The sequence below is a fragment of the Megascapheus bottae genome, unplaced genomic scaffold (genome assembly GCF_031878675.1).
Source record: "Megascapheus bottae isolate mThoBot1 unplaced genomic scaffold, mThoBot2.hap1 HAP1_SCAFFOLD_97, whole genome shotgun sequence".
NCBI lineage: Eukaryota > Metazoa > Chordata > Mammalia > Rodentia > Geomyidae > Megascapheus > Megascapheus bottae.
Window position 1 is genome coordinate 61,696 of NW_028327628.1, and position 72,089 is coordinate 133,784.

Here is a 72,089-nt window from a genome sequence, read left to right on the forward strand (position 1 = left end):
CCATTTCACATACAGAGACTCTTGGGATCACTGCTGGTGTACTGATCTGTATATGAAATGAAAGGAGCCAGGCAGAGGAAAACAGATTTCATATGCTGTATCTCATATATACAAAAGGAAAGTTTGATCTCTAAATTGAAAATGAGTAGCTTGTTAATTATTAGAAGCTAGGAGAAGTAGGGAGGAGGGAACTTCGAGGAGAAACAGGGAGGCAGCATGATGGAGGAATAATTAGAGGGTTATACAGTGCAATGATGCTACAGTTCACCAGACCTATGAGTGTTCACCAGTCCTATAAGTGTTCACCAGAAAATAAGTGTTACTAGATGGGCACTTGGGGCTCCTGCTTGCAATCATAGCTATTCATTTGGAAGCTGAAACCTGAGGAGCAAGGGTCAAAGACATTCTACACAGGAAATGCTTCCAATTCTCCTTTCCAATTAAACACCAGAAAACTGGATGTGGAGCTGAGACTCAAAGCTGGAGAGCCCTAGTCTTGAGGAAAATAGCTCTGGGACAGTGCCCTCATTCCAAGTTCAAGCCCTACAACTGACCACACAAGAGGAATACCAATGACCTATTAGCATTACATAATAATCACTTGGTATATATCTCATGAAGACACCTAAGACTTGAGCTCAGAGATGTCAAACACTTGAAAATTGAAAAAAGGCCAAAGATAGTAGATTCTAAGACATACCTATAATCCTGGCCTTTGAAAGGCGCCAGCAGTTTAGATTGTTCAAAGTCATGTGGCTATTGTAGCCACATGTTGACTCAAAAAAAGGTTCTATAAAGGAAGAATGTGAGGGGCTAAAAATGTTAATAATTTCCATTTCAAACTTACACATTGCACACCCCATAATTAGAATATCTTAACTAAAAATGAACAAATTAAATGAGGTCATATTTTGAATTATAAAATGAGATATAGCTTTTTCTCCTCAATTATTCAAACTTTGGTTTAGGGGATAGGATTGTCCAATATGATGAAATTGCTAAGGTAGTGATTTGCATATGTTTGTGTGTGTGAGTGTGTGGCTGGTGCATAGGGTGTTAACCTTGAGCTGAAGAGCTTACAGAAAATGCTCAGGCCTTGTGATAGGGCAGTAGCCTTTTGCTGAAGAGCACAAGGACACCTCTCAGGCCTAGTTCAAGTTCTATGACTCACAAAAAGAAACAAAAAGGAAAACATTTTGCCAGAAGTCACACCTCCACAGGTATCAGAGTCATGAGTATATGACAGAATCTCTGTAAATGTAATTATTAGAGTACATCTTTTGACCAGAAATCTACCTCCAGCAATCATTAGATCACCTACACTGGATAGAAACAGAGCTTATGCAAATTTTGTCAGAAACCTGAGTAAATTATATGGAGAAATGTTTCACATCAGAGGGAAACTAGGTGTAACATGCATTGAGTCCACCTTTCTTCTTTAGTTACTGACTGTGGACTTATCCCCTTGTTTAGTAAGACATCTCTTTCATCAGAACTTATATATTGAACTTAGTTATCTGTCTATTTCTGGTATCTGATCCTTGTAACCTAGTATTGCTCCTTTACATCTGGCATCTCTTTAAGGGAATAACCACCACCACAGGACAGAATCTGTAGTCTTTTATTGAAAAGACTATGGATTTCCTATAATGTCAATAATTCACCCAATAGGTGTGTATTACATTCCTACTAAGATATTTATTCTTTTAATCAATCAAGATTGCCATTTTATAATTACTATCAATTTCTTCTCATTTATTTTAGCTGCAGAAGTAATTTCCTTCAAAATTCCTAGTAGAGCATTTGAGTTTAGAGAATTATATTTTATGTTTATCATACTACGTCTGATTTTATGCAATAAAAATTTTATAGCTTCTGAAAGCTCTTATTTAGTCTAAATTTCCATAGAAACTAGGACAAGATTAACTTGAACTGTGACACAAATATTTTATTTTTTTGTGGGTCAAGGGGCTTGAACTCTACCTGGGCGATGTTCCTGAGCTCTTCAGCTGAAGTCTATGACCCCACCCTTGAGCCATAGCCCTTCTCCCTGCCAGACTCTGGAGTAACTAGGATTATTGGTGTGAACCACTGAGCTGGGCTAGTGACACAAATCTTCACAAATAGCTTGTGCTGTTAACAGACATAGAAATACACTTCAATATTTTATCTATTTCAGTCCAGGAGCATGGTCTACTGGTAGAGTGTTCACCTAGTATGCATCATGCCCTGTGTTCGATTCCTCCCTACCACATATACAGAAAATACTAGATATGGAACTGTGGTTCAAGTGGTAGAGCACTAGCCTTGTGCAAAAGTATCCAAGGACAGTGCCGAGGTCTTGAGTTCAAGCCCCAGGACTGGCAAGAAAAAAATTTGAACTGTTTCATAATATTTCAAAGATTTACTCTAAATTCATATCTAATTTACACTTTAAACCCTACATAATGGAATTAGAAACAAAAGTTTTCTAATTTTACTGTTTTTTTTATTTCAGTCCTACACAAAAATGTCAGTGTGATTATGTCATAATACTATTCCTCTTTAATAACAAGAAAAACATTCAGTTTGGCTTCAGCATTTATGAAGTTAGCATTATGCTAAGAGAAATAGACTTCAGACAAAGGTATCTCACTTACAATGGGTGCGTCCTTAGCTACAGAATTAAAACCATGTGAAATTCTAAAGAAAAAGCAGAAAAGTAATTACTAACGACGTGGATTTAATGAACTGGGAGTTATTAGATGAAGACAGTAGGTTTTGGTGATGCAAGAGAAGTAAGTTTTGGAGATGTAATGTACTGCAAGTTTCCAAGTGCAGTTTATTGTGCTTGGAATTTGGTGAGAATAGGTCTTAAGGGTTCTCAGCACACATATGATGTGACTATGAGTATTGGTAACTGGATTGGTAAATCATAGTTTAGAATGTAAATGATTCATTAAACTATAGTCTTCAAAATATAAAATCTTAATTTTACTTCAATAAAAATAAGATTTTAAAGTTAAATCTAGCCTCATGGAATTTTTTATTAATTGAAATTCTTGCATAAATTTGTTTATAAGAATAGTCACATGTAGACATAATAAAATGCTAATTTTAAACAAGCAGAAATGTATTCCATATTGGAACAGGGTATGTGTGTGTATGTGTGTGTGTGTGTGTTTGAAGCAATAAAAAATTTCAAAAATGTAAATCCCAGTGGGAGTTTAGCCTAGTGATAGAGAGCTTGCCTAGCATGCACAAAGACCCAGGTTCAATTCCTTGGTACCACATACATAGATAAAAGACAGAAATGGTACATTGGCTCAAGTGGTAGAGGTCTAGCCTTGAGAACAGCCCAAGGGCAAGACCCAGGCCCTGAGTTCAAGGCCCAGGACACTAAAAACAAAACAAAATCAAACAAACCCAAAAATAAATCATAACTCAACTCTATTTGTGATTATGAGTTTTCCAAAAATTGAAGATGGATGAAGATTATATCAAATAAATGATGATTATTATAAAATCCTATCCTATCCTAAATAACAAATTTATATTATGAATGAGAAAAAATGAGCGAGGCCAAGTGGCTCATACCTGTAATCCTAGCTACTCAGTTGGCTGAGATTTGAGGTTCGAGGTTCAAATGCAGCCTGGACATTACAAGATCTGAGATTTTGAACTCCAATTAACATCTAGAAAACAGGAAATGAGACTTGTATCAAGGCTAGGGCAGTAGCCTTGAGCTGAAGAGCTCATGGACAGCACCCAGGCCAAGTTCAATCCCCTTTTCCCACCAAAAAAAATCAGAAAAATGGATAACTTTTACCATTATGCTGAGGAAGTGTTACTTTCATATTGTAAAATAAAAGCGCTGTCTGCCATTAAACATGTCATTTTTTGCAAGTATATGCAGACTTTATTTGGGAATGTTTCAGTATTAAATGAACAAAATAGTTGCCTACATATACATCTCTACTTTCAGAGCTACTCAACAACGAAATGACCTTTGATAAGGAAGATGTTTTGACATTTAAGTTTCTATCTCACAATATCTGATCACATGACTGGAAAATGCCTTTTCCCCCCTATTTATTTCAGTGTGATGAAGCCCAGTGGAATTCATCTAAACACTCACTTTTTTGAGTTTCATAAATTGAGTCTTTCAGGAGCAGCACTTTCCTTGCTCTTTATTGTTTACTGGATTTAAAGTTTCTTACAGTTGCTATAATTTTTTAGTGTAGAAGTAGAAGAATAAGGAAGAGGAGAGGAGGAAGAAGAGGCAGAGGAGGAGGAGCAGGAAGAGGAGGAAGAGGAAGAGGAGGAATTGAAGGAGGAGAAAGAGAAGAAGAAATGTTAGACTCTACCACTGGAATTACATCTTTAATGATATTTTCATTCAAAAACAAACTGTTTAATATTATAGTTCACAGGCTGAAGAAATATTATTAAATATTTTTACTGTAATCAATTGAAGGTTACATTATATTCACCAGAGAGAAGGTGCATTACTTCACAAACATTGATACCCTTACTCATGTCTTGGTCCCATTTCCCTCCCCCCACCCTTGCCCCTCATCTTGTTTCCCCCCCTTCTCTATCCTATTTTAAATAACCAAATACACATATATACAATATATCAGATAAAAAGATGAAATACTGTAACAATATGAGATAATCGAGGGACAGCCAAAGAGATGAGACATAACATAGTACATTAAGGACAACAATCACTCATTCTATGGCTTTTGTTTCTATATCCTGGAGGTCCTTTCTTTTAGCATCATACTGTATGGCCTTAGGTATCTAGGTTTTGCTCTATTGTAAATCTCTGCTAGGAGAGCCCAAGGTTTCTCCTGATTAGGACAAATGAGGGAAACCATTGAGCCTATGTTCCTCTGAGTCTGGCTTACTTTACTTGATATGATTTTTTCTAAGTCTTTCCATTTCCTTACAATGGGGTGATGTTCTTTCTGACAGCAGCGTAGAATTCCATTGTGTATAAATACCACATCTTGTTGATCCACTCATCAAGTGAGGGGCATCTGGGTTGGTTCAATATCTTTGTTATGGTAAATAGTGCTGCAATTAGTGTTCAGCATTTTTCTTAGGTTGTATATTCCTGTTGCCAAAAAGAGGGCAAGATATCATTGAATCAACTGTCATACCAAGCTCATCCTCACAAGAAGTTGACTACTCCCATTGTAATTGCATCAGTCTATTCAGGACATCCAAAAATCTCATGACTGAGGTGCCTTTGAAGCCTCCCACTACATCCCTGCTACAAGGACATAATGTGTGTTCACACCAGAGCAGCCCTTTTATTTTGAGTTGCATCTTCAGACATCTCCATCTGAAAAATGATAATGCCCTTGTAGAAAGGAGAGTTCTGTCAGAGAGGTCTGGCCCTTGGCATTCTACTTGTATTCTACTGAAGTGGTCCTGAGTGGACACAGGTAGAGGAGTCCCCTTAATCTTACCAATAACAACTGTGAAAGGCCAATTTTAGATTCCTCACAAAACTGTACATACATTTGCCATACAATTCAGGAATACCAATCTTGAATATCTATCCACAAGATGACAAGTCAGGATACAGTAAAGCCACTGGCACAGAAATCGTTAATGTTGTAGCATTCACCACAGTGTTCTCCAGCTCCAAATCCTCAGGCCTAGAGTAGTGTCTTGAAATCTGGGTTTTTTGTATACTTGGGTGTATCTTGAGAATGTGCCCTGTGTAATGAAGTCCAACCATTCAACAATCCCAGGCAGCTTAAATGAGAAAGAAGAAATATGGGCATTTCTTACTCCTGGTGAAGGCTGTCTGTACCCCTTTCAGATATTCCTCATTAGAGAAATGGTTTAGTTCCCACAACTAAGTTCTCTCCCACAAACCTCAAGAGTGAAGATGGATCATACCACAACCCACTAAGATATGGTCTTGATAACTTTGGGCCCTGGTTATCCGTGAACCACAAAGTTCCCGCTCATGACCAATCAGATTAGACGCATGAACTGTGGCACCAGGCAAAAAGAAGGGTCATTTTCAGTGCAACTTCCATACTTTATTGCAAATCAACACAGAGCTGAATGGTGGAGATTGAGCTGACATAAACAAGGCTCTGTTTTCCATCGAATTCCCAGCACCCAGAATTATTTTGAAAAGAAAGAAACTTCATTTGAATCATGTCAAACAGAATACTTATCTGAGACACACAACACCGATAAGTGAATTCATGTGCAAAGCAAAGCATCATGTGAAAAGAAACACGACGTTTCCATATCATCTAGCTGTTCGGGTTGCCTGTCAATTTCTCCATCCTGTGTATCTACCACCTCAGATCAGTTCCAAGCAGTCTTTTCAGCCAGTTTCTCATTCTGCTCTTGTAATTGTGCAGTCAGTATTCGGTCCTAAACCCCAGAGTCTTCATTCTTTTATAACTGTTACAAATAAAAAGATTTGCCTCAGTTAGCCATTATATATCAAAGTATCATAAATGATGTTCCAGGTTGATGAGAAATAAGTTTCTTTATTTTAATGTATAGGGTGCAGCCCTGCCTGCAGTACGTTGGAGTTAGATCTAAAGGCACATACTCAGGCGAGCTTCAGCAATAGGGCCTTGTCCCACCCACCCTCTGGTGCCTCATTTGGACTCCAGCCAAGGGCTGCTACACAGCTGGCACTCACCCTAATGCTCCCTCACCCTGGTGCTCCAGCTCCAGGAAGAGCTCCTCCAGCCACCAGGCCCTGGCGGTGCATGTTGATTCCTCCGGGCACTAACATGTTCCTCGACTTCTGCTTCTTACTCTCCTTAAGACCCACCCTACAAAGTATTATAAATTGGGTAGTTTGAGCATCCTGCAGTTTAGAGAGCTGTAGCTCTTGGAGCTCCCGCAGTCTCCTCAGCAGCGTTGCCTCCTGTGCTAGCCTACCAGCAGCCAGCATTCTGTGGAAGCATCGAAGGCTCCTGTGCTGCTAGGATTTCCCTTTGATGGACCTAACATCAGGAAGGATTAGAGGGACTGACAAAGGGAAGGAATTATGACCAGGAGGATTCCGAAGAGCTCCGGAAATTCAGTTCGACGAGGGCTTGCTACTGTGTTCGCAGAAACTGGAAACAGGGGACACTTGGCTTCAAGCCAATGCTACCATCCCAATCTTTGGCAAGCGCCATCTTGTGTCTGCATTGGCTCAGCCTGGAAGCACATCCTGCAGGAGTCTTTCCCAGCAGCAGCCAACCAGAAGGTGCCTGTGGGACCTGAGGGCCGAAGTCACTCCTCAATAAAAGGCTGTTCATCTTCAAAGCACTCCTGATTTCTGAGAGTGCCATCTGAAGACATTGTGAAGAGAATTTGACAGTCTCTGCTTCACTCATTACTCTGGACAGGACTCAGCATGTTCAAGGTCACCAAGAGGAAGCATGTGGTAAAGGAGGTGCTGGGGGAACACATGTACCCTCTGACAAGCTGCAGATTGTGAGGGTACTCAGGACCCCAGGAAGCAATCTACTTGAGGTGGAGACAGCACAGGGGCAGCTCTTCCTGGTGAGCATACCGTCCATGTATGGAAAGAACATCTGGATTAAGAGAGGAGACTTTCTCATTGTTGACCCCATTGAAGAGGGACAGAAAGTGAAGGCTGAGATCTCCTTTGTGCTCTGCAAGGACCATGTGCACTCTCTGCAGAAGGAACTGCTCTGGCCTGAAGCATTCTATGAAGTGGCTGAGAAACAGAACAACAAGAACAGGCAGCCTCAGCCAGAGCTCATAGATGAGCCACAGACCTAAGGAGAAGAGTCTCGCTTTGAAGTTGATCCTGACCTCTTCAGTTAACACCTACCGCAGACAGTATCATGAAAATGAAGAGGAAGAGGCAGGCTGAGAGCCAGGGATCCACTTCTCCACTTGCTCAGGAGCTAGTCCCTGGTTCCTCTGGGCTTGGAAATTCCTAGGGTACCCTGCAGATCTTCTGCCCTGGATGGGGACAGGGCAGGGTCCCCCTTTGAACTGACTTTCTGATCTAAGACCATGAAACCCCTGGTGGGCAATAACTTGTACTGGTATCTGAGTAAATCTCTGTGTGGAAATAAACAACACAATCAGCCTTCTATGGAGGCCTTAGGAGGCAGTGGGCAGACTGAGGAGAAAATAGCAATGGACTGGTCTTCAGGTAATTTATTCAGTTTCATTAAGCACTTAGGAAGTGCCAGGCTTAGCTTGTGGCTCACACCTTAAATCCTAGCTACTCAGAAGGATGAGATTTGAGGATTGTGGTTGAAGGCCTGCCAAGGCAGAAAAAGCCCATGACAGGATTATATCTCCTTTGGAAAAAAAAAAAGACATGCGCTGGTGGATTTTGCCTGTTATCCTAACTACTTGGAGCTGAGTTTTCGTTTAAAGCCAGCTAAGTCAGGGTAGTGTGAGATTCTTATCTCCAGTTAAACAACAAAAAATTATGATTCTATAGACATGTTTTATTATATACATTAAAATGTATCTATTTTAATTATGTTTTCGAAGAACTAAGTACCAGTGATTATATATGGAGATTCCCTTCTTCAATACTTGTTTGTTAACATGTCTTTGAAATAGGATGAAAGTCAACATTAATAAATTCTTGAAATAAATAAAACAGAAAAAAATTCATTTTCCTATCCTAAGTAACAATTATATTATGAAAGAGAAAGAAATGAGCTTGGCCCAGAGGCTCATGCATATAATCTTAGCTACTCAGTTGGCTGAGATCTGAGGTTCAGGGATAGCACCATGGCCGAGTTCAATCCACTGACCCACTAAAAAAAAAATCAGAAAAAAAGAATAATTCTTTTCATTAGGCTGAGGAAGTGTAACTTTCATATTATAAAATACAAGTGTTTTCATTAAACATGTCATTTTTACTTATACATTGATAGTTGGTCTTGTATGTTACCATTTTATGATAATAAAGTGTTTTGGAATCATGAATTAGGGATTATAATTGGATATTACTCTCACTTCTTTTTACAGTTGCAGCCATTGACTAAAGAGCCTTAGATTTATTAGATAAGTGCTCTACTGCTTGATCCATTTCCTAGTCCTTTGCTTTTACTATTTTGGTCACACTTTTCCTAGGCTGTCCTGAAGTCCCTATCTTTCTCTCTCTTTGTCCTCAGTAGTTAAGATGTATGGTTAACCAGACTACCTGCAAAGGGGAGTGAATCTTCTTTCTGCCCTTGGATTCTCACTCCTTTTGTGTTACTATAACAGAATTCCCAAAACCCACTTATCAACTGAGGGACATCTGGGTTGGTTCCATGTCTTTGCTATGGTAAATACTGCTACAATGAACATTGTTGTGCTAGTGGATTTAGTATGTCCTTGTTTCTGGACGATTGGGTCAATGCCAAATAGTGGAATTGCTGAGTCATAGTGTTTTTTGCCAGTCCTAGGCTTGAGCTCAGGACTGAGCACTCTCTTTGGTCTTTCTCAATTCTACAGCTCTACCAGTTGAGTATCAGCACCACTGCCAGCTTTCTATTAATGTTTGAGGTACCAAAGAATCGAACCCGGGGCTTTGTAAATGCTAGCCAAACACTCTACCACTAGGATAAACTTTAAATCATGTTTTTAAAATATAAAATGAGGTATAGCTTTTTCTCCACAATTATTTGGCTTTGGTTTAGGTGATAACATTGACAAATATGATGTAATGGCTAAGGTAGTGATTTGCATAGGTTTGTGTGTGTGTGTGTGTGTGTGTGTGTGTGTGTGTGTGTGTGTGTGTGTGTATGTGTGTTTGACTGATGCTGGAACTTTTCACGAGCCACATATTCAGCTTGTCTTATTTAAAGTTCTGAGAATTTGTGGTGTGAAGATATGAAAAAAGTCATGAATCAAGGATTTTGATTTCATGAGCAAATCATTAAAGTACTGGCTACTTATGAAGTACATTTTATAACACAGCCCTTAGATAATAGCCCATATTGAGTGGAAAATATTCCTGTTCTGTCTGGTCAACTTTCAGTCATCAAATTAGATTGTGCATTTTCACATATATGCAATCATGAACACAAAAATTAGAAGAAGCAAAATGAAAACAAAATGTTTTCATTTCCCTGGGGTGGTAGGAGGGGATCCAAGGGCTCCCTTTCATTTTCAATTACATGAATGAAATCAGGAAAGAAACAGGCACTTTTCTTTCTCTTCTGGTGTTGAACACAGCAAAAATGCACTTAATTTAATGAGATGACTTTGTATGAGAATATCAATATTCAAATCCAAACTCTCCTGTGTTAAAAAAGAAAGAATAGGTTTACGGGATTTTTTGCAAGGTTTCTGGGTTTTTTTTGTGTGTGGGTGATGGAAATTGAACTGGGCTTGGGTCCTTTCCCTAAGCTCTTGAGCTCAAAGCTTGTGCTCACAGTGCCACTTCTGTTTTCTTGTCGTTAATTGGATATAAGAGCCTCACGGACTTTAGTGCCTGGGCTAGCTTTGAACCATGATCCTCAGATCTCAGCCTCCTGAATAGCTAGGATTATGATCATGAGACACTGTCACCCAGCTGACTTTCCTTTTGTTCAAGACACCCATTGCATTGATGGGACTTTTAGATAAGACTGGTATTATATTTTGGGTATAGAGATAGTGAAATTTGTCACTTTAATTTAGCATGCCTTTACATAAAGTATTATTAATAATCACATGTTATTTATTTTAATTTGCCAATCCTGTGGCTTAAACTCAGGACCTGAGCACTGTCCTTGTGCTTTCCTCAAGGATAGAATTCTATCACTTGAGCCACATTTCCACTTTCAGCTTTTTACCCTGTATGTGCAACCAAGAAATCAAACCTGGGTCTTCATGCATGCCAGGGAAGTACTCTGCCACTAGAACAAACTTCTGGTCCCAGATGTTGCTTTTTTCAAAACCAGTGTCTGTCCATCCTTGAAGTAAATGTTTTCTTTTGCAAATATGTGCAGGTAAAGGAGTTGCTTTAGTAAATCCCACCCCCACCTCCAATGACTGGATTAAATTTCCTTAAAATGATAGCTAAGAACTGGGTGCCAGTGGTCATGCCTATAATCATAGCCACTCAGGAGACAGACAGATTGATTGATATCAGATAGGTGGATAGACAGATAGATCAATAGATTGATAGGTAGGTAGCTAGAACAAATAAGGCTAAAGTTGTGGTTCAAGAGTACTCAGGACATAAACACTAGTAAGGCATAAAATATATAAATAATAATCTGTGACTGGGAGCATGGCCTAGTGGTAAAGTGCCTGCCTAACATTCACAAAGCCTTACGTTTGATTCCTTGGTACCACATACATAGAAAAGGAAATGATCCTGGGGCTCAAATGGTAAAGCACTAGCCTTGAGAAAGCCCAAGAACATTTCCTGAGCCATGAGTTCAAGCTCCAAGCCTGTCAGAAATAAATAAAATAAGGGCATAAGTAACATTTCCTGAATGGTGATTAAAACACCTGTGTTGAGATTTGTCTTCCTCTCACTACCCTGAAGAAATACATAGTTCATAATATAGAATATCAAACCTAGATAACATTCTGGGAATTGGCTAAAATAATTATTAAAGGTTTTAATCCTTAGGGAAATGCAAATGTGAACTACTGAAAATCATTCTGAATACTGCGGTTAGTCTAGGCAGATAAATTCCATATACTTGAAGTAGATTGAGGCCAAGATCAAGAGGCTTGAATTTGGCATAGGTGCTGTCCCTAAGCTCTTCAGCTCCAGGCTACTGCCTTACCCTTGAACCAAGCCACACTTCCCACTTTCTAGTAGTTATTTGGAAATGAGACTCTGGTGCTTTTGTGCCCAGGCTGGCTTTGAACCTTGAAAGGGTCTATGGTGAGAGGGTCCTGATGATAGGAAGGGTGGCTGCTCACTCTCCTGTCACCAATCTGATCACAGCACCCTTTGTTCCATCTTCACAATATGGATGGGCTTTTCTTCTGATGATTTCTATCATCACAAAAACAGACACACCCTGAATGAACTTATGTTCTAAGTGATGTTCAACATGTCCTCCTCGGACCTGCTACTCCATTTACACAGTCTCATTGACCAGCTGGAAAAACCTGTGGCCTATCAGACCATGAACAAGGTAGGGGAGTCCTTGTGTAGGTGCCTGAGAGCTTGTGAATGTGGATGGAAACAGGGTCCCTAGGGAAGGTCCTCCCAGGTGGGTGATTGTTGTGGAAATGATCTGGGTGGGCCAAAGAGGACTAGGTGGGCTTCAGAAACGGTATTGGGGTAAATGAGAATCACATCCCCCATGTCCTCCCAGCATGCTTTGAGGAAAAATAATAGTTCATAATCATATCACGGTCCCCTGCTTGTGAGTCAAGTTTATTACTCCAGACCTCCACAGTTCCTGTTTCTTCTGGTTCCCATGCTGGGCTAGACATAGGATGAGGTAGGTTTGAGAAGAGTCCGTGGCAACCATATGTGGCAGAGCAGTCCAGGGTGGTTTTTCTGGATAGGTCAGTATCCTGGGGCCGTACTGGCAAGGTCACAAAAGTGGAGGCAGGACTTAAGTCAGCTGGCTGTAGCTGGTGGCGGTGTTGCTGAGAGGTCATTTTGTGGTGGTAGGAACTTGTAGACTGCCTATTCCTGAAACTTGACAGTTAACAGTTAACCAGGGTTTTAAAATCCCATGTCTCCCCAGGTAATCTGACAGGCTTCTGATCCAGGGCTGTCCTCAAGGTGGGCTTTAGGGATCATTTCCATCAGGCTCATCTTCTGCAGTGCTTGTTGCATCAGTTCCATTTCCCTGGGCTGTGTAGGGACATACATCCCAGCCGGGAATCCAGATAGCCTTCTCTGCTCTGTCTGGGAAAACACAAGCAAACCCTTGCCCCATTGTTAACAGAGGGGCTGGCTCCTGCCAGGTGCTAGTGATCAGGCCCTTCCATCTGACAAGGGGCAGAGAGGTTAGGCGAGGTAGCATGGTGCCCCAATGCTTATAAGTTGGGGAAAATCCTTTAGAATCAAAATTTTAAAACTTTAATGTAAATAAAGTATCAGCAAGCTTATCTTGAGGCCTAATGCCTTAGGTACCTGTATCCCCCCATTTTTGTTTTTAAGGGGGCCAATGGCCAAGAGTAGGCTAGCTAAAGTCCTAGGAGTGGAATCTGGGCAAAGATCCATCTTCTGTAACTTTTTCAAGCTGACTCAGGGGCGTTGTCTCTATACTTGACCACCGACCCTAAAAGCTTAGCCTAACTTACAGACTGATAGGCACATAGCCTCAGGTTTACAAGCTTCTTTCCTGAACTTGTGGCTGGTTTCAACCCAAATTCTGCTCAGTTAGGGCTTAGAGCAAAACTAGGATTGTAAACTACCCACTATTATACTTAAAACTTCCTGTCCAGTAACACAGGCATTAGTAAGGCATGTTTACAGAAGATTCTCTAAGCATAATCTTACCTGGAATTTGGTAAGGGCAAAATTTACATCTGAATAAGGACCTGCTTTTCTTTTCTGTGGGCCCACTGGAAACTGTTACAAACTTACAAGGGCGAATTGAAATAGCAATTAAACAAACATTTTGTTAGCCCTAATTTTCCTTTTTACTCTTTTTAAAACACTTTTTCCCAATTTAATATATTTTAAGGGACAAGTTTAAGAAATACTAATCACATCATCCATTTCACCACTAGATTAGTAACAATTCATGGGAGAGTATTACTGAGGGAAGGGCTCCCCACCCCAGAGGATTCCTGAGGAGTCTGAGAGGCAAGACCCCCCAAGAAGTTGCAGAGGCTTGCTCTCATTTTGAGCTTGAGATCAAACAGAGATGGATAAATTTGCTGGCCTGTATCTTTATCTACAGAGGCAGTGGAGCATTCTTCCAGGGGAGCCCTATTCTCGGTGTCCAGTGCTGGAGCCAAGGTGGGTGTATGCTGGGGTGGGGGTGCAACCCAGAATGGCGCCCCTGATGGGGAGGTTCCACGTGGACTCATCCTGCATCCTGCCTGGAATTACCCACAAGTAGAGAGAGCATCCTTCCAGGGGGGGCCCGGTCTCAGCGACCAGTGCCAGAGCCAAGGTTGCTGAACAACTCAGATGGCGTCTCTGATGGGGGAGTCTCACATGGACTCATCCCATATCCTGCCTGGAATCACCCACAGGCAGAAAGACAGAACAGTTTCATAAAAGTAAAGGTGCCTGCTCTCCAAGATTCCTTTCCACATAATTGCTTGAAGAGGTCCACTTACTCGCTAGTAGTGCCTCACATCTGGGCGCCAGATGTTCGAATCCTTCTTGGCCATCCACGCGGGGATAAGATGGCATAGGAGCCCATGAGTAATACAGACTCCAGAGATCAGCCTGTCAGTGCAGATCTAATTTTGCTTTACAAAACATGCTCACTAAATACAGATCATGAGGTCATAGCCACATCATCAAATAGGGATGACCGTCAGTCAATGGTGTCCTCAGACATGCCCCACTTGCTCCGGGTGTGCGGGGCCACGAGCATTCTGGCTCCTGACTGCTTGAATCACTGAGTGTGGACATGTGAAGGACAGATGGCAAACAGCACGGTTCCCCCACAGGTCCTTATTACTACCAGTTTGGCACAACGGCCTTTTATGGATATTCTCTTCCAGGTAATGTGGGTTCTTTTTAGAAAGAAAACAGGCATAGCCACTGATTAAATACACCTACTTTCTATCATTGTTCAGTCCAAATTCATAGATTAGGGCTAACAGAATGCAGAACTCATACCTAGAAACCACCAGTGATATTCCCAATGGTGACAGATGGAGATCTGGAGCCATCACTACTGTATGAAGCTGGTGCATTGTGTGCATGTTTTTCATTTGTAGCAAGGCCAAACTCAGTTTTGAATTATATGGACACCCAACTTGTTCTTAACCCAAAATGAGGCAGAACGACTTAGAGATACCGCTGAAATAGATCAAGCAGTATTTCTTCCATTGACTTAATACTGCCTAGATCTGCCATAAATAGTTCAAATTGGCAAAGTTCTTGGTTAGCAGGATCAACCAACCCCTGTGCAATTAATGGAAAATTTCTTCATTCATAAATTTAGTAAACTGAGTGTCAGGAAGTGTGGACCCAAAATTAGCCTTTCTGCCTGTAGGCAAATTTAAAGCCTGCCTCCTACCTCACCCCTACTCCTGGAAAATTTTTATTTTACTATTGGTAATATTTATTTTACTATTGGTATTTACTCTTTATTTTACTATTGATTATTGTCCAATCTTTATGTCATAAATTGTTACAATTTTATTAAAATGTCACTGTTTGAATTCTTGAATACCATTCAGAGTTGTTATTTCTTTTCTTTTTCACAGTCCTAGGCCTTGAACTCAGGGCCTGAATATTGTCATTGGCTTTAAGGCTAGACCTGTACCACTTGAGCCACAGCAACACTTCCAGCTTTTTCTATGTATGTGGTATCAAAGAATCAAATCTGGGTCTTCATGCATGGTAGGCAAGCACTCTACTCCTTGGCCAAACTCCTGACCCCAATACTGTTCTTTTCCACGTATAATCTGATGTCCTAGCACATAGGTCCTTACTGGGGGGCCAGTGAGCTGCATTTGAGGGAGTGAATCTGCTGCATTTACTGGTGAATACTGAGAGACAAAGGAATGCAGGCAATGGAGGATGTAGACTGTGGTAAGATAGGACCCTTGATGCTAAGAGGCATAGCTGTTATTTGGGATAACTTCCCCTTTCCATCAACCAAAGTAAAGGGGTTGATGAGTGAAGCACTTTGCCTCCAGTGAGCCAGACTGCTTTGTGCAAATATGAAATGAAAGAATTTGAAGAAGTAGAGATAAGTCCTCACTACAGTTTTATGCTGTAAGTTGCTCCTTTCTTTGGAGGTGTTCATGAAGATTTTCTATGACAGAGGTATGACATGGACTGTAGATTTCCAAGATGACACAATAGCTGATCTAGAGATCTGTTTGGAGAAAGGCCTGCAAAGAAGCATGCTGCACATATTAGCTTTTTACACAGAACACTTGGACTAGACTTTCATGCTTGCAATAATTCATTTTGGCTGGTTTTCTTTACTGTCGAGAGTGCTAACTTAAACCTCTAATATGAGTAGGTATGATTTTATATAGAGATATAAGAAAATCTGTGGCACTATTTTCCAGCAATGGTATTTGTGCTATAGGAATTGATTTTGTGGTAGATGACATGCCTGGGGTCTGTTTCAATATTTTTTCTTGTTTAGAATCAGGAATATATGTCAGAATGGAAAGGGACCCTGGTCATATGACCAGTTTGTCAATTTTCCCAGTGGTGGCTTTGGAACACAGGGAAAAGTGTGAAAACTCATTGCAAGGTGGGACGTGAGGGCCAGAAGTGTAGCCTAGTGGTAGAGTGCTTGTCTAGCATGCACAAATCATTGCATTTGATTCCCTGGTGTCACATACACAGAGAAAACAAAGTGTTGCTTTGGATCAAGTGGTAGAGCACAAGCCTTGGGAAACCTCTAAGCCAGTTCTCAAGCCCTGAGTTAAATTCCCAGGATTAGCAGAAAACCAACAATAGCATCACCACCAAAAAAACAAACAAAATGTGGTACATGACCCATTCCTTCTGACTTAAGAGAATTTCAGGGATAGCCTCTAAGCCTAGCTCAAGCCCCCGAAATGGCAACAAACAAAAAGTCTGATTCCATCAGCTTTATTTTCTTGCTTCGTACCAGACCTGGGGCTTCAAGTCAGGGCCTGGACACTCTCCCTGGGATTTGTTGTTTAAACCTTGCCTTCTACCACTTTTTGTCTTTTATTATTTTAGAAGCATTGGGAAGGTGATTTTGATATGTAATTCTCACAGATGTTTTTGCTTGGGCTCTTAGTTTTGTTTTTTTTTAAATTTTGGTAGCCTCTGGCTCAAACTCAGAGCCTGTGCACTCTTGAGTTTGCTTTGGTGAAGGCTACCACTATACTGTTTGAGCCATAGCTCCACTCTTCTGGCCTTGATGTATTGAATCCAGGGCTTCCTGTATGGTAGGCATGTCCTCTACTATTTTTTTTACTTTTCATTAAAATATTTTATTAACACTGATATTTACATCATATTTCAAATGTCATGTTTAAAAAGTATTCAAGAAGGGAATCTCCGAGCGCCAATAAAACCTTATACTGTAATTTAATTCATAAATGCTCAAGAATTTCCATGATGTTAAAACCTATGTCCAAATCGGCCCAATGGCTCATGCTTTTAATCCTAGCTTCTCAGAAGGCTGAGCTCTGAGGATCAAGGTTCAAAGCCATCCCAGGCACAATAGGACCTGAGACTCTTTATCTTCACTTAACCTCTAGAAAATGGGAAATGGGTTTTGGCTCAAGGTTACAGTGTAGCTTTGAGCTGAAGAGTTCCAAGACATCTCCAATTAATACCTAGAAAACAGGAAATGGGGCTGTGGTTCAAACGGAAGGGAGAGCAGTCACCTTGAGAACAAGAGCTCAGGGACAGGGCTCATGACCTACAAAACAAAGAAACAAAGGAAGAAAGAAAAAAAGTTAGAGAGAAGTATAATTTGTATTTTAAAAAGGGTATTTTAGGGCAGGCAGTTTGGGCTAGTGCTAGAGTGCTGGCCTACCATGAGTGAAGACCTAGGTTGGTTTCCTCAGTACCACATCCATAGAAAAAGGCAGAAGTGGTGCCATGGCCCAAGTGGTAGTGCTCTAGCCTTAAGAAAGTTGAAGGAAATGCTCAGGCCCTGAGTTCAAGCCCCAGAACTGGCAAAAATTGAAAAGAATGAAAAATCACTCACAGGTTTTTGGCTTTGTTTGGTTTCTTTGTTTGTAGCATATTACATCACCTCCATTGTTCTTCAAAGCAGGTAGTGGTTGGGGCGGAGGGGTTAATGAGAAAGTGTGAATGTGAGTGTCTATAGAGGAATTAACTTTAGAGGAGGTTTTTGTAGATGTGAAGCTTGATTGCTTGCTCCAAACCAGACTGTTTCTGTTTGCCAGTTTTGCAGGCCCTAATTTGCTTGTAATTCCTACCTCTTCTCTGATGCTAAAAGTTCCTCTAGGCTACAGACCTCAGACTTGTCTTACCAGACCTTATCCACTACTCTGGGAATAAATCTTTCATCTCCCAAACCATTGCTGTGTGAGAAAACCAGTTGGCCACTTCTAGAAGGCAGGTGTGTGCCTGCCTTCTGGCATTTGCCTCACAGTCAGAATAGTCAGCCATCATTTGGGACCACAGAGTTCCTTCATTGATAATGCAGCTTTGACCGAGAATTCTGAAATTTCCAGTAAAAGCTTCCTAGAAAGCTTATAGAAAATGAATATCTTCCATTTAAGCTTAATCTCCCACAACACAGTGGTACAACTACAGGTCCGACACCTTGGAAGGCTGAACAAGGAGGATCATTCATTTAAGCCCAGAACATGAAGGCTAACCTGGATAACAGGAAGACCAAGATTCAAACACAGGTGCAGCACTTTTTCACCAGAGATTCTGGGTTTGATCACAAGTACTAGAACAACAAAACTACCCTAATGCATATCATTTAATTTTTTTAATAATAGTACATCTCTTTTAATGCTGAATGCCTAAGTTCCAATTTTTCAATCTAAATCACAAAAGAGTAATCAGCAAGATTACATAATTGCTACCTTATTGTAGAGGAAAAGCACTCTTAGTTTCCTAGTTCTGTGAAGAAACCTTCGGGTTTGTAGCAGTTTTAGGCCATTTCTTATCTCAATCCAGTGACAAAGATCTATGCCAAGCTTGTCATCTATTTTATTTTGTGGGTCCTGTGGCTTGAACTTGGCTAAGCAGCCAGGCACTTCCCCTCATCCCTTCAGCTCAAGGCTCCTGTCCTACCCCTGGGCCTGGGTGTTGTTCCTAAACTCTTCAGCAAGAGTAACACCCTACCCTTGAGCCAAACTCCACTTCTGGAGTAGCTAGGATTATAGGCAAGAATCTAAGTATCCAGCTTTAAATGACTATTTTTTGTTAATGCAAGAAATACAAGCACCAGCCAGGCAGGTGGGCAGGCGGCTCTAACCTGTAATCCTAGCTACTCAAAAGGCTGAGATCAAAGTCCAAAGCCAGCCCAGGTACAAAAGGACTTAAGAATTTTTTCTCGAATTAGCCTCTAGAAAATGGGAAGTGGAGCTTGGCCATAGGGTAGGGTGGTTGCCTTGAGCTGCAGAGCCCAGGGACAGTTCCCAGGGTGAGTTGAAGCCCCACAACAAACCAAAAAAAATTTAAGTACCAGCACTGCATGAAGAAATCCAGGCTTATCATGGGCCTCTTTTTTAAAACTTACACCCAATTACAAAATAATACTGAAGCCAAATTATATTACTCAGATAAATCTTTATCCCTCTTTTAAAGTTTCCCAAGGACCAACTTTTAGAAATACCAGTCACATCATCCACATTAGAATTTCCAGTGTCAGTCTGCAAGGAAAAGAGACAGAATGAAGATGGTCCACTCTTCCCATATCACTAGGTTTAGAAGCATCTTCATGCTAGCTTATTTATTGTTTTCCAACATGCATGGACTTCTCCTAGGTTTTCCCTGTCCCTTTCTTTGATACCTAACTGCCCAAGTGGTTTTAGACAGAACAAAGCTTCTGAAATTAATAGACTTTCACATTTAAATTTCTAACACTTGTCCCAAAATTGTAGCCAAACAAATAAAACTCAAATGCCCTGATGCCTTTTATCTAAGCCAAAACCCACAGCTTTGCATCCTAAATTACGATAATTTACCAATAAATTACCAATTTGCAAATCAAACAGACCCTTAAAGCCAGGTGGGGTGGCTCCTGCCAGTAATCCTAGCTACCAAGAGCTGGGATCTGAGCATCATGCTCCAAAGCCATCCTGGGCACTGAAGACCAAGAGATTCTTATGTCCAATTAACAACTAGAAGACCAGAAGTGATGCAGTGGCTTCAGGGGTAGGGTGGTAGCCAAGAACTGAAGAGCTCAGGGACAAAATCCAGGGCCAGGAGTAGGGCGATAGCCTTGAGTTGAAGATTTCAATGATAGCATTCAGCCAGAGTTCCAGCGCACCATAACAGACAAATACATACACACACACACACACACACACACACACACACACACACACACACACAGCCATGTTAAGTCCTGGCCACGTGGCTCACACCAGTCATCCAGGCTACTCAGTTGCCTGAAAATTTAGGATCAAGGTTCAAAGGTACCCCAGGCAAGTAAGAACCTGAGATTCTTATCTCCATTTATCCATAAAAGAACCTGAGACACTTATCTCCATTTATCCTCTAGAAAACAGGAAGTAGGGTTTTGTCTCAAGGCTGGGGTGGTAGCCTGCAGCTGAAGATTTGATGGACAGGGCCCAGGCGAAGTTCTCATGATTCACATAGTAAAAAAAAAATGAATGAATAAATAAAGCCTGATAGGGGCTCCGGAGTTTGATTAGGGGTAGGCCTTGGGAACATATACATGGAAAAAAACTGGCAGTGGTAGAGCTCTAGTTTTGAGATAGCCCTGGCACAGTGCTAATACCCTGAGTTCAAGGCCTAGGACTGGCAGGAAATAAAAAAGCCTTTGAAATGCCCAAATCTGAGGATCTTTTGGAGCATAAACTTACGCATTTCTGTGGTTCCATTGTGTTTTCAGATTGATTTACTAACATGAACCATAAATATCAGCACTTTGTCTGGTCTCATTATTTGTGGGATACACCTGCAGAAGCAACTTTATTTTTTTGGTCAGTTGTGGGACTTGAACTCCACGTCTGGGCATTGTTCCTCTGCATTTCATCATCAAGGCTAGTGCTCTACTCCTTGAGCCACAGTGCTAAGGGCCCTGGGTTCTAATCCAGACACTGGCGGAGGGGACAAATCCCTGTCATGGTGCAGGGGAGGACCACAACTAATCCCACCAGGCAACGAAAAGCGGGGGGGGGGGGAACACTGACTCAGAACTGCCACAGAGGAGGAGGAATAGGAGGAGTGGGAAGTAGCTGAAGGTCTGAACCAAAAGCAGGGAGCTAAGGGGGGAGGAATTCCAGCCCCAAGGCATGTGAGGCACTCACCCATCAGGCAGCTGGGACAAGCAGCTTCATTAAGGACAGCTCCAGTCCCTAAGGAACACCACAACCAGCCCAACCTGGGCAGGAAGCCCAGGGCCTTCAGTTTCACAACCACCTCCTGCAGGAGCTGCTTCTCCTTCCCCTGTGTCATGTTAGGGTCCGTGATCAAAGGAACGAGTCTGACACAAAAGCGGAATTTGGAAGTTAAGTTAAACAGAGTTTTATTCTGTGCCTAGCATCGAGAATCATGCTGACCGGTCAGGGCCGCCTCTAAGATGTGAGCAAAAGAGCGACCCCACCTGATCTTACAGGCTACTTTTATAGGCCCCCAGCCATGTGGTTGGGCTGGCCATATACAGGTGGCCAATGGAATTCAGCATGGCTGATTGATGGCTGGGGCAACCACTGACACCTTTGCTGTTTGAACTGACCTATCATCTCGGTGGGCTTCTGGCGCACTGCTCTGATGACAAAGGAAGGGGAGGGAATTCCCTGGCAGGCCAAGGGGGGTGGGGTGGGGAGGAATTCTGGTAACTCCACCTGGTTTAACTGCTCTTGTAATCTGAGCTGTTATCAGGGATTCTGCCGTTCCCGCCTTAGGTCAAGTCCTCCTTTGTCATAAAGATGGGAAATGCCTAGAATGGATGGATTCTGGGAAGTCAAGAAAGGGGTCCCTTCATGTCAGAGACTGTGTGTCCCTCCGAGGCCAGCCTCCGGCTCCAGGCCCATCTGTGCTCACGGTCTAGGGGTAGGGGTGCCACCTCTGATTACTAACTCTGCTGGTGCAGCCCATGCTTCAACTTTCTTGCTCCTCTGCCCCTTGCTGGCAGGAAACCGGATGCTACCACTAAGTTATGGCCAGGGGGTGAGTCACCCCCACCAATGCCAATGTTGGGCACTGGGCAGCCACGAATCCCAATTCCCTCTTCCTCACTCATCAGGAAAAGCCTGCATCTACCTATATTCGCCTTACTGTGGAGTGTTACAGCCTATCCGGGTGTGAGCATATGGATCTGACGACCGGTCTCCCCCCTCTCAAGCTGCAATTGTGAGTCCCGTTCCTCCTTGGTTCCCCCTTGCTTGTGGGGTGGTAAGAAAGTGCTGTAGTTGAGTTGTTGGGCAGTAGCTGGTGCTTCTGGGCAACTAGTGCAAGGGGTTCACTTTGTTGTGGTTCCAGTGTGTGCTAGGATCAATCTGGCACTCCTCTGCTGCTGTTGCTTCTGCTGCTGAGAGTCGAGCTCCTATCTTTCCAGGTATGCTGCAGCCCCACTGATGCCCAGCACTCGGGGTCTAGAGCTCCCCACTTGCTTTGGCCTGGCATGGGGATGCCAAGACCTGATTTGACCCGGAGCATCAGTGGTAATGCCTGTGATTTTAGGGGCTAAGATATGAGGATCCTTGTTCATGAGAAGGCTAAATTAATTTTGAAGTTCTATCAACTTCAGTAAAGAGTTATTTTTAAGCAGGCCCTGCCAGAGAGTCAATCTGACCCCAATTCTAAACCAGCAGAGCTAGCAGCTTCAAGGAAAACAGTAAATTCCAGACAACTCCCTCTGGAAAGACCACCCCCAGTGATTTAAGGTTCCAGGATAAGATGAGATAAGCAATCCTGACTAGCTTCCCTGCAGTTCAGCATGTATGCTTTAGGAGGAACCACAGGAACTGCACTAGCAGGAGCCAATCAATTCATAATACGTCAACCCTTTGAGCTAACCAATCACTTCCAGCCATTTGTCCTGCAGTGTGTCATGATTTGCTCCAACTTGTGACTATGCTTGAAAAGTTCCCAGAACCCTATAAAAACCTTGTACAACAGGAAGACAGTCTCAACTCAGACCCACTGTGTCCTCTTCTGTTGTGAATCGAGGCTTAAGCTTGCAATAAAGACTTTCATGCTCTTACATAAGATTCACCCACTTGGTGGTGTTTGGGGACCCCCAAATCTGGGCACAACATTCAAATGCAGCTTGGGCATACAAAGTTGACAGGCACCTATCTTCAACAAACTAGGAAAAACCCAAAGTGGATGTTTGGCTGAAGTGGTACCGCCATCTGCTTTGCAGGAAGAAATCAAGCATTGGTATCAGACCCCGAGTTTTAGTCCCAGTACTAGTGCTTTCAATGGCACCTTTCACAGACACATATTCGTGTGTGTGTGTGTGTGTGTGTGTGTGTGTGTGTGTGTGTGTGTGTGTGTGTGGATTCTGGGGTTTGAATCTGTTGAACTTAGCATCTGGACACTGATGCTTAGCATTTTTTTTTATGTCAAGTCTGGCCTTCCACTACTTGAGCCACAGATCCCAGTTACGATTTCTTGCTAATTAATATGGGATAAGAATTTCACAGATGGACCGGGAGTTTGTTTTTTTCTGTTTATACACACAGGGATAGCACATTACTACTTTAGCCACAACTCCACTTCCAGATTTCTTGGCTGGTAACTGTTACCTTTCTTGAAAGGTAAGTGTCTCACAGACATCTGCTCCTGGTAATTCACTATAATCCTAGCTAGTTAGGAGGCTGAGATATGAGAATCATGGTTCAAAGCCAGCAGGGTAGAAAAGGTCCTGAGACTTTTATCTCCATAGAAAGACTCAGAAATGGAGCTGTGGCTGAAGTGGTAGAGCCTTGTGCACAAAGAGACTTAGGAATGGCACCCAAAACCAGAGTTCAAGGCCCACAACAGAAAAAGCAAAACAAGATTGGATAGCTACATTTCTTATTGCTGAGAGTTATAATGGCTACTTAATAAACAGAGTTTACTGAGCATTCCCTATTGAAAAGAGATAGGCCTGGCTTCTCAACAGCAAGGGATATATGCTGCCACAGAACATGCCCTAGATACACTCTAATTCAATGTAGAATTGAAGGTAAATTTTGTCAGTCCTATTATAATAGAGAGGAGCCCTTTAATTTTCATTTTTCTCTTGTGTTAAGGCTGCCATTCTTACTTAATTGGCTTGATGAAATCATCTTAGCTATAATAGCACAAAATGACAATGGACAGAATTAAATGATTCAGGGTTAGGGTTAGGTTCTGATTTCTAAACTATAAGATGCTGGATATATTGAATCTCCTTATAAATAAATATGCTCCAATATGCCTTGAGATTTAATTTCTTGCTCTTTTTTTTTGTTGGTCTTGAACTCTGGGCCTGGGTGCTGTCCCTGAGCTTTAAACCTCAAGGCTACCACCCTTCCCCTGGAGCCACAGCACCACTTCTGGTTTTCTAGTGGTTAATTGGAGATAAGAGTCTCACATGTCTCACATTCTTGGGCTGGGAGCATGGCCTAGGGGTAGCGTGCTTGGATAGCATGCATAAAACCCTGGGTTCAATCTCCTGGTACCACATACAGAGATAAAGCCAGATGTGATGCTCTGGCTTAAGTGCTAGAAAACTAGCCTTGCCAAAGCACAAGGACATGTCTCAGGCACTAAGCCCAAATTACAGGAGTGGCAAAAAAAAGTAGAAGAAGAAAGAGTCTCACGTTCTTTAGTTCCTGGGCTGTCTTTGAACCAAAATCCTCCAATCTGAGCCTCCTGAATACAGAGAATAACAGGCATGAGCCACCACTCCAAGCAATATTATTTTTAAGTACTAAAATATGTTTGTTCCAAGCAAGACAGAGTGGCTCATGCCTGTAATCCTAGCTACTCAGGAGGCTGAGATCTGAGGATTGTTGTACCGGAATTCCTAGGACCCCGAAAGAACCACCAGAGGCCAAAGTCAAAGCAAAGAAGCAAGGGTCATTTATTTTAAGTTCAAACTCAGACACAAGTTCCAACTTGAACCTCCACGTACCCATAGCTGGCAATGCTGAGGCCCCAAACAAAGGTTTGACACAGCTTTTATACAAACAAGTTTTAGGGGAATTCCATAGTTACAATCACCTGATTAGCTGTTTGGTAACTTCAAACCACTGGTTGCTTCAAGATTGGTCAGAGCTCAGGTGTCTAACCACTGAGCATTGGGCTGTTGCCACCTGGGGTTCAAGTCCAGGCTAGTTCCAGGGACATGTGTTTTTGCTTCCTAGTAAATGGGCCTTGAGCAAGGGGGGAGGGGGGACATTCCCAGAACATGGGACAATCTTGGCACAACAAGGATCACAGTTTCAATGCCAACCTGGGCTTTAAAGATTGTGTAAGTGTTATACTCTTTCCAGACTCTTTGATCCCATACATGGGGAATATTTATGTCTTTTTCCTATTTCTCTGCTTTCTTTCCTATGCTTAAGCTGCCTAACCTTTAAATCATTTCAGGTCAAATGTTGGGACATGACTTCCCTGACATCCCTGTTGCATTTGCATTTGCCTGGCTTTTTTCTCTGTGTGTAGGCTTTTTTTCCCCCATACTGTTTGGGAACGGCAACATTCATACATGGAATGTGCTCTCCATAAATCGCAACCATGCTGAGATTTTTGCAAGGTTTCCAGTTCAAAGTTACTGTGGCAAGGATGATTTCTTTTTTTCTTTTTTTTGGGGGGGTGAGTCATGGGGCTACAACTTGGTGTCAGAGCTAAACCTGAGTTCTTCAGCTCCAGGCTACCGCCCTAGCTTTGAACCAAGCCCTACTTCCTATTTCTAGTGGTTAATTGGAGATAAGATTCTCAGGTCCTTTGGTGCCCGGTGCCCCCGCTGCCTTTAAAGCTTCATCCTCAGATCTCAGCCTCTTGAGTAGCTTGGATTATGGGATTGAGCTGCAACACCAGATACTTTTAAACTGTTTTCAAAAATTGGTAATTTTATATTAAAAGCTTATCTGTTTCTAAATGGCACAGTGGCTCATAATGGTAGAGTACTAGCCTTGAGATTAAGAGCTCAGGGGCAACACATATGCCCAGAGATTTAAACCCCATGACTAACCCAAAGAAAAACAAGCCTGGCCAGTGTCTCATACCTACTCAGCCGGATGGGACCACGGATCCTATCCAGTTCAGGCATGAAAGTCCATGAGACACTTAGCTCCAGTGAACCACTAGAAAATCAGAAGTGGCACTGTGCTTTAAACTGTAGAGTGTTAGGCTTGAGCTGAAGAGCTCATGGTCAGTACATAGGCCCAGACTTCTAACATCACAACTAACAAAGAGAAAGTGAGAAACAGAGAAACAGAAAGAATGAAACAGAGAAAGAGAAAGAAAGAAAGAAAGAAGGAAAGAAAGAAGGAAAGACCTAAAGGAAGAAAGGAAGGAAGGAAAGAAGGAAGGAAAGAAGGAAGGAAGGAAGGAAGGAAGGAAGGAAGGAAGGAAGGAAGGAAGGAAGGAAAAAGAAAGCATCCTTGTTAGGGTAACTTTGGATTTGCAATCTTGAAAATTTTTATATCTTAATTGCTCTTTATGAAGAGTGTATTCCATACGCGCATCATTCCATCCCCAATGCCAATGGCCAAACAGCCTATGCACAGGAGGGAAAGCCAGGCTATATGCAAACCCACCAAAGGAAGTCAGGGCAGCCATGTCAGAACATTTGACCTGAACTGATTCATAGTTTAGGGCAGCTTACATATAGAAACAAAACAGAGAAATAGGAAAAAGACAACAATATTCCAAATGGGTAGGATAAAAGAGAGGTGATTATAACACTTGTAGTAGGTATTGGATGAAACATCATTTACTATTTTTTAAAGCAACAAATTAAGCCTCAGAAGCACCTTGGAGCATATTTATTTCCAAGGAGGTGCAATAAATTTATTGTCACATACTTGAGAAATCAGAACCCAGCCATTGAAGTCTGTCAGTTGTCTTTTTACTCTATTATAGCCTGATGATTTCACTCAGTAACTGAATAAGGATGATAGCCTCCACACAAAAGAAAAATAAAAATTAAATATCCCCTTTCAAAATCACAAAGTATACTTAGATATTTCCCTTCCAATGCACATCTGATTTTTTAGTACTGATCATTAATGAGAAGTAGTTCTGAAAGAGAACAGAGATAATGACTGACCCCTTTTAGTCTCACTGAAATTAGAAATCACTGTTCTGTGAAGCTTGCTGAAACAAACCACTTCTTACATCTATAGCCATTGCTGTAGAATGTAGTAGCTAAGAATCCACAGAGCAGGTCACCTCTTTGAAGCATTAGCTCTCTCTCACAAGTAATTTGAAATCAGTTATGATGAGCAAGGGTCTGGTTTCTCATTTGTAAAAACAATTTCATTGTTTCTTTTTTATGTGTCAGGACTCTGGATTGAATTCAGAGTCTCTACTTCTCCCTTGGCTCTTTTCTTTGGGGATGATACTCTACTACTTAAGCCATATCTCCACAACTGGGTTTAACACTGCAAAATTGGAGACAAGTCTCATGTAATTTCCTGCCTAGGCTGGCCTGGAATCATGATCCTTACATTCAGTCTACTCTGCAATGAAGATTATAGGCATGAACCACCATTGTCTGGCTTAATTCCCTTTGATAAGAATGTAAATGGATACAGAGCTAGAATGCTTTCCTGAGCCTTAGAGATTTCCTGACCAAAATCAATGTGGCAAATTCATGTGCAGAAAATGAAATTTACCTCATGAATCCAATTTTCAGAATAGTATCTGGCTCATCAGTCTGGCTCTGGAGCTGCTCTTCTAACAGGCATGACAAAATTTACATTCAATTCTACACTGAATTAGAGGATATGCAGTGCCTGTTGTGCAGCATCACAATTTATTTGCTGGCAAGGAGAAATTCCTATTTCTTTTCAATAGGAAATGCTTGATAAATTATATGTATTGATTGGCCTTAAAAACACAGGAAATAGTAAATATTATTATCCAATCACATTTTTTTTGGTCAGTGTGTGGCTTGAACTCCGGGCCTGGGTGCTGTCCCCCAATATCTTTGTGTTCAAAGCTAGAACACTGCTACTTGAGCCACACACAACTCTACTTCCATTATTGAAAGTTTCATGGAGGCTGTTTAGGTTTGATAATCAATCTGCAGATCTGAGCCTCCTGAGGAGCTAGGAATACAGATGTGAGAAACTGGCACCCAGCTCCAGTCACATTTCTATATACGCAATTAAAGCTCAGTGATACAAGTAACTTCCTCTTCAACAATAAGTACTTTTGTTGTTAATTGGATTTGAAATTCAGTGGCACCCGACTCTATGTACTTTGTAACTATGCTGTAAGTCATTTGCTCTTTTCACAATTGTATTGGTAGAAATGGTACATGTTTCTTGTTTCAAATGGCCATTGGTAAACAGCTAGACATGGAGGGGCATGCCTGTAATTTCATTACTTAGGAAGCTGAAACCAAAGCAGAGTAAATTCAAAGACATATTGCTTAAAGGAAAATTCTATCTCAGAATACCAGAAAGATATATAGGTCCTGACAATATCAGGCTTGGCAGCTACTTTCTCCATCTTCTATGGCTACAAAGAGAAGCCTAGGACTCCCTAAGGAGAAACAGTAGGCCCCAAAAGATTTATCCAAACTACTGAATGCGGGCCGTGTTTGCTGATTCCTGAGCCAATAGAGTATCACCCAAGGCCACTCTTAATACTTGGGTGTCTGACACTTCCTCATTTCAGGAAGAGTAATTTCCAAATCATCAATGGTAGAATTTATAATAAAGTCAGTGAGCACTTAAGACATTGTCAACTAATACATGAAGTCACTAGCAAGTGACATTTGGTACTTGAAGTTACTAATGGTCCACAATTATCAGATACCTAGTTGGAGTCCCCTTTAAGGCCGGAGTGGGAGGAGAAGAACCACAAGTTTAGCTTTTAAAACACATGACAGCATACAACAACACCCAGTGAATTAAGTCAGTAGATTCAAAATAGGATCCAGAAACCTATAATTTCTCAACATTCCAGCTTATTCTACCATGCAACCAGACCTAGTAGCTCTTAAGTTTAAGAGTTTGTACTTCTGGGTGTTCTCAGCTACTTATCATAAGTTAAAGAGGCATCTTGTAGCTGACACAGGGCACAGTGGTCAGATCAAAGTTCACATGTGGCTGAGCTCTAGCTGGAAGGCCAGGGGCCAGCTCCAAATGATGGTATATCCACTCCTGCAAATTTTAGACCTGGCCAGCCATTAAGAGGCTCCATGGATTTGTAGATGAACTCACATCATGGTCCAGTCCCATGATGCGTTGCATACTCTTGGGGGCTCAGATACCCACATTCCTTGTCACCTTCTTATAGTCAGGAAGGTCTGTGATACCTCATCTCCAATTAACTACAAAAAAAGCCAGAAATAGTACTGTGACTCGAGTGGTAGAATGCTAACTTTGGGCACAAACCAAAGGAATAGATGCCAGGCATGGAGTTCAAGCCCTAGGTTAGGCACAGAAAAGAGAGGAAGAGCTAGGCATGGTTGCTCATGGCTGTAATCCTATCTGCTCAGGAGGCTGAAATCTGACATGTGAGGAGCGAGGCTCAAAGCCAGTCACAGCACTAAAGTCTATGAGACTCATCTTCAATTAACCACTAGAAAACCAGTAGGGAACAGCATCACTACTTTCTTCATATCATCTGTTGCTCTAAGAAAAAATTGGGAAATTCTTTCTGTGAAAGGAAGCCATACAAAAGACAAATGAACTCAACTGAAGAGCCAAGGAACTATTTACCACATGTGATTTGTGACTGTTAGTGGGGACTCAGTCTACTTCTGGAACAAAGCATTTGAAAAGCAGTCCTTTCTTTGGATTGATCTCTGTCTCTGAGCTCTAGAGAATAAGAATCAGAGCACCACTCTGAGCTTTGGTTTGCAGACATGAAACACCCACATGAATGAGGATTGATTGACCTATTGGGATAGAAATACTTTCACATGTTAGTTATGTAGATGGGTCTAGCAAACATGACATACAGAAGTCTGCAAAACAAACAAACAAACAAAACAAAAAAACAAACCCTTTTGAGTGGCTGGGAATACAACTTAGTGCTAGAGTGCTTCCCTAGCATGCATGAAGCCCTGAGCTTGATTCCTCAGTACCAAAACAAACCACCCGTGTTCAAAATCCAAGACTGGAAAAAAGCAAAAGACTCTAGATATTATTCTGGGGCTAGGAAATATCCCAAATGAGCCAGGAGCTTAGCCTAGTAATATAGTGCTCACCTCACGTGCACAAAGCCTTTGGTTTGATTTCTCAGTTCCACATACACAAAAGAATCTGGAAGTGGTGCTCTGGCTCAAGTGGCAGAGCACTAGCTTTGAGCAAATAGTGTCCAAGGACAGTGCCTAAGCCCTGAGTTCAACCCTCACAACTGGCAAAAAAAAAGGGAAAAAAAAGAAAAGAAAAAGAAAAAAAGAAGCATCCAAATGGGCCAGTGAATCTAATAGATTAGTGAGTGACAAAGGCTAGCGCAGGTTTAGAGAGGACTGTGCTGGGTATGGGAAATTATGTTAATCACTACAGGGATTGTCAGAGGGGAAGTGAAAAGATTCCAAGACTGATTGTTGTGCTCTGTGAATATACTAAAATGAACTGGTTTGTATGCTTTCAGTGGTGGCACAGAGCAGTCTGTGAACCATTTTTTTTTGCCAGTCCTGGGTCTTAAACTCAGGTCCTAGGCACTATCCCTGAGCCTTTCTGTGATCAGGCTATTGTTATACCACTTGAGCCACAGTACTACTTCCACTATTTTCTGTGGATGTACTGAGGAATCCAATGCAAGGCTCTGTGTATTCTAGGAAACCATGCTACCTCTAGGCCACATTCCCAGCCCTAGTGATCCATATTTTAGTCAAGCTGTTAGAGACACAAAATCATGAACACTGTAAATGTACATAGTTCTTCTATTAGGGAATTATACCTCAACGAAGCTGTGGGTGAGGGAGACAGCTTAGAAAAATGTGAAAACATGAAAAGAGAAAAGACTATGTATACATTTACATAAGATTTAAGAACAAAGGAATAAATACTGGGATAAGGCAGATTTTGGTACGGTGATACCATCTATTTCCACTCTGAATGGTAATCATTCTTTGGTAGTCCCTGAACATTTGTCAAGCTTTCTACAAGTATCACTGGTACACATTTTTCTTAGATCTCAAAAAGTTGCACAGGAGCGTATGCGGGATGAAATCCCAGGTGCTCGGGATTCAGACATAGGATCACATTCAAAACCACTTAAAGCAAAAGTGAGAAGATTTATCTGCAAAGCAAACTAAAAGTGCAGGAAAGGGGCATGGATCAAGGGGTAGATTGTGGCCTCATTTAACCTCCACAATAGAAAATAAAAGCAAAAACTGGCTCTCAGTTGGTCCCTATGTGAAATAAAAAAGCAGTAATACATAGCCTGGTAGGGAAAGTGATAAGCCCTGGTGATAAGACAGGTTATTGTTCGATCTCATGGTAAGGAAACTTATTGCAGGAAACGAATAGCTCTGGTCAGCTTCAAGAAAAATATGGATATTACCTATGAAGATCCTGGGTGCCAAGTGGTGGTCGTACACATCTGCAATCCTATCTACTCAGAAACAGATCTCCTATCTACTCAGAAACAGATCTGAGGATCATTCAAAGCCAGGTTCAAAGCCAGTCTGGGCAGGAAAGTCAGGGACACTATTATTGTGTTAGTCAATTGCAGAGCTTGCACTTAGGGACTGAACTTCAGTCCTCAGATCTAATCTTTCAGTATTTGTAGGATTATTACAGTTATGAGCTACCAATAACCTTCAAGAGACCTTATCTCCAACTAACCACAAATAGCCAGAATGGTGCTGTTTCTCAAAGTTGTAGACCACTAGTCTTGAGCACAACGAGTTCAGGACAGCAGCTAGGCCTGTATTTTAAGCCCAATGACTGCCACAAAAAAAGAACATAAAGTTTTTCTGAAGGACCCCAAACTGTTTCCAAGTTGTCTTGAAGATCAAATTTGGAATATAAAACCTACCCTAACAGTGCCCTGCAGATTCCAACTTTTTGAACCAATAATCTTCTGTCTCATATTACACATGGAATATCTAAGTATCCAAGAGGGAAAATAATCTGCCCTGGCCACATAAGAGATGAAATAATACCTGCCGCAGTGTAAGCATCCTTGAGGTGTGTGTGTGTGTGTGTGTGTGTGTGTGTGTGTGTGTGGACTGAGGTTATGAATTCAGGACCATACACTTGCAAGAGAAGCACTCTACCACTTGAGGCATACCTCTTTTTCAGATAAAGTTTTGTATCTTTGCCTGGCTTGGCCTAGATCACAATGTTTCTTATGTGCCCCCATGTGCAACATTATGTTGAGATGGGTATGGGATGGGTGGTATCTCACTATCTTTTTCTTTCTTCTGGCCTTGTACTCTTGCTATGTGATATCATGTGTCCTGCTGTGACACAGCTGGAATAAGTATGTACCAGACACATGTGTTTGTCTGATGCAACCTCAAGAAATTTTCACTTCTAAAAGTATCCAGCCTCAGGTGGCTTGTTACAGAAAAATATAAAATAGCCTGGGCGACCATGTTTCCCAACACTAGAGGCACAGGAGGAATACCTTGGACTGTATTAAAGTCCAGGCCACAGATGATGTGCAAAATATATGGCCACATTCAGGATATGGATGAGCTCCTCCTGAAGGCATAGATAGAAGGTCCTGCATGTGGAAGGCAGAGAGGATTGAGCCCTGTACCTCCTGTGGACCCCTCTCTGGAGCTCATGCTAATTTAGCTCTCCTCTTCCAGTACAGGAAGGTGCAGGCCAGCACTCTACCACTTGTGCTAAAGTACTACTTCTGGTGTTTTTCTGTTTAGGTGGTCCTAAGGAATTTAAACCCAGAGCTGCATGCATATTAGGCTAGCAGTCTTCTGCTAAGCCATGCATGTGACCCCAAGTATGTTTTTTGGTGTGTCATGTGGCTTGAACTCTGGGCCTGTGTGCTTCCCCTGAGCTCGTCAACTGTAGGCAGCTGCCCTAACCCTGGGCCTCAGCCTTGAGTTCTTCATCTCATGCCTACCACTGTAAATCTAAGTCACAGTCCTATTTCCAATTTTTAGTGATTAATTGGAGATGAGTGTCTCACTTTCTTTGGTCCTAGGGCTGACTTTAAACCAAGATGGTCAAATCTCAGCCTGATGAATAGCTAGAATTACAGGCATGAACAACACTGAAAGTTTCCCCAAGTAAACGTCTGAACAGAGTAAGTCCTGAAAATATTTTCATAAAAAAAGAAAGTGTCTGTGTTACCTGATATATCAGATATATTTGTATTTGGTTATTTGAAATTGGATAGGGAAGGAGGGAAAACAAGATGAGGGGTGGGGGTGGAGGGGAGGGAAATGGGGACCAAGACATATGAAAGGGTATCAATGTATGGGAATTAATGCACCATCTAACTGGCAATATCATGTAACCCTTATATTAATTACAATAAAAATATATGAAAAAAAGAAAGTGTCTGCATGGCCTTAGCGGAGACCTGGTACTCTTATACTGTCTATTAAGAAGAAAGTTTGTAATTAAAAATAATTTAACAAGCCATAAATCCATCAATAAGTTTCAGTCACTGTTTGCTGCTTCTTCTTGGTTTACAACCCTAAATATGGCTCTAATTGGCCCTTTAGCCCTTTTATTTCCAACTTGAACAGCAGGACTATCATACCAGTTAGGCCCAAGAAAAGCAAATACTCTAAAACTAATGATGATAAAAATTAATTATGACCCATTACCCCAGTGTCCGTTGACACTTATAACTCTAGAATCAGTGTTGAATATGGTAAGGCATCCCTAGGCCAATGAGGCAAATGTAATTCCATTTTGAAAACAGGACTACAAAGCCACACACTGGTGTTGTGGCCTGGAATCCCACCAATTCAGGAGGCTGAGATCTGAGTATGCAATTAAAATCTAGCCCAGGCAAGAAAGATTATGGGACTCTTTATTTCCGATTGACCAATAAAAAACTGCAAAAGGTACTGGGGCTCAAAGCAGTAGATTTAAAGAGTTCAGGGGCTGTGCCCAGGCCCAGAGTTCAAGCCCTATGTTTGACAAAAGAGAAAAAGAAAGAAAGAAAGAAAAAAGTCTACATGTCTAATGTAAAAGAAAGTTCCTTGTTATTTAAATTATTAAATTACACTACCCCTAATAAAAACAATTTTTAACTTTTATTTATATGTAGCAGTCATGCTTCCCTTACTCCAGGGCCATGTTTTACTTCACTAACTTCTCAATTGGCTTGTACTTACAAGAAAATAAACCATTTCCATACCCAAACAATATAATTTTTCAACATATAAGGAGTTCTGAAAACTACCTTTTAATTAGTGGCACAGGCAGGGCTTGAATTTGCTATATTTGACTCCTGGATATAGCTCTAGTACTTCCTGTCTATTGGTGGTTGATTACAGATAAGTCTCATGGACTTTCCTGCCCAGGCTGGCTTTGAATCACAATCCTCAGATTTCAAAACCAATGTAAGTCCATGCTCACATGAGACTCTTTGCCCATAAACCACAAGAAAAAGAAAGGAAGGAAGGAAGGAGAGAGGGAAGTTGGGAAGGCTAGAGTGTTCAAGGAAGAAAAAAAGGAAGAAAGGAAGAAAAGAAGAAGCAAAGAGGAAGGAAGGAAGGAAGGAAGGAAGGAAGGAAGGAAGGAAGGAAGAAAGGAAGGAAGGAAGGAAGGGAAAAAAGCCTGCAGTTGAGCAGTGGCTGCAGGGGTAAAGCCTGCTAGTTTTGTGGGAAAACAAAAGCAAACCAATACATGCCTGAGAGAAGAGACATTACATAAGAAATTAGAAAACCTGAACAAACAAATTTAAAAAGGAGGGGCCGGGAGTTTGGCCTAGTGGTTAAAGTGCTTGCCTAGCATGCATGAAGACCCGGGTTCGATTCCTCGGTACCACATACATAGAAAAAAGCCAGAAGTGGTGCTGAGGCTCAAGTGGTAGAGCTTTAGCCTTGAGAAAGTCCAAGGACAGTGCTCAGACCCTGAGCTCAAGCCCAGGACTGGCAAAAAAAAATTTAAAAAGGAACAAAAAATGGGGGCCAGGAGTTTGGCCTAGTGGTAAAGTGCTTTCCAAGCATGCACGAAGACCCAGGTTCGATTCCACGCACCACATATAGAAAAAAGCTGGAAGTGGTGCTGTGGCTCAAGTGGTAGAACTCTAGCCTTGACAAATAGTGTAAGGATAATATTCAGGCCCTGAGTTCAAGCCCCATGACTGGCAAAAAAAAGGAACAAAAAATGAACTAAAAGGAAGAAGATTTAAGAGACAACTCAAAATTTTCAAAAGTTGATGGGTGAAGTGGCTCACTCCTATATTCCTAGCTAATCAGGAATCTGAGGTCTGAGGGTTTCCATTCAAAGCCAGTCCGGGCACTAAAGACCAGTTGACCTATTTCTCCAATTACCCACCAGAAAAGTGGAAGTGGCATTGGGACTCAAGGGGTAGGGTGGTATACTTGAACTGGAGAGCTCAGGGACCTTACCCAGGTCCAGAATCCAAGCCCTACAACTGACAAAAGAAAATATTGACAATGGTTCATATATAGAGATTCCCTTCTCCTTGTTGGTTAAACATGGTTAAACATTTGAAATATGATGTGAATATCAATGTTGTAAATTCTTTAAAATAATAAAAATAAATTGCTGTTGGGTTGGCTTAGTGGAAGAGTGCTTGCCTAACATGCATTGTTGTGCCAAGATTGTCCCATGTTCTGGGAATGACCCCTCCCCCTCCCTTGCTCAGGGCCCATGTACTTGAACCCTAGGTGGCAACATTTTGATGCTCAGTGGTTAGGCACCTGAGCTCTAATTAATCTTAAAGCGACCAGTGGTTTGAGTTACCAAACAGCCAATCAGGTTATTTTAACTATGGAATTCCCCTATAAAAGCTGTGTAAAACCCTTGTTCAGGACCTCTTAGCATTCCCAGCTACGGGTACACGGAGGTCCGAGTTTAGACTCGTAACAAGTGACCCTTGCTTTTTAGCTTTGACTGTGGCCTCTGGTGGTCTTTTTGGGGTTCTAGGAATTCGGGTACAACAGCATGAAGACACGGGTTCGATTCTTCAGCACTACATGCATAGAAAAAAGTCAGAAGTGGTGTTGTTGCTCAAGTGGTAGAGCTCTAGCTTTGAGGAAGTCCAAGGACAGTGCTCAGCTTTGAGTTCAAGGCCTAGTACTAACAAAAAAATAAAATACAATTTATAGACATTTAGTGAATATGAAGTGATACAAATTTAGATTTTATTAGTATTTACATAGTGACAAATGCTTAACATCTGAGAAAAATGTTGTGATCATAAATCTTCACCAAGGAATATGTTGAATAGATATCTAGAGTTCTGTCAACTTATAAAAAAGAAAAAGAAAAACAGTTCATGTCTTTATCCTACTTGCTAACGTTACTGAAGGTCACTGTGGTTTGAAGGCAGCCTGAGTGGGAAAAATCCAGGGGACTTGCTTTAGTGTGTCTCTGACAGTAGTTGACTTAACCTGGTTTGTGTTTTGTTCAAGAATAGAGCTCTACTACTTTCTCCCTCTGAGTAGTTCATTGGAGATAAAGAGTCTCATGGACTTTCCTGCGCCAGCCTGCTTTAAACTATGATCCTCAGTTGTCAAGCCTCTGTGTAATTCCATTGTGTTTCCAGTGTACTTTTATATCATATGAACCACCAAAGTAATAAAAAGGCCATACTTGAGCTATGTTCCTGTAATGGAGTCTGCTACCTTGAATTTAAAAACAAATAAATGAAAACCCCCACCGAAATGCTAAGTGTAGTTTGGGCTATACTGGCACTCCCTCTTAAAGTTAAGGAAAAAACATTTGTGGGGACAGTTATCAGGCCTTGAGTTCAATCCCCAGCACAGGAACAAAAACAACAGTGAGCCAGAAGTGCTTCATGTGTGTAATTGTAGCTAGTCAGAAGGCTAAGACCTGAGGGTTCTGGTTCAAACTCAGCCCATGCCAGAAATTCTCTGAGTCACTTACATCCAATTACAACTCAAAACCCAGAAGTTGCATTGTGGATCAATGTCATAGATTGTCTAGTTTTGAGCAAAAGAACTTAGAAAAACTGTCAAGACCATAAGTTCCAGCCCCACATTGAGGTAAACAACAAAGCCAGTAGTTGAACTGTGGCCCAAGTACCAGGGCTTTTAAATATTGAGGGGGGAAAAATGAAAACAAATCATCTAAAATGAAAAAAAAATTTAAGGGAGAGTGGTTAGTCCCAATAAGAAACTAGAGTTCCTGAAATAGTAAAACTGAAAAACTACAAAAAATATGTACAGAAATAGTGAACTAGATGAAAAGGAAGGGGAAAGTAGAGGAGAGCCAGTGAAACACTTTCAAATCATGTCACATATTTGGAATCCTACTTGCTGAGGTTGCTGAGATCTGAGGAGTGTGGTTCAAAGCCAGCCTGGGCAGGAAAGTCTATGAGATCTGCTTTAGTGAGTGGTAATTGTTGGCTTAAAATTGTTTTGCTCATGGCTAGAGCTCTAATAGTTCCTGTCTGTTGGTGGTTGATTATAGATAAGAGCCATATGGATTTTCCTGCCCATGCTGGCTTTGAACCACAATCCTCAGATTTCAGAGCCTGTGTAATGCCCCCATGTTCACATGAGACTCTTTCCATTTAAACCACCAAAAAAAACCCCAGAAAATAATGAAAGAGATAGAGGAAGAAAATAAGAAAGAAAGAAAGAAAGAAAGAAAGAAAGAAAGAAAGAAAGAAAGAAAGAAAGAAAGAAAGAAAGAAAGAAGGGAAGGAAGGAAGGAAGGAAGGAAGGAAGGATGGGAGGAATGGGGTGTAGGGGATAGAGGGAGTGAGGGAAGAAGGAAAATAAAGAGAAAAGAAAGAGAAAGAAATCAGAATGAAAGAAAGGGACGGAGGGAGGAAGGAAAGAAAAAGAGAAAATGAAAGAAATAAAGACAGATAAACAGACAGAAAGAAAGACAGAAAGAAAGAAAGAAAGAAAGAAAGAAAGAAAGAAAGAAAGAAAGAAAGAGAGAGAGAGAAAGAAAGAGAAAGAAGGGAGGTGGGAGGAATGGAGGAAGAGAAAGAAGGTGAGAAGAAAATGAAGAGAGAAGTAAATAGAAAAAGAAGCAAAGAAAGACAGAGACAAAGAAAATGTAAGCAAGCAGGCAAGCAAGAAAGCAAACAAGAAAAGAACAAATAAAATAAACAAAGTCTGAAGTTGTACTTTTGTTGGTGTGAATCCTCCTAGCCTGGAGGGAAAAAAGCAAAGCAAAGATAAAAACTTTGGAGAGACTGACCAATCCATCATAAGTTAGAGAATCTGAATTTAAAACAACAACAACAACAACAAAAGCTGGGTGATATGGCTCATGCCTGTAATCCTAGCTATTCAGGAGGCTGAGATCTGAGGATCAAAGTTGAAAACCAGCCAGGGCACAAAAGGCCCTGAGATTCTTATCTCCAATTAACCTCTGCAAAAACAAGAAGTGGGGCTTGCCTCAGGGTAGGGTGGTAGCCTTGAGCTTAAGAGCTCAGGGAAATCGCCCAGTCTAATTTTAAGCCCCATGGACCACAAAAATAAGGAACAAAAAATGAATTAAAAGGAAGGAGAAGGTATCAAAGAGACAACTCAAAATTTTGAAAACATCCTTCATGCTTGTATCCTATTCTTGCTCAGGTCATTGAGATCACAGGATTGTTGTTCAAAGCCTGGCTGGGCAGCAATCCATGAGCCTTCCAGGCAATAGTGAACTTAAACTGATTAGTGATTTGTTCATGATTAAAGTTCTACTACTTTCTGCCTCTGGGTTTTTTATTGGAGATAAGGGTCTCATGGACTTTCCTGCCCAGGCTGGCTTCAAACCACCATTCTAAATTATCAAGCCTCTGCAGTGCCCTTGTGTTTCCAGGGAACACTTATACCCTATGAACCATCAAAAAATTAAAAGGCAGGGGCCAGGAATTTGGCCTAGTGGTTAAAGTGCTTCCCTAGCATGTACGAAGACCCGAGTTCGATTCCTTGGTACCACATATATAGAAAAAGAGGGAAGTGGTGCTGAGGCTGAAGTCGTAGAGTTCTAGCCTTGAGAAAGTCCAAGGACAGTGCTCAGGCCCTGAGCTCAAGCCCAGGACTGGCAAAAAAAATTAAAAGGCAGAAATTGAACTATGCCTTATGTTTTAAACCAGGGAACCTTGAATTAAAAACAAAACAAACCCCACCAAACTCACAAGTCCATTTTGCTCTAATGGTACTCCCTGAAACACTGAATCAAAAAATTATTTTGTGCAGAGACCAGGACCTGAGTTTTAGCCCTAGCACATAAACAACAACAACAATCCAGGCAGTATAGCAGTGCTTCATGTGTGTAATCCTAACTACTTAGGAAGCTGGTTAAAAGCCAGAAAATTTCTGTAAGGGCTTGAGCACTGTCCTTGAGCTTTCTCAAGGCTAGGGCTCTACCACTTGAGCCATAGCTCATTTCTGGCTTTTTCTATGTATGTGGTACCAAGGAAATTGTACCCAGGTCTTTGTGCATACTAGGCAAGCAAACTCCCCATGAAGACTTCCATTTTCTGGAGCCGGCCGGCCAAGAACATCCTACCTATCAGGGGGGCAAGAGTAACACCTCAGTCTTGGGGGAACCAAGACTGATGCCTCTGTACTGGCACCAATTGTCTTAGTGACAAGGACACAAAAACAAGAATCCATAAAAACATCTAACAAAACATTAGGGCTGGTACCAAACAAGACAAAAACATCTAACAGAGAAGCAGAGACCTTTAAGTAAACCCCAAATTTTCTCTTAAAAATGTTGCAAGACCAAGTCTAGATTAACAGTAAGGAATTTGATCAGGGTGGCCAGATCATCCTGGTAAGAAAATTTTCTCCCTAACCTTCCGAAATTGTTGGGAGGCTGGGGGTACCCTCTGGGGGCCATCCAATATCAAAGGTCGGCCATTCCAAATTACAAAGAGTAATTAATTTGTCTTTACTCAAATCAAAACCTCTGCTTCTAACATCCTTAAAATTCATCATTAGAAGAGCAAGCAGAATAGTCCCATCTCAAAGGGAGATATCCAAATCAGAAAAAACAAAAGGAAATAATACACAGAGACAAACATAGCCGGCCTATTTACCGCGGGTTTTGACTAGGCATCTGGATGGGCTTGGGGGTTCCCGGCCCATGCACCAAAAGTTGCATTATGGAGCAAAGTCATAGATTATCCAGTTTTGAGCAAAAGAACTCAGGAATACTGCCCAAACCATAAGGTCCAGCCCTATATTGGTATAAACAACAAAGTTAGTAGTATAACTGTGTCCCAAGTACCAGGGCTTCTAAATATTGAGGGGAAATAAACAAAAATAAAAAGTTTTAAACTGAAAAAAGAAATTGAGGGAGAGTGATTAATCCCAACAAGAAAATAGAGGTCCTGAAATAATAAAACTGAAAAACCTAGCAAAAAATGTGTACAGAAGTAGTGAACTAGATGAAAAGGAATGAGAAAGTAGAGGAGAGCAAGTTAAACACTTTCAAATCATGCCACACATCTGGAATCCTACCTGCTGAGGATGCTCAGACCTGATGAGTGTGGTTCAAAGCCAGCCTAGGCAGCAAAGTCCATGAGACCTGCTTTAGTGAGTGGCAGTGGAGGGCTTGAACTTATTTTGCTCATGGCTAGAGCTCTAGTACTTCCACGCTGTTGGTGGTTGATTACAGATAAGAATCTCAAGGACCTTCTTGCCCAGTCTGGCTTTGAAAGACAACCCTCAGAATTGAGAGCCTCTGTAATGCTCTCAAGTTCACATGAGACTCTTTCTTCATATAAACCATCAAAGAACAGAAAAGAAAGAAAGGGAGAAAGAAAGAAAATTAGAGCGAGAGAGAAAGCAAGAAAGCAAGCAAGAAAGAAAAGAAAGAAGGAAGGGAGGGAGGGAGGGAGGGAAGGAGGGATAGAAGGAGGGAAATACAAAAGAAACAGAGAGAGAGAGAAAGAAAGAACGAATAAAATAAAGAAAAGGAAGAAAGGGAGGGAGGAAGGCGGGGGGTAGGGAGACAAGAAAGGAGAAAAGGAAACAGAAAGAGAGAAGGAAATAGAAAAGGAAGCAAAGAAAGAAAGCAAGCAGGCAGGAAAGCAAGCAAGCAAGCAAGCAAATAAGAGCAAATAAACTAAACAAACCTGAATTTGAACCTTGTTCCTGGTGTGAATCCTGCTAGCCTGGATGGAAAAAAGCAAAGCAAGATAAAAACCTAAGGGAGACAAGCCAATCCATAACAAGTTAGAGAACTTGAATTAAAAAAAAAGCCAGCGTGGTGGCTCACACCTGTAATCCTAGCTACTCAATAAGCTGGGATCTGAGGATCAAAGTTCAAAGCCAGTCCAGGCATAAAAGGATCTGTGACTCTTATCTCCAATTAACACCTTGAAAATGGCAAGTGGAGCTTGGCTCTAGGGTAGGGCAGTAGATTTGAGCTGAAGAGCTCAGGAACAATGCCTGGGTCCAGAAGAGGTCAAGCCCCACAACTCACACACCCAAAAAAAAGAAGAACAAAAAAATGAATTAAGGCAAAGGAGGCAGATCCTTCTGGGCGATTTCACCAGCAGCGGGTGCTGGAGGCTTGGCTGCTTGAATCCTGTGCTACATGTTTAGAGACTTCACACAGAAGTTGGCTGGAACCTGGACTTCAGACCGGAAGCCCACAGGAATTAAAGCCTGTGATGTCCACTGAAGCTCTGTCTGTCATATTAACCACACCAACAAAGCTGACTTCCAATCCCACTGTTTATGATTATTCTGGGAAGAACAAAGATCCAGAGCTGTAGAAGTATTTCCAGATATCTGATGGTATGCCCATCCACCTGAAAAGATGCCTGCCTGATCTGATGCTTTAACCAACCACTGTGCACTGACATCAGGAGGTACCATCCATTCCTGATTGCCCTCCACATGGCCTCCCAGCCCAAAAACAAGAGAGCTCTGGTACAGAGCATAGTTGGGTTTTGGAATAGACCCTTTGAAACTTCAATTTTCATTTAACAAATAATCAGTTTCATTCCCTCTTCTTGGATGGTCTCCTTAAAAATTTTGCAAAACAAAGACAAAGATATGAACAGTATTTTGGTTTGTTTGTGAAGTGCATATGGCCTGTCAGATGTCAGAACTCATTTATTTGGTCTCCTGATTTCCCTGGAAAGTCTGAATGAAGGTGGAACAGGGGCTGGTTAGTTAGTGTCAGTCAGAGCTGAGGTCTTCAGATACCTGGAGTGTGGGGTTTTTTTTCCACCTTGGAGTGCACAAGCCTTTATAGATTTGGTTTTGACTGAAGAAGTAAGGCAAGCCAAGACTAGGCGCTTGAAATAAGGGACTTTGTTTAGTGGTACCTTGGGGGATTTTTCCATCTTGTAGCAAAATGTTAATAGAAATTATTTGTAGCCTGCCTGTGCTTGTTTCAAAGTGCTATTTGCCACAGCCCAGGTCCTAGCAAGTCTGTGTTCCCATGGGAACAGAGCAGGATTGTTCGCACTGCAATGCAGGCTGGTTCTTCTTGTGGATGCAACCATGTCACAGATCCTCCTTTACCTTTTAAAAATGTTATCCTTTTAAATTATGAAATATTTGACTGTGGAAAAAATACATGTAAAAATGAATTAAGAGGAAGGAGAAGATATCAAAGAGACAACTCAAAAGCATGAAAGCATCATTCATGCCTGTATACTATTGTTGCTCAGCTCACTGAGATCACAGGATTATGGTTCAAAACCAGCATGGGCAGGAAAATCCATGAGCCTCCCTGATAATGGTGGACTTAAACTCATTGGTGATTTGTTCATGGTTAGAACTCTATTACTTTCTGCCTCTGGGTGGTTCATTGGAGATAAGGAGTCTCATGGACTTTCCTGCCCAGGCTGGCTTTGAACCATGGTCCTCAGATATCAAGCGTCTGTGTACTGTGCCTGTTTATTCTGGGTACTCTTATCTGCTATGACTCACCAAAAAAATAAAAAGGCAAAAGTTGAGCTGTGGTTCATGTATTAGAGCCCGCTAGCCTTGAATTTAAAACAAAGTCAAAAGTCAGGTTTTGGCCTCAATTGTACTCACAGCTAGTTTGAGGAAATAAAATAAAATAAGCAAGCATTGAGAGTGACCAGGCCAGAGTTCAAATCCTTGAACCAGAACCAAAGGACCCAAGGCCAGTGGTTGACTTGTGGCCTAAATGGCAGTGCTTCCAAATGTTGAATTAGAAAAAACAATCAAAGAAAGAAAGAAAGAAAAACAATAGAAGAGAGAAGCCAATTAAAGAAATTTAAATCATGGCTCACATCTGTGATCCTATTATTTTAGATTGCTGAAATCTGAGGTTTGAAGTTCAAAGCCAGCCTGGGAAGGAAAGTCCATGAGACCTGTTTTAGTGAATGGCACTGGAGAGCTTGAACTCTCTGTGTTTTATGTCTAGAGCTCTACTATTTCCTATCTCTTGGTGATTACTTGAAGAAAAGAGTCTCATGGATTTTCCTACCCAGCCTGGCTTTGAACCACAATCCTCATATTCCAGAGGCTGTGTATGCCCACATAGCTACATGAGACCCTTTTTCCTATAAACCACAAAAAAAATGAAGGAAAGAAGGAAAGAAGGAAGGAAGGAAGGAAGGAAGGAAGGAAGGAAGGAAGGAAGGAAGGAAGGAAGGAAGGAAGGAATGGAGGGAAGAATGGAGGGAGGAAGGGAGGGTGGGAGGAAGGAAAAGAGATAGGACAGAATGTGGGAAGGTGAAAGGAAGACAGGCAGGAAGGCACCTATCTAGAGCTTTGGTTTTCAGTTTGAAGCCTGATAATCTTGATGGGAAAAGGCAAAGTAAAGCAAAAGATCTCAAGGAGAGTTGCCAATCCATAACAAATAAGTAGAAGACTCAAACAAAATAGATAGACAAATAGAAAAAGGAAGGAAAATGAATTAAAAGGAAGGAGGAGATATCAAAGAGACAATAGAAGTATTTGAAAACATAGGCTGGGGTTTGGCCTCGTGGTAGAATGCTTGTCCAGCATGCACAAAGACCAGGGTTTAAATCCTCAGTAGTACATACAAAAAAAAGCCATGAATAGTGTTGTGGCTCAAGTGGTAGAACTCTAGCCTTGAGAAGGCCCTGGACAGTGCTCAAAACCTGAGTTCAAGCCCTAGATATGGCAAAAATAAAAAGGAATTTGAAAACTTGGGTCATGGTTGTATCCTACTTGCCATGTTCACTGAAATCAGAGGATTATGGTTCAAAGCCAACCTGGGCAGGAAATTCTAAGAGACTTGTTTTAGTGAGCGGCAGTGATGAGCTTGAACTTGCTTTTTCTTCTCACAACTAGAGCTCTAATACTTCCTGTCTCTTGGTGGTTGATTACAGACTCTCATGGACTTTCCTACCAGGTTAGCATTGATCCAGTCTTCAGATTTCAGAGTCTGTGTAATGCCCCCATGTTCACATGAGATTATTTCTCCCATAAACCATGAAAGAAAGAAAGAAAAAAGAAGGAAGGAAGGAGGGAAGGAAGGAAGAAAGGAAGGAAGGAAAGAAAGAATTAAATAGAAGAAAGAAAGAAAGGAGAGCAAGAGGGAGAGAGAGAGCGAGAGAGAGAGAGAGAGAGAGAGAGAGAAAGAAAGAAAGAAAGAAAGAAAGAAAGAAAGAAAGAAAGAAAGAAAGAAAGAAAGAAACAGAAACTGTGACTTTTGGCTGTGTTTTCACCTGCTAGCCTTGAGGGAAAAAAGCAAAGGAAAGATTATAACCTCAGGGAGAGTGGCCCATTCAAGAAAACAAGGCAGAGTACCTGAACAAATTTTAAAAAGGGGGGAGGGTGAGAAAGAAAAAGAAAACCGAACAAAAAATGAGTGAAAAGAGAAAACACCGAAGGGCCACTGAATGTTTTGAGAACATGGTTGAAGCCTATATCCTACTTGCTCCAGTCACTGAAATCAGAGGATAATAGTTTAAAGCCAGCCTGGGCAGGAAAGTCCATGACAGTTGTATTAGTGTGTGCCTGTCAAATCAACTTGGGGTGTTTTGTTCATGATTGGGGCTCTACTGCTTTCTGCCTCTGAAAGTCTCATGGACTTTCCTGGCCAGGCTGGCTTCAAACTGGGATCCTAAGATGTCAAGCCTTTGTGTAGTGCCCTTGTGTATCCACTCTTATCTCCTATGAACCATCAAAATAATAAAAAAGCAGAAATTGAGCTGTGGCTTAAGTAGTAGAGTCAGGGAGCCCTGAATTAAAAAAAGAAGAAGAAAAGAAAAAATCATGAGTCCAATTTTAGCTCTAAGTATATTCCCTGCTATTTTGATGAAAAAATATCTTGGCTAGGGATCAGGTTCTGAATTCCAGCCCTATAACAGGAACTAAAAATATTAAAAATAATAAACAGCCAGGCTTGGCACAGTGGCTCATGCCTTTGCCACTGACTAGTGGCCTGTGGGCGGTAATTGAAGTTAAGAATCTCATGCAGTCTCCTGCCCAGGCTAGTTTTGAAATTCAGTCCTCAGACTTTAGGACACTGTCCAATGCCCTTGGTTTCTCCTGGGACTCTTATCTCCTATTACCAACCAAAGAAGAATAATACCCCCCCCCAAAAAAAGGCAAAAGTAGAGTTGTAGCTCAAAAGTTGAGCATGATAGCCTTGAATTAAAAAAAAAAGTAGAATAATCCTCTGGGAGAGTCACCAGTCCTTTAAGTTCAAGTCCTAAGTACCAGTACTCAAATTTAAAAATAATAATAATAATAATTGGAAATTGAGTTTTGCCTCTTATTGTATACTTTGGTTACTTTGAGAGGAAAAAAAACTACTCACTGAAAGTGATCAAGCCCAGAATTGAAACCCTGGAGCAAAAATAAAAACACACATAGCCAGTAGTTCATCTGTAGCCCAAGGTATAGAAACTATTTTCAAACAAAAAACCCAAACAAAAACAAAAATACAAACTGAGTGTGAGTTTCTAGACCTTAAAAAGCCATAAGAACTGAAATTTTAAAAAGAAAAATAGTAAAAGCAATCATGAAATGATATGAAGGTGCCAGAAGAGAGGAACCAATTAAAGAATTTTAAATTATGTCTCACATCTGTAATCCTACCTGCTTAGGTTGCTGAACTCTGAGGATTGTGGTTCAAAGCCAGCCTAGGCAGGGAAGCCCATGAAAGCTGTTTTAGTGAGTGGCAGTCGTGGCCTTGAACTTGCTGTGTTTGGCTCATGGCTAGAGCTCTAGTACTTCCTGCCTGTTGGTTAATTGGAAGTAAGGGTCTCATAGGAAATTTTCTGTTCAGGCTGGCTTTGAATCACAATCCTCAGATTGCAAGCAGTGAAAAGCCAAGATTACAGGTGTGAGGCATTGGTGTTTGCCCTGGTTCTTAAAAAACAAAAACAAAAAAACTTGTTTGTTTTTGGTTCTTATTCTAGGGCTTGAACTTTGGGCCTGAATAGAATCCAAAAGTCATGTCTTTCTCCCCCCACCCACCCAAAGCTAGTTAGTATACATTTAGAGGCAAAAATCAACTTCAGGATTTTTTTTTTGGTATAAGTGATTTTACATAGGGTTGATTCTCCCAGAGGAGGATTTTCTTTTTCTTTCCTTTTCTTTTTTTCCGTATATTTTTTATTGTAATTAATAGAAGGATTACATTATATTCACCAGATAGAAGGTGCATTACTTCACAAACATTAAAATATTTTTCATTTCTTGGTCCCCATTTCCCTCCCCCCACCCCATATCTTTTGCTTTCTTTTTTGTTTGTTTGTTTTTATTTCAAGGCTCATAATTCTACTATTAGAAGCACCACTCAACTTGTGCCTTTCCCTTTTTTGCTTTTCTTTTTCCTCTTTCTTTCTTCCTGTTTTGCCAGTCCTGAGGCCTGAACTCAGGCTCTGGGCACTGTCCTTGGACACATTTTGCTCAAGGTTAGTGCTCTGCTACTTGAGCCACAGTACCACTTCTTGCTTGTATTGTGTATGTAGTACTTAGGACTAGAACCCAGAGCTTCCTGCATGCTAAATGAGTGCCCAACCACTTGACCACACTCTCCCTCCATTCCTTTCTTTCTTCCTTACTTTATTCCCTACTCTAGTCCTTCTTTTTTGGTGGTTAATAGAAGATAAAGAGTTCCATGGGAAGCTGAGGGTACTACATAGTATTGTAAAATCTGACAATTGTGATTCAAAGCCAGCCTAGACTGGAAAGTCCCTGAGACTCTCCTCTCCAATTAACCATCAACAGGTCAGGCTGCACAACTGGGGCAAAAACAAACAAACAAACAAACAAACAAAAAACAGTAGTTGACTTTTGCAGAGACTCCAAATTATTTTTTACATTTTTTTGTCCTTGTCAGTCTGGGGGCTTTAAACCCAGGGCCTGGGCACTGTCCTTGGGCTTTCCTCAAGACTAGCACTTTACAGCTGGAGGCACCCCTTCCACCTTTCCTTTTTGGAACTGAGGAATCGAAGCTAGGGCTGCCTGAATGCTAGGGGAGCACCCTACCACTAGGTCATGAGCCTCCAAATTGTGACTTTAAAAAATAAACAAACAAAAAATGAAGGTGGGTGGTTAGTGTGACAACAAACCAGACGACCTGAAATAAACAAAAATGACAGAAAAAGTAAAGTGAATGAAATAAAAAGGTGAAGGAAAAGAGCTCATGATACAAACAGAAAAGAAAAGAAATAATTATAATTTTAAAAGCCAGAGGCTAGGCCCTGAATTCAAGGTGTAGGACCATCCCAGGAAAAGCAAAACAAAACCAAACTTGACATATGGTGCAAATAAGAACAAACAGTAGACTTGAGAAAATAAACAAAAACTTCAGATAAAAGCACCAGCCGTTGGGTGAAATGCATAATACCAGAACCCAAATTTAAAAAATAAACAAGAGCAATCAAGGTTTGGCTTAAATTCTACAGCCTGCTAGCTCTGAACAAAAACTTTCAGACAGAATATACTAAGCCCTGATTTAAAACAGTAGGAAAACACCAAAGGGCAAAACAAAACAAAACAAAAAATAAATATTGACTTGTAGCTAAAAAAATTCTAGCTGCTCAGCTCACTGAAATCTGAGGATCACAGTTCTAAGCCAGCCTAGACAGGAAAAGCCATCAGACTTCTTGCATTGTATGCCAGTCCTGGAGCTTGAACTTGTGGTCTTTTGCTCATGGCTGGAGCCCTACCACTTCCAACCGTTTGGTGGTTAATTGAAGAGTCTCATGGGACACTATGAGACTCATGGGACTATGAGACTTCCATTAACCAATACAAAGGGCACAGGGAACCAGAAATTGACTTGCTGCTCTGGCTGTAGAACATGCTAGCATACAGGAAGAAAGAGAAAGAAAGAAAGAAAGAAAGAAAGAAAGAAAGAAAGAAAGAAAGAAAGAAAGAAAGAAGAAGGAAAGAGAAAGAGAGAGAGAGAGAAAGAAAGAGAGAAAGAAAATGTTAGACACTTGGTTATGCCTTCTGTTCAAACCTAAGGAATAATACAACCAAACAACCAACCAAAATCAGAAAATCCCTCGTGGCTTATGAAGAGGCTGTTAGTATTGGGGGAGGGGATTAAAAATATGGCCAGACCACCAGTACAAGAAAAAAAAAGAAGGCCAGAAATTCAGCTTTGGCTCAAGGCATGAAGATGACTAACATAGTGAGCAAATAAATAAATAAATAAATAAAATAAAAATGCCAACTTAGGGAGACTAGGGAAACTTGCCAGTGCCTTCTGAGTTCAATCCTTTCAGTTAGCAGAATTAGCACCCAAATGCACATGAAAACTGAAAATTTGGATTTTAGCTGTTAGAATTGAGAAGAGAAGAAGGAATAGGAGGAGGAGAAGGAGGAGGAAAAAGGGAAGAAGAAGAAGTAATGGAAGAAAAGGAAGAGGAAGATTAGGAGGAGGAAGAAACAGGAGGAGGAGGCACTGAATATCAACAAGCCTCTTCCCCATCAAAACAATTAGGAATAAAACAAATGTAAAAGAAGGTAAAATAAGAGAAAAGCCAAAGAAACACCTTAAAGTGATCGGGGTGATGTATGCTTATGTCTATAGTTCTAGATTTTTAGAGGACTGAGAGTTGTGGATATTAATTTTTACCCAGCCCAGGTGGGAAAAATCCCTGAGTATCCATGAGATTTATAACCAATAAATCACACCCAGGGTGGGGAAAAAAAGAAACAACAACAACAAAATCCAGGGAGATTGAGCTGTAGTTCAAGTGGTGGATCAGTAGTCTTGAGCAGAAAAGCTAAGGGACAGTGCCCCAGACCTGATTTCGAGTTCTATAACCATGAGAGAGACAGAGACAGAGAAAGAGACAGACAGAAACAGAGAGAGACAGAGGGAGAGAGAGAAGAGTTTTGAAAACAGTTAAGATGATTTTAAAATGAAATATAGAAGTTGAAAAACAGTTGTTTAATAAGACACGAGAAAAATATAATTTTTTGACAATAAAGGTTAAAATATCATGCTAACCTCACCCAAATCTCACCCCAACCTACAGAAAGCCCTTTCTATCAGAGTTGTCAGTAATTAAGAATGGAAAATTCACAGCCAATGTTGAGATGATCTTGATTCTCTGATACCTGTGTCTGTGCAGCCCTGGGAGAACTGATGGACTGTGCAGTATTTGACTTGCCTTATTTCCCTTGTGTCTGGGAATAGTCATGTCGTGGGGATGGGGGCCTGGGCACAGGAAGTGGAAATCATTGTTGAAGAGCTTTCTCTCACAGGAGGAGCTCACAGAATTCAGAGTCTTAACCAGCACTGATTTAAGCTATATTTTTTTCTTTCTTTTTTTTTCCATTGAAGAGTGGAGTTTTATTACATTTAAACAATTACTGATAGACCTCACAGATATCTATCATGAAGAAAATATGGATTTTTCTACATTCTATAAGTAAACTTAGAATTAAAATGAAATTCAAGCTTAAAAGATTCAGTCACTTAGCTACATTTTAAAGAGGGAACACAAGTGCCTCTAAACTATTCCTAAGTGTACCAAGGAATGGAGCATACAGAGAGGACAGCACTGCCAGCCACCCAAGAGAGGACAGCACTGCCAGCCACCCAAAGACAGTTTGGCTTCATTATTTTCTTGTCATGATTGATCATGTTTTTTTCTTTGGAGAACATTCACTCTGTTTTTCCTTAGAAAATCAGTTGTGTTTTCAGGCAGTACAATTTGTGACTACCTGAGCACTGATCTTTCTATTGGAGTCATAGTGCCAGAGACTCAAGCTCCTTCTCTCCTGAATGCCCCTGGTGTTACAAAGTCACTGGCTGGGTGGTTCTGGTGTGACCACATGGATGGGTGAGACAGGGCTTCTAGCTTTCTGTGGCCTTGGTGTATTTCAGGGCTATCATTTTCTTTCTTGCATGATCCTGGTGTTACAAAGCCCCTGGCTGGGGTTGTTCTGTGAGCAAATGGGTGGGTGAGAAGCTTCCCTGTATCAGTGACAGGGCTTCTGGCTCTCAGTGAGTTTGGTGTCTTTCAGGGCTCTTCAATGCCATCTCTGGAACTGCCTGTTACTGGGTCTGCACACAGCAGCACAATCTCCTCAAGGTATCCATCATTCTACTCAGCATCCCCTTCCTGCCTCATTTTCTTCTGGAGCTAGAGGCTCTATCATCATGCTGTGTCAGCTCCAAGGAAAGGACAACATCCTCTGAGGTGTTGTGTCCAGGTCCAAAGCAAGAGCAGCCAGAGGTCCATGTTGAGCATGTTAGGAGCTCAGCAGCAGGAACTTTATCCACCGCCTCCACTGGCAGCTCCTTACAGCCATATCAGGCATATCTCTTAGGCCTCATTTTAGGCTGCTTGCAGCCCTGACTCTTGGTATCCCTCAAGACTTTGTTCTCATTCTATGGCTGTGAAGAGGGCAGGGATTTTGCTTTACCTCTTTGGCAAAATGTCTCCTCTTCTCTCTGTGGCAGGGAGGAACCTTGGAAGGCAGCCACTGACCCATGATATGGCATGAGGCTGTGACTGGGGCTCCTCTGCAGGAAACAGAGGAAAATGGCAGGCAAAGAGGTGCTTCGGCCTGTCTGCTTCACATTACAGGTCAGCAGACACAGAGGGAAATGATAAGGAAGAAATCTTGAATGAAACCTACCTCTCTCCTCCAGTAGGAAGGTGGAAGGGTTTGGGACAGTGGCATAGTGCTGAATACCCCACTCCAGAGATTGAGCTGTCACAGGGCTGACTCTCTCTGCCTTCAGGCCATCTTTAATGAAAAATGGGTGGTCATCACATCATCAAAGGATCTGTGCAAAACTGATGTGCGGACTTGTGATTAACTGTACCCCACTGAACACATCCTGCTCACCACAGTTGGGTATAACTGTTTGGGCAGGGGCTCAACTGGATATAGGGAGCCTTCATCAAATCCATCAAACCATGTGTGTGCCATGACTTGTTGCACATCAGACCTCTGCTGAGGGTTTAAAATTAAGAGCTGGAAAAAGACATGATGTCCTCTGGCAATCAGGTGTTGTGGTACATCATACCTGCCCTCGACAAACTTTCTACAGAGCTGGTTGAAAGTGCTCTCTTGAAATGGGAATTGTCCCATAATCATAAACAACATGATGGTGCCCAGACTCAAGACATCTACCTTGAAGCCATCGTAGGCTTGTTTCAGGTATATTTTAGGGGTACAGACCACATAGGCACCAGGAAGATCTGTGATCAACTGCACTGGGGCAATCCTCAGGCTCAACCCAAAGTCATTGACCTTGGCATTGCTGGTTTCATCCAGAAGGATGTTGTCAGGCTTCAGGTCCATGTGTGCAATCCCATGCCAATGGAAGTACTGCATCTCACTTCCCATCTGCTTCATCAACTTCCTTGCTTCCTTCTCATAAACCTGGCATGATGCTTTGATCCAGCTCTGCAGGTTTCCCTTGGTGGCCATTCCCATCACCAGGTAGACATGTTCCACTCCCTGGATCACTTGATACATCCTAATCACATGGGGGTAATTCAGAGGCTTGACAATATCCACCTGATTTTCCACCAGCATTGGGTACTCTTTTGTCCCCAAGATTTTCACTGTGACCTCATTGTCTGTGAGGGAGTGATAGGCCTTCTTCACCTGCCCAAAGGTGCCAGTGGTCTGCTGTACATGATATTGACTGACAAGGAAGTCCTCCTCTGCGGAGGAGAATGTAGGGCATTTGCTGTCTGTTGACTCCATTTTTCTCATGGGATGGCAAACAGCCAGCCACTTCCAAACAGCTAAGAAAATATGGTGGCTAGTATATTTTAAGTATACTTAGCTAAGTTAAGATGACAATAAATATAAATATTAATATATATAACAATTTTATACATCAGTGGAGTAGGTATCAAATCTTAACGAAGTTTAGCTAATCAATTCAGTGATAGCATATCTTAAATTAGCACAATCTAAGCTACAGAATAATGGAAATCCCCAAACCCACACAACCCAAAGCTTTCCTTCCTCCCCACTCACCAATATAAGAATCAATCTAAATCTGATTTACTGAAGCACTGTAAAGTAGCTCTCTCAGCACTTTAACTGAAAATGGAGAGCAACTAACAGCCTTCTGCAACCCCTCCAGGCACCTCACAATGGCATGTGAGGTCTGTGAGGAAATGGCCCAATCACAGTGAAGCCTAATGGCATCATGGAAGAATGGACCAATCACAGCCAGTCCTCGTGTCACCAGGAATGAATGGACCAGTCATAGCCACTCATAGAACCATTGAGGATCTAGTTCGTAGGAATGTTGTAAAACGCTTCAAGTGGACCCCTATGGGCATTCTCATGGCAGCATTTTGGGAACCATGAGGACTGGACAAGTCCCTCCTTCCTTCTCCAGGGCCATGGCATCCTAGGATCTGCTTCTGCAAGACCTCAGCCTTCTGGGACTTGCTCCCACAATCTCTGAAAACATGTTGGATCACAATGATCTCTTGAACACATGGGGATTGGCAAAAGCTACCAGAGTGGCATCAAGTTTAAAGAAAAATTGATGTGTCAGGTTTGGTACCATATTATTTTACTGATAATTATTTTTTTCCAGTCCTGTACTTGGGCACAGGACCTGAGCACTGACCCTGGATTTTCTCAAGGCTAAGGCTCTACCACTTGAGCCAAAGCACCACTTCTGGCTTTTTGCTACATATGTGGTACTGAGGAATCGAACCTGGGTCTTCGTGCATGCTAGGCAAGCACTCTATCATTAGGGAAAACTCCCGGCCCTTTACTGATTATTTTTAAAAACTCAAAATATTTTTTACAACTTGAGGGAATAATTTAAAATTAAAAGGCTTGGACGGAGAGTTTGGAACAGTGGTAGAGGGCTTGCTAGCATGCACAAAGGGCCAGGTTTCACTTCTTGGTACCACATACATAGAAAAAGCTGGAAGTCTTGCTGTGGCTCATGTGCCTTGGGGAAGACCAAGGACAATGTTAAGGCCCTGATTTCAAGCCCCAGACAGTCAAAAAAAGAAAAGTAGGCCTGCTGGGTGGTGGCTAGCTACACAGGAGGCTGAGATCTGAGCATAAAACTGAAAGCCAATTAATCTCTAGAAAATGAGAAGTGGGGCTTGGATCTAGGGTAGGATGGTAGCTTTCAGCTGAATAGCTCCTGGATAAAGCCAAGGCACAGAGGTAGGGTGGTAGACTTGAACAAAAGAGCTGAGGGACATCGACCAGGCAAAGTTCAACTCCCATGACCCACAAAAAAATGAAATAAATAAATAAAAATAAAATTAAAACACTAAGAATATCATAGAAAAATCACAAAACAAATTCTGACAGTAAGAGAAACTTCAAATTTGTATCTGAGTGTTGCAAGAAAAAGGTACATAGGGACAAACATGGCCAAGAAAGAATCAGTCATGGGGGAGGGGTGAGGAACGGAGAGTCAGGAGTGAAGCTAGGGAAGGCTGCTTCTCTCTGTCTTCTGTGGATTTGCATTTTTGCATGTATATATTTTTCATTTTATGTAGGATATCCTGCACAGGGTCAAAGGGTCCTGCTCCATCTCACACACTTGAATTGCTGGTGTATATATGAGCAACATCAGGTCCATATTCACACCCACTAGAATTTACTGTCATCTATGAGATAAAACAAAACAGGATTTCCCCAAAAATTCTTCCTTTGAAATCCAGAGATACTTGGATGAAACATTGAAATTGTCAGAGAAGGTCTAGAATAGGGGACATAAGTGCCAGACGCCAGCCTAGAAAGAGGGACCTATGTTGAACTACAAGATCTTTGTTTGAAAGCTGGAACTTCACTTTAAAAAATCAATAACTGGGGAAAGGACTTTCGACTAGTGGAAGAGTGATTTCCTAGCATGCTTGAAAACCCAGGTTTTATTACTTTGAGGACAAGGTGCCAAGGACAGTGTAAAACAAAGGGCCTAGGAAAAATTTTTTTTTACCTGGGTCCATTCCTCTCCAGTGTGGAAGGAATAATGTCAGCTGCAGAGTTGTTGAATGACAGGTGGAAGCACGGAGCAGCCTCATAAAATTTTCCAAGGGATGCAAGAAACACTCGCCTTCCAAATTCAGGCCCACAGTAACCAACGCTCCAGGAAAAAGGAGCTCCTCGAGTACCCCTGCTGGAATCAGCAGGAAACGATGTTTCCTCCATAGCAGTAGCTGCCAAGTGGTCATTCTTCCCTTCCAATCCAGCTTTTATTCTGATTCAGCCCCTCCTGCCATGCCTTCTCCTTATGATTGGCTGATGGGCCCCACCCTGAAATCCACACACCTATGCCTGCTTGCATTTGGGATGGGCTCGTGGTGCCCTGTCCTTTCAGTGAGCAAAAATGCTGAAGCTGAAGCTATTTCCATTCTCTAGTGTATGAGCAGGTGGGATGCACTGAGAATTGTTTCATTGCTAAGTAAGGGACCCATTTTACTTGAATCCCACTCATGATATTTCTAATCACGGTAAAAGAAGGAACTTGAAGACCAGGCGAGGTTGGGGGCGGCGTTGGGGTGGGGATGAATCTACCTGAAAGATTTTTTTTTTGCCAGTCCTGGGCTTGAGCTCAGGGCTTGAGCACTCTCCTTGGACTTTCTCAAGGCTAGGCTAGAGCTCTACCACTTGAGCCTCAGCACCACTTCCGGCTTTTTCTATGTATGTGGTACCGCGGAATCGAACCCGGGTCTTCATGCATGCTAGGCAAGCACTTTAACCACTAGGCCAAACTCCCGGCCCCAAGATTTCTTATTTCTTTTCCTCTTCCCCTTCTTTCTTCCCCTTTCTCTTCTTCTTCTTCTTCTTCTTCTTCTTCTTCTTCTTCTTCTTCTTCTTCTTCTTCTTCTTCTTCTTCTGCTTCTGCTTCTGCTTCTGCTTCTGCTTCTGCTTCTGCTTCTGCTTCAGCTTCTGCTTCTGCTTCTGCTTCTGCTTCTGCTTCAGCTTCTGCTTCTGCTTCTGCTTCTTCAATGGCATGATTCTTGGACAGTGTTTGATCAAGGCTAGCACTTTTCTACTTGAGCCACAGCAGCACTTCCGGCTCTTTCTGCCAAGGAATGGCCCCAGGGCTTTCTGCAGGCCAGGCAAGCACTCTACCAGTAGGCTACCCTCCCAGCCATCAGGTCTGCTTTTGGAACTGCAATCCTCACATCTCAGCCTCCCGACTAGCTGGGATTACAAGGGTGATCCACTGGGCCCAACCAAGCCAGGTCATCTTCCCACTCCTTAGAAGTTGGAAGAGAATCCGCATTCACACATAAAACATGATAAGGGTCTCCCTAAATTTCAAAACACACCAGGAGATGTACCCAGGAAATTCAATGACCACGTAGTTCCCAGACTTGTAACCCCATGGGGAATAAATAGTCTGAAGAACTAATTCAGTTGCGATTTACTGATAGAATAGAGTGTTGCAGAAAGAGCCAACATTTCAGAAGGCATCGACTCAGCAAAATACTTTTGATCCATCTTGTCACTTTGGAATATGATCTGGCCCTCTCTATCCCGCAGTGGCAGAGGGTTCTTCTCCAGTAACTCCAGAGAACTGCTGAGAGTGAGATCACAGAGATGTTATCTGTTGGGGTATTCCCCAATACTGGGGTCCTTGATCAAAGGAACCAGACTGACAGAAAGCCAAAGTTAAGCCAACTTTTATTTCACACCAAATTCGGAGAATGTCACTGACCGGTCAGGACCAACTCTGTGAAGAGAGAGTGACCCCTCCCGGCCTCACAGGCTAAGTTCTATAGGGCAAAACTGCAAACCCCAAGTTTATTACAGCTTCGCATCTGGTAGAGGCTGACTGGTTACAAACAGCACAGTTACACATGTACTTCTGCTGACTGGATGTCTCCACCTGGTCTGTCCCAATCTTGTGACTGAGCCTCGTGTTTGGAAATGGACTGGTTTATGGGACTGTCTGCAAGGTGTTTTCAGTGTCTTCACTCTCAGTTCTCATTGAACTTAATCCAGTAGTCTTGCTTTGAGTTTCATGTCTTTAAACAAGGTGAGGTTGTACTTTTGCATCCATAACAAATTGGTCGTTCAGACCAGATGGAGTTACTCCCGCTAGGATGAAGTCACGCAGGCTCAACACTGAACCTTACACCAAAAAATACTGGTCCTTAAAATGTAGGCAGATCCAGCAGAAGCAGGGGAAAAATGTGCACCACAACACAGGTCAAAGAGAAGTCAGCAGCATCCCGCGCTCCGTCAGGGTGGGGCGTTTTCAGGGCACTAGTGAGACCCATATCACTTTCACAGCTTCAGACACCAGTAATGGAGACAGAGAAATCTCCCCTCCGGGTCTTTGCACACCATTCTGAGAAGTTTCCCAGCAGCTCCAATGCCATTGGCCTGCGGGAAACACCAGTACTTCTACCTAATTTCATTATGTATGTTTCCTTCTCCATGGCATACACTTTATTTTCTGGAGAAGTAAATGAATGTCCTTACGTGATGATTTCAGTGAATTTTTCAATTGAATTATCTACAGGGGTTACAGTTTTATTAGCCAGATAGTAGGTGCCTTACAACTCCCACATTGGCACCCCTTTTCAGATTTCTGTTCCCATTTCCCTCCCTCCTTAATTTATTGCTTCATCGTTTACATGTATAAGTTTTCTGGTGTTCCATCTATTCTTTACACAGAGACATGGAGCTGCCTTAATCCAATTCCTACATCCTTATTGCCCTTCCTATGTCTACTTCCCATCTGGTAAGTTTCTTACTCTTCCCCATGGGACAGTTGCACCTCCTAAATGGAGATCTTAGCAAGCTCCCAGTGTCTCAGGCCTGTAACCCAAGGTACCCAGGAGGTTCGGATTTGGGGATTGCCCTTCGAAGGCACTATGGGCCAGGCGCGGTGGTTCAAGCCTACAGCACAACCTACTGAGGAGGCCTTAGCAGTAGCTGCCAAGTGGTCATTCTTCCCTTCCACTCCAGCTTTTATTCTGATTCAGTTCCTCCTGCCAGGCCTTCTCCTTAAGATTGGCTGATGGGCCCCACTTGAAATTCCACACACCTGTGTCTGCTTGCAGTTGGGATAGGCTTTGATGCTCTGGGGCGGGGGGGCGGGAGGAAGACAATACCTTTCCCTAGCATCCTATCCTTTTTCCAGGAGATACAGGGGAACTCTGGAATTCCTCAAGCCTAAATCCCAGCCCCAGAGTTTGGGAGAATGAATCAAAGAAAGAGAAAAAAGGAAGGGCCTAGGAAACATTTTTTTACCTGTGTCCATTCCTATCTAGTGTGGAAGGAATAATGTGTACCGCAGAGTTGTTGAATGACAGATGGAAGCAAGGAGCAGCCACATAAAATTTTCCAAGGGATGCAAGAAACACCTTCCAAATGCAGGCCCACAGTAACCAATGCTCCAGGAGAAAGGAGCTCCTCAAGTATCCCTCCTGGAATCAGCAGGAAACGATGTTTCCTCCTTAGCAGTAGCTTCCATGTGGTCATTCTTCCCTTCCACTCCATCTTTTAATCTGATTCAGTCCCTCCTGCCATGCCTTCTCCTTGTGACTGGCTAATAGTCCCCATTCATCCCACCTGTGCCTGCTTTCAGTTGGGTTGGTTTTGTGGTGCCCTGTCCTTCCAGTTAGCAACAAAGTTTAAGCTGAAGCTGTTTCCATTCTCTAGTGAATGAGCAGGTGTGATGCACTGAGTATTGGTTCATTGAATCTGGGACACTTTTTATGTGGATCCCAGTCAGGATATCTGGTCTCAGAAATGAAGGAACTGGAATACAGTGAGGGTGGCTCAGGGGTAAATATACCAGATCATTTTAAAATTTGTTTCTTCTTCCTTTTCAATCTGTCATTTGGCTTGGACTCTTGGCCTGGGATCATTCCTTGGACACTGTTTGCTCACGGCTAGCCCTCTGCCACTTGAGCCACTTCTTGCTCTTTCTGAAGATGGGTACCAAGGAATGGACCAGGGCTTCATGCAGGCCAGTCATGCACTCTATCATTAGGATGCCCTCCAAGCCTTTTGAACTGCAATCCTCATGTATCAGCCTCCTGAATATCTAGGATTTCATGCACAAATACTGGTACTCACGAGGGTAAGTCAACTTCCCACTCATGAGACCTAGGAAAAGAATCTGCATTCTCCAATTAAAATATGAAAAGTGTCACCCTTAATTCAAAACACACCAGGAGATGTACCCAGGAAATTCAATGACCAGGAAGTTTATAGACTTGTAACCCAGTATGGAATAAAGAGTCTGAAGAACTGATTTAGATGTGATTTATTCATAGAATAGAGTGCAGTTGAATGAGCCAACATTTCAGAAGGCATCGGATCAGCAGAGTACTTTTGGTCCATACAGCGGTAGCACTGAACTTAAGAACTGTGGGATAACACTGAGGCCCAGAGTTCAAGTCCCATGACTAACCAAAAACAACAACCTCCGTTGTTTAATAAGACCCAAGGAAAATGTTAGAATTTTTTTCACAAAGCAAGTTAAAACAAAACTAAACTGTCCTGACCCAAAATTTACTCCAACCAAAAGAAAACCCCTCACTTTTCCTATCACAGAAGTCAGTTATTTAGAACTAAAACTTCACAACCTATGTTGAGATGGATCATTCTCTGACATCTGTGGCAGTGAAACTGATGCACTATCTGAATTTTCTTATTTCCCTTTTGTCCTGGGACTAGTCATGGTGGGGAGGGATGGAGAAATGTTGTGGCACAGGCAGTGCTAATCACTCTGAGTTGCTTGCTCACAGAAGGGGGACACAGAGTTCAACATCTTAACCAACAGTGATTAATGCTACATTTTTCTCTCCATTTTTATACATTTTTCAGGTGTTTTTTGATTATGTTTTTCAGTTTACAAAGAAAGGGTAGAGTTATATCACACCTTTGAAAATAATATGTATTTGTCAATACACTATAGGTAAAATTAGAATTAAAAATGATTTCAAGATTAAAGGATTAGGTCACTTATCCATGTTTTAAAGAGGCAACACAAACTCGTCTAAACTATTCCTAAGTGTGCTGATTATGGGGCATACAGAGAGGACAGCATTGCCAGTGAAGCACAGACAGTTTGGCTTTCCTTATTTACTTCTGATGATTGTTCTTGTTTTGTCTTTGCAGAACTTCCACTTGATTTTCCCAGGGAAAATCAGTTGTATGTGTTTTCACGCAGTTCAAATTGTGACTACCTCAGCAGTCTTATTTCTGTTGGGTTTACAGAGTCCAGAGACTCAAGGTCATTTTCTCTTTTATGGCCCTGGTGTTACCAACCTCTGGCTGGGGTGGTTCTCCCATGACCAGATGGATGGATGAAAAACTTCCCTGTGTCAGTGAGAGGGCTTCTGGCTCTCAGTGGCTTTGTCTTTCAGGGCTCTTCACTACCATCCCTGGAACTGTCTGTTACTAGGTCTGCAAACAGTAGCAAACTCTCCTCAAAGCAGCCATCATTCTGCTTACCTCCCCCTTCCTACTCCATTTGCTCCTAGAACTATAGGCTCTGCTATGCTATAGCTGCTGAAACGGAAGAACAATGTCCTCTGAGGTGTTGTGTCCAGGCCAAGAGCAAGAGCAGCCAGGGGTTTTTGCTGAGCATGCTGGGGCCTCAGCAGCAGGAACTTTCTCTGCAGCCTCTTCTGGCAGCTCCTTACAACCATACCAGTCATATCTCCTAGGCCTCATTCCAGGCACCTTGCATCTCTGAATCTTGGTAGCCCGAAAGTCTCTGTTCTCATTCTGGGGCTATGCAGAGGGCAGGGATTTTGCTTTTGCTCTACAGCTCTGGGTCTCCTCATGTGTCTTTGGGAGGGACCTTGGAGGGCAACCACTGACCCATGCTGTGGAATGAGGTTGTGACTGTGGCTTGAGCTCCTCTGCAGAAAGAAGGGAATAGCAAGCAGGGCAGTGCTTCTGCCTGTCTGCTTCACAGTCCAGCAGACACTGAGAAGACAATGATAAAGAAGAAATCTAGGAAGGAAACCTACCTCTCCCTTCCAGTAGAAAGGTGGAACATTTTGTGACAGTGGCATATGGTTTTCAACCACAAGCCTCAAATTTCAGCAACCTTACCAGTTATGTTTCCAGGTATTAGACGCTATTGAAAGTCTTAAATTGGCTCTTTACTTTCTTCTTTGTTTTTGCCCATTCACTATTTCTGTTTATATAATAGTTCATAGTTGTTCAGTTCATTTCTGGACCACCACTTTCTTGTTGGGGGCTAACCCTCAATTTTTCAAAATTTAATTTTCTTTTTTCTCTCTCTCAACATTTATAAGTTCTGCTATGTAGTCCACAGGTCAGCTATTATCTTTATTTAACATGGAGCTTAAACTTAGGGTCTGGGCACTGTCCCTGAGCTCTTTTGCTCAAAGCTAGCACTCTACAACTTTGATCCTCAATGCAAATTTTGGGTTTTGAGGATCTGAATAGTAATTGGAGGCAAATGTCTTCCACATCATTTTCTGCATGGGCTGGCTTAGAACCAGAACTCTCCAAAATTAGGTCCCAATTAGCTAGGATTACACACATAAAACACTGTTGTACTGCCTATTTTTTGTTTATTTGCTTAGTAGTTTGATTTGTCTGGGGGTAGAGGGATAGGGGAAGGAAAGGTTCCTGTACTAGAGCTTAACTCAGGGCCTGTTCATTGTCCAAAATAAATTTTTCCCTAAAAGTTTCAGGGTATACCAGTAAAGCCAAAACTGGACTTACAAGTTTGGTGTTTTGTTTTTCATTTAAGGCTCCCTGGATCTACTCCACAAGCCAGAGCTCAACTTCTGCCTTTTTATTTTTTGGTGGTTCTTAGGAGATAAGACTGCCTCTGGAACACAAAGGACACCCCACAGAGACTTGAAATCTGAGGATTGTGGCTTGAAGCCATCCTGGGCAGGAAAGTCCTTGAAACTCTTTTCTCCAATGAACCATCAAGATGCAGAAAGTAGTGGGGCCCTAATCATGAGCATAGCACCACCAGTTTAAACCTAGCACTGTCACATACACATTGAAACAAGTCTCCCAGACTTACTCAGGCTTACTTTGAACCACAATCCTCTGATTTCAGTGACCTTAGCAAGTAGGAAAGAGGCATGAACCAAGTTTTCAAATTTTTGAGTTGTGTCTTTGATGTCCTCTTCCATCTAATTCATTTTTCATTGCTTTTTAATTTTTTTGTTCCAGTATTGTAGCTTATTAAGGATTAGCTCCTCACTCAGTGTTGTTTTACTTATCTTTTTCCTCAAGGGTAGCAGGCTTCATGCCTGGAGCAACCGCTCAACTACAGGTTGGCTGGCTGGCCTGCCTACCTACCTGCCTACCTGCCTGCCTCTTGCCTGCCTGCCTGCTCCCTTCCTTCTTTTCTTCCTCCATTCCTCCATAATTCCCTTCCTACTTACTTTCTACTTTCCTTTTCTTTCTCTGGTGGCTCATAGGAGAAAGAGTCTCACATGAACATGAAGACATACATAGCTTGGAAATCTGAGATTATGGTTTGAGACAAGCCTGGGAAGTTTAGAAAGTCCATGAGACTTTCCTTCTATTAATCACCAAGACACAGGAAATAGTAGAGCTCTAGCCATAAACAAAACACAGCAAGTTCAAGCCAACCAGTGCCACTCTCTAAAACAAATCTTACATGCTTTTCCCGCCCAGTCTGGCTTCAAATAGTAATTCTCAAATTTCAGCAGTGTAAGTAGGTAGGATTAAAGGTGTGAGCCATGATTAAATTTTCTGTACTTGGTTCTTTCACATTTTAATTTTTTTGTTTTTCTTATTTTTTAATTTTAGTTCAGATCTTTTGGTTTGATGTTAGAGGTTAGCCACTGAAACTCCATTTGTTTTTATTTTTGTTTCCGGGTTTTGCTTGAAAATAGCAATCTCAGAAGTGGCTCAAGTGGTAGAGTGCTAGCCTTGAGCTGAAGAACTCAGGGACAGCTCCCAGGCTCAGAGTTTAAGCCCCATGACCCACAAAAAATACAATAAAAATGAATTTATAAAAAAAAGTATTTAAAAAATAGCAGTCTCGGTTGTGGAGGAAGAGGAACTCTTTTGCACTACTAGTGGCAATGTAAACTTATACAGCCACTCTGGAAGGCAGTTTGGAGGTTACTTAAAGAACTGAAAATAGACCTTCCCTATGATCCTGCCATACAACTCCTGGTCATCTACCCTGAGCATCATAACACAGGATATAATAAGAACTCCTGTTCAGTCATGTTAATCTTTGCACTATTCACAATAGCCAAGCAATGGAAACAACCCAGATGCCCTGCTACAGATGGATACAAAAAAATATGGTCTGTATATACAATGGAATTCTACATAGCCAACAAATCAGATAAAATAATGGAATACTCTGGGAAGTGAGATAAAATTAGAGAGAGTCATATTGAGTGAGATAAGTAAAGACCAAAGAAACAAAAGGCACATGGTATCCTTAATTATATTCAAACAGTACTAGAGCGATGACTCAATATTTGGGTAACCAAAGTCATGGACATGGTCTTGGAGATATAAACGTAACTACATAGATATAAAAATCTATGATGGGCTATATACTCTATAGGTATGTTTTATTACATATATTAATATGTATCTATGATATACAAGCCATCAGCTTAATATTAATTATGTTCTAAAATGTAAGTGCCAGTGATTGTATATAGAGATACACTTCTTGAATATTTGTTTAACATGACATTTGAAATATGATGTAAAAATCAGTGTTTATAAAATCTAAAAAAATTTTCAAGGAATTAAAATAAAAGAGAAATAACAAAAATTACTCAGGATAAACAACTTTGAAAATATTCCAAAGTTGACAAACAAAAGCTAGTATAAATAAATGCAGAAAATGTGAGACAATAAAAAAATAGCAGTCTAACCAGGCCTGGTGGCTCATGCCTGTAATTCTAGCTACTCAGGAGGCTGAGATTTGAGGATCAAGGTTCAAAACCAGGCTGAGCAATACAAAGCTGAGAGACTCTTATCTCCAATTAATCACTAGAAAATGGGAAGTGGGGCTATGGCTCAAGGGTGGGGTGGTAACCTTGAGCTGAAGAGCTTAGGGACAGTGCCCAGGCCAGTGTTTAATCCTCATGACCCCCAAACCACCAAATAGCAATCTCTACAATTTGAGTAACCTGCCAACTACTGGCTTTGGGTCTTTGATTCTTGTGTTAGGGCTTGAAGGCTGGATCTGGACATTGTTTCTGAGTGGATTATTTTCTTCCCCACAAAGCTAGTAGTATTTACAATTCAAGGCAAAACTCAACTTCTGAGTCTTTTTGTATTTTTCATTTAAAACAATGAAATGATTATGATCATGAACGGTATTTTCCAACGTTTATATTGGTTCTTCGTTATGTTCTCCTTCCTTTTGATTCATTTTTGTTCCCTTTTAGGTTTTTCTTACTTTCTTTCAATCGTTTTTAGAGGTCTTCTAAGTTGTTGTTGTGGATAGGCAACTCTCCCTGAGGTGTATTGCTTTGCTTTGCTTTGCTTTGCTTTCTTTCCTCTCAAGGCTAGCAGGTTTCACACCTGGAGTGACAGTTCAAATTCAGTCTGCCTGCCTTCATTCCTTCCTTTGTTCCTTTCTTCCCCCTCCCTTCCTCCCTCCCTCTCTCCCTTCATTTCTCTCTTTCTTCCTTTCTCTCACTCTGTCTTTTTCTCTCTCTCTTCCTCTTTTCCTAGCTACAGTTTTATTCCTTTCTTTTCCTTCTTTCTCTCTACCTATTTGTCTCTTTTCTTCCTCCTTCCTTTGTCCCATCTTCCTTCTGCCTTCATTCTTCCCTTTCGCTCCCCCTGATTCTGGCTCTCCCTCCCTCCTTTCTTCCTTCCTTTGTTCCTTCCTCCCTTCCTCCATCTCTTTCTTTCTTTCTTTCTTTCTTTCTTTCTTTCTTTCTTTCTTTCTTTCTTCTTTTTTTGGTGGCTTATAGGACAGTCTTGTGTACATGGGGGCATACGCAGGCTCTGATCTGAGGGTTGTGATTCATACCCAGCATGTGCAAGAAAGTACTTAGGACTCTTATTGGTAAGTAACCACCAAGAGGCAGGAAGGAGTAGAGCTCTAGCCATGAGACAAACGCAGCTAGTTCAAAGCCACCACTGCCAATCACTAAAACAGGTCTCAAGGACTTTCCTGCCCAGGCAGGCTTTGAATCATAATCCACAGATTTCAGTGACCTGAACAGGTAGAATATAGGTTTCAGTCATGATTTTAAAATATTTAATTGGCTCTTCTATATTTTCAATTTCTTTAGCATTTGTTTTAGGTTTTCTGTCATTTTGGTTTTTATTTCAGGTCATCTGGCTTATTGTTAAGGACTAAATACTCATCCTCATTTTTAAAAATGGTTTTTGTTTGGTTTTAGCTCACCATTTGGAAGCTCTGCCACCTAGGCCACAGGTCAACTACTGACGTTGGATATTTTGGTTCTAATGCTAGTGTTTAATCTCTGGGCCTAGTCATTGTCCGTAAATAGTTTAATTTACTGAGATCGTCTTTAAAAGGTAGCACTCTACCATTTTGTTCCATTGTGCAACTTCTGGGTTTTTAGTGCTTCATTGGAAGTAAATGTCTCATGAAATTTTCTGCATGGACTCCCATACATCTGTGATCTTCAGTTAGGAATTACCCCCTCTCCCAGTAGCCAAGATTACAGGTTGTAACCTGTTTTTGTGTGTTAGGACTTGAACTCTGGGATTGTTCAATGTCCAGGAATTGTCTTTCTTTCTCTCTCTCTCTCTCTTTCTTTCTTTCTTTTTTTCTTTTTTCCTCAAAGCTAGAAGGACCTACAATTCAAGGTAAAACTCAACATCTGATTTTTTTCTTCAAAAAATTGGGTGTTTATACTTAGGGCCTGAACTCAATGCCTGAAGATTAAATATATATATATATATGTACATAAATATATATAATACATATATACATACATACATATATAATACATGTATATACTACATATATACTACATATATATAATATACATAATACATACATATATATAATACATATATATACATAAATATATATATTACAACGCTCACAGACTCTACTACATGAGCCACAGCTCAACTTGTGCTTTTTTTTTTCTTTTTTGGTTGTTAAAAGGAGATAAGTGTCCCATTAAACAAACAAGTGCACAGAAAGAATCCTAAAATCTGAGGACTGTGTTTCAAAGCACATTGAGGCAGAAAATTGCATGAGATACTCATCTCCAATTTAACACCAAAAAGCAGCTAGCTAGAATTACAGGCATGAGCCACTGGCACCCACTTGGCTTTTTTGTTGTTGTTGTTGTTCTTGTACTAGGACTTAAAATGTCAAGGAGTTTCTTTCCTCACTCAATGCTAGAGCTGAAACAGATCTTAGGTTTTTTTTTTGTTTGTTTGTTTTTGTTTTTTAATTCAATGTTCCCAGGATCTACTACATGAGTCACAGTTAAACTTCTGCCATTTCATTTGTTTGTTGGTTTGTAGGAAATAAGAATGCCTACACAGATGGGCTCAATGGCTCACACCTCCCAGGGTAGGGTGGTAGCCTTGAGCTGAAGAGCTCAGGTAGTGACCAGACTGAGTTTAAGCCTCGTAACCCACAAAAAATATTTAAAAATGAGTGCCTACACAGAGTCTTGAAATCTGAGGAACATGGTATGAAGCCAGCCTTGGCAAGAAAGTCCATGATACTCCAATGACACCAAGAGGCAGAAAGTGGTAGGCCCCTAATCATGAGCGAAACACCAAAACAAGTCTACCATTGGCAGGCACACACTAAAATGATTCTCATGGACTTTCCTGCCCAGCCTGGCTTCAAATTACAATCCTCTGATTTCAGTGACCTGAGCAAGTAGGATATAGGAATGAACAGTATTTTCAACTTTTTGAGTTGGTTCTTTGATATTTTCTCCTTTGTCATTCATTTTTAGAGCTTTTTTGTTTTTGTATTTTTGTGCAGATTCTTTAGCTTGTTGTTATGAATCAGTGACTTTCCCTGAGATCTATTTCTTTGTTTTGCTTTTTACCCCCCTCAAGGCCAACAGAATTCACATTTGGAGCCAAAGCTCGATTTCAGGAGTACAAGTGTGAACCATGATTTTAATTTAAATTTATTTGGCTCCTCTCTCATCTTTTTTTTTGGCCTTTTTTTTGTCTTGTTTTTTCTTTTTAGTTCAGGTCTTCAGATGTGATGTTAGGGCCTAGCCACTAAGCCTGTTGTATGTCTGTTTTGTTTGAAAATAACTGGCAGGGGTGCGGTGGCTCACGCTTAAAATCCTAGCTGTGCAGGTGGCTGAGATCTGGGGATCGAGGTTTAAAGACCGCTCACTAAAGTCTATAAGACTCTTATCTCCAATTAACCCCTAGAAAACCAGAAGTAGTGCTATGACTCCAGGGATAGGGCATTAGCTTTGAGCTGAAGATCTTAGTCCAGGCCTAAGGGTAGAGTGGTAGCCTTGAGCTAAAAAGCTCAGAGAGAGTGCCTAGGCCCAGAGTTCAAGCTGCACAACCAACAATGACAGCAAAAAAAGACCTTGATGAAAATAACTGGCAGGTTCTACCACTTGGGCCACAGTTTAACTCCTGGCTTTGGGTGTTTTGGTTCTTGTGCTAGGACTTGAAAACTAGGCCTGGTCACTGTCCAGGACCTTTTTCTTTTTATTTCCTCAAAGCTAGCAGGGTTTACACTTTGAGGAAAAACTCACTTCAGAGTCTTTTTGTATATAAAGATGTGCATTGGTACTTAGGGTTTGAACTCACAACCTGGTGACTCTACCTGAGGCTTTTGTTTTCGTGTAGATTCCAGGCTCCCAGGCTCTACTACTTGAGCCAAAACTCCATTTCTGTCTATTTCCTTTTCTTTATTTCATTAATAGCAGATAAGAGTTCCATTATAAACCCAGGGCACTATATAGTAACCTAAACTCCAAGGACTGCGATTTGCAGCAGGCCAGGGCAGTCAAGTCCATGAGACCTTTATCTTCCATTAACCACTGGGTGTTTTGTAACCTGGATGCAGCTTTGGCCGCCTCTTTGCAACACCCCCAGCCTGCCTAGGGCTTCATTGTGAGCCACCATAGTTTCACAGATTGTTGTTTCAAAGACCTACCCACAAGAAGGCTGTGGCCTTTGAGCTTGGAGAACAGGGGCAGTGTTCTTGTGGGAAGCAGGTCCTAGGATCTCATGGCCCTGGAAATTAGGGTAGTGTTTTGCCACTTATTACCATAGCAGTCCACCTGGAGCCCTTGACAACAGTCCTCAAGGTCTAAGAGCTCAAGCGGTCCATGCCTGGATGTGATTGGTCCATTCTTCCCCAATATTACTGGCCTGGCTGTGATTGGCCCATTCATCCCAGCTTTCAGAAAGCTAAGTTGTGATTGGTCCATTACCTCACTGACCTCATATGCCATTGTGAGGTCCCAGCGAGGGTTATTAAAGGCAGTTGGTTACTGTAACTTTGATAGCTACAGTGCTGAGCTCCTCTTTGCATGACCTGCTGGAGGAAATCAGAGATAGGTAAATGTTTTCTTTTTGGTTATTTGGGGGGGGTGGGGTAAGAGGGAGGCTTTGTGTTGTGTGGATTTGGAGATTTCCATTAATCTGTGGTTTAGATACATCTAATTTTACTTAAGATTTGCTACCCATCAAATTGATTCTATTCATTTCAGATAGGAATTGCTACCTAGCTTGCGAGTGCAGTGGTAATCCTAGCTACTCAGGAAGATAAAAATCTGGAGATTGCAGTTGAAATCCAGCCCAGGCACTAAAGACTGTGAGAAGTTTATCTCCAACTAATCACTATAAAAGGGGAAGTGTGGCTGTGGTACCAAGGGCAGGACAGTAGCCATGAGCTAAAAAGCTCATGGACAATGCCCAAGCCCCAGCATTGAATTCCCATGACCCACTACCCCCACAAAAAATATTTGCTACCTCCTTATTTATTGAGTAAAATTTAATCAAGGTTTAGTCCCCCGCATATTTATGTAGGTAAGTTATTAAGATTGACTCCCTCACATCTGATCTTAAGATGGAGCCATGCACATTTGAATATATGTCATAGTATGTCCTGCTAGAGAAGATTTTTTTCTGACCACTGTGATACTAATGAGATCATTGGGGGTGGTAGCTATGGTGAAACCCTATCACTGTCTCACAGAGAGCAAGGTGGCAGTGAAGACCCCTGGTTGTTCTTACTTTGGACAGAAAGCACGTCAGAGTATAATGTACTTTTCAGCAGCCAAAGAATGATAGTAGAGCCTCTATCTCCAAGAGAAAATGGCACAGAAAAGGGGTGGATAGCAGGATACTAACCAGGAACAGAACAGTTCCAGGAATGACAGTGAAGAGCCCTTGAAAGACACCAAAGCCATGGAGAGCCAGAAGCTCTTTCACAGACACAGGGAAGCTTCTCACCCACTCATCTAATAACAGCAGAACCACCCCAGATAGCAGATTTGTAACCTCAGGGGCATGCCGGAATCTTCAGAAGCTGCTTATGGTTCACAGCAGAATTTCTGGTGTTCCCAGGAGAGTTTTTAGAGCTGCTCACCAGGCACACCTGGCATTGCTCCCCAGCAGGGATCTCTCACTGTTTTCCATCTTTCCTCTTCTTGCCTGTCTGAGGTGCCAGGTTTTGCATAAGTCTGTTTGTATAATTCAATGCAATACCCATCAATATCCCAATGGCATTCTTTAAAGAAATAGAAGAGGCAATCCAAAATTTCATATGGAATAATAAAAGACCCCGTACAGCAAAAACACTTCTTAGCAGAAAGAACAGCACTGGAGGAATTTCAATTCCAAACTTCAGACTCTATTACAGAGCTATAATTATCAAAACAGCTTGGTACTGGCACAAGAACAGGCCTGAAGACCAATGGAATAGAACTGGGGACTCAGATATTAAACCACAGACCTATAGCCACCTAATCTTTGATAAGGGAGACAAAAAAATAGAGGGAAAGAAAGATAGTCTCTTCAACAAGTTGTGCTGGCAGAACTGGTTAAGCACCTGCAGAAAACTAAAGTTGGATCCTTCTTTGTCACCCTGTACTAGAATTAACTCCAAATGGATCAAAGACTTGGAGGTAAAAGCTGACACACTGAAAACTTTATAGGAAGGAATAGGAGATAAACTAGGCCTCCTTGGCACTGGTCAAAACTTTCTTAATAAGGACCAAGAATCACAACAAATCAGAGAAAGGCTGGATAAGTGGGACTGCATTAAACTGCAGAGCTTTTGTATGGCAAAGCACATAGCTAGTAAATTAATTAGGAAGCCTACAGAGTGGGAGAAGTTCTTCACCAACCAAACAATGGAAAAAGGCCTCATATCTAAAATATATCAACAGCTCAAAAATTGAATCATTCCAAAACTAATCTCCAAAGTAACAACCATCCCATTAAAAATGGGCCAAAGACTTAAAGAGAGTCTTCTCTGAAGAAGAAACAAAAATGGCCTATAGACACATGAAGAAATGCTCAACATCTCTTGTCATAAAAGAAATGCAAATCAAAACAACTCTAAGATTCCACCTCACTCCAGTTAGAATGGCCAGGATCAGGGAAACGAATAATAACAGATGCTGGAGGGTATGTGGCCATGATGGATCACTACTACACTGTTGGTGGGAGTGCAAACTCATTCAACCACTACGGAAAGCAGTATGGCAGTGCCTCAAAAGACTAAACATAGAGCTCCCCTATGACCCAGCAATTCCACTACTTGGCATTTACCCAACCATCCAGAAACTAGGACATGCTAAATCCACTAGCACAACAATGTTCATTGCAGCATTATTCACCATAGCAAAAATATGGAACCAACCTAGATGTCCCTCAGTTGATGAGTGGATGAACAAGTTGTGGTATTTGTACACAATGGAATTCTATGCTGCTGTCAGAAAGAACGACATTGCCCCATTTGCTAGGAAATGGAAAGACTTAGAAAAAATCATATTAAGTGAAGTGAGCCAGACTCAAAGGAACTTAGGCTCAATGGTTTCCCTCATTTGACATAATCAGTAGAAACCTTGGGCTCTACTAGCAGAGATCTGCAATAGAGCAAAACCTTGATACATAAGGCCATATAGTATGAAGCTAATTGAAAAGACCTCCAGGATATTGAAAGAAAAGCCATATAATGAATGATTGTTGTCCTTAATGTACAATGTTATCTTTCATCTCTTTTGCTGTCCCTTGGTTATCTCATATTGATACAGTATCTCACTTTGTTATCTGATATATTGAATTTATTTGTATTTGTTCTTTGAAATTGGATAGGGAAGGGGGGAAAACCAAGATGGGGGGTGGTGGTGGTGGACGGGAGGGTAATGGGGACCAAGACATGTGAAAGGGTATCAATATATGTGAATTAATGCACCTTCTATCTGGAAAATATCATGTAACCCTTTTATTAATTACAATAAAAGTATTAAAAAAACAAACAAACAAAAATAAGGCTGTTGGCCAGGAGTTTGGCCTAGTGGTTAAAGTGCTTGCCTAGCATGCATGAAGACCCGGGTTCGATTCCTCGGTACCATATACATAGAAAAAAGCCGGAATTGGTGCTGAGGCTCAAGTGGTAGAGTTCTAACCTGGAGAAAGTCCAAGGAGAGTGCTCAGGCCCTGAGTTCAAGCCCATCACTGGCAAAAAAATAAAAATAAAATAAGTCTCTTTGTGTGTTCTATACAGTGGGATTCGTGGTAGACAGTGTACCCTCAGGCCCCACACTTCTGGTTAGAGTGAGAGAGGTGGGGGATTTACCTTCAAAGATGTCACCATCTTGGTCCTGCTATTCCCAATCTTTTATTTTCATTCATGCATATAAAATATCTAATATTTTCATAAAATAAATCAAAAAGCAACAGAAATCAGATAATAACTTTCATGTGGCATTTGATTTCCAATTCAACACACACACACACACACACACACACACACACACACACAAAACCAACTTATGAAAACTATGATTTATGGACCAAATCAAGCCTGTTTGTTTTGCTTTGTTAGGTCATGGAGATTGAACTTAGCCTCGGAGATGGCCCTGAGCTCTTCAGCTCAAGGCTATTCCTTGAGCCACAGCCCCATTTCCTATTTTCTAGTAGTTAATTGGAGATAAGAGTCTCAAGTATTTTTGTGCCTAGGCTGGCTTTGAACCTTGATCCTCAGATCTCAGACTCCTGAGTAGGTAGAATTACAAGCGTGAGCCACTGTGCCCAGCTCATATATATAATATAATATCTAATCTATATATTATATATCATATAAATTACAAATTTCTGTGTCAAGTAGGTAAAGAGTGATTATATAATAAATTTAAAGATATAACCAACCATGGAGGAAGAAACTATTATTCATTACAGATGTTAATCTGAAGAGAAAAATAGTGTCCAAGGAGAGCACCCAAGCCCTGAGTTCAATTCCCAGACTGGCAATATATATATATATATATATTTATATATATTTATTTATATATTTATTTATATATATATTTATTTATATATTTATTTATATATATATGTAGAGAGAGAGAGAGAGAAGTAAAAATTCTTATGCATTTTAATCATAAAAAAGTTAACACCTTCTTGGGAACATAGCCTAATTTTAGAGTGCTTTCCTATTATGTACAATGCCTGGGATTGGATTTCTCCATATGACATATGCACTGTTTAAAGAAAGAAAAGGGGAATAACCATCACTTGTAATTATGAGAAAAATGAGCAATAGATATTCCCTGAAGTAATTATTTCACA

General features: G+C 41.5%; 1 protein-coding gene and 2 pseudogenes across 1 annotated transcript; 2 read left to right on the forward strand and 1 right to left on the reverse strand.

The window, feature by feature from the left end:
- Positions 1–7,375: 7,375 nt before the first annotated feature.
- Positions 7,376–7,861, forward strand: LOC150039564 (putative RNA-binding protein EIF1AD pseudogene; annotated as a pseudogene).
- Positions 7,862–41,529: 33,668 nt separating this feature from the next.
- LOC150039565 (cytochrome c oxidase subunit 7A2-like, mitochondrial pseudogene) lies at positions 41,530–51,192 on the forward strand (annotated as a pseudogene).
- LOC150039566 (sperm motility kinase-like) lies at positions 51,189–52,091 on the reverse strand. The gene has a single exon (XM_090327749.1). The coding sequence runs from the start codon at positions 52,089–52,091 to the stop codon at positions 51,189–51,191; it is 903 nt and encodes a 300-aa protein (XP_090183875.1).
- Between the last annotated feature and the right edge of the window lie 19,998 nt (positions 52,092–72,089).

What these genes read in the sequence shown, in the direction of transcription:
- LOC150039566 (XM_090327749.1), bottom strand. Translation starts at nt 52,091, where the DNA reads ATGGAGTCAACAGACAGCAAATGCCCTACATTCTCCTCCGCAGAGGAG.